A 58,053-nucleotide genomic window follows, 5' to 3' on the forward strand; every position below is an offset into this window, starting at 1 on the left:
TTTTCCTCTTACCTCTTTTTGATAATTCATTGTCACCTGATATTGATTCATCGTTGTCAACAAGAAGGAGATCCTAGCTTTAGTAATAGTATAGTCTCTACTCTGTAAACCTTAAACCTAAACCGCACCCTCTCAAGCTAAAAGAGGAATAATTTTTACTTTCATAACGAAAACTGAAGATTCCAAGATAGGACTTTCTTCTTTCCTTTGTATAAGATCAGTATCTACCTCCATTTGATGCTAATTTCCTTGCATGGAGATTGATTATAAACATAAATAGGTTGTAACGGGCTCAAAAACCCACGGATTTTTTCCTTGATTTTCTGTATATATATATGTTATTAGTTCATCTATGTTCGTACTTGCATGCATCAAAAGTTTTCTCTAAAAATTGTTTTTCGCAATCTGTGTGTTTACTTAGATGCTTAAGGCAAGGGTACAAACAGTCATCAGAACAGAGTACTTTAATAAGAAACACTTAACGTGAAAAGGTAGCAAAAGCGTTGATTAATCTACAATTTTGACTTGTCTGTATATTTACTCAATGTATATAATACACATGGCCTTAGGAACTTTCAAAAGGAATAGAATCTGTCTTTTCAGAAGATATAAAAGAGAGTTTCAGATAGCGTACAAGAACAAAATGGTGATGCCTCAAGGATTGGCCGCAAAATGGTTAAATATGGTTTCCAGGGTTGACTGGCTGATACTGTATTCTGCTATTCCCAGTTGACTCCTGATGGAAACAATACCGGTTAGCTCGACAACAAATGAGGAAAAGAAGAGAAACAAAAACTAAGAAGGTTAGGAAGATGTTGATGAACTTGACCTGTTTCGCTCAAGGTGTCCAAAGACATCTGCAAGTGAGAAGCCTTCTCTGTAGGGCAACTGCAACAAAACATAGTCATTCCCTATGTGAACTTTGGAACATGGTACTGAATGAATGAATGAGCTCACACCAACAAACAATAAAGACAACTCCCGGTCTCCCTGTCCTTCCGGGTAAAGATAAAACAGATGTCCCACTCCCCCTCACATATCCATTTGGAAGAGATTAACAAGTAAAGGCATACATAAATGGGGAGTACAACAAAAATCGAGATATAATGATAAATATCATTTGAAAAGTTTCTTCATTTGAAACATAATGATTGAATGTTTGAATTCTTATTGTAATATCATATCATAAAATAAGATGAATACTCTTTTGTTTCTCAAGAGATCTGCACCTCCTATGCTTCAGTGTTGCCAGAGCATAGTTAACCAAAAATACCCTTTCCATAATGCAGAACATAGATTAGAGGATTATAAGTCTTACCTGGTATTTGACACTCAACCCATTGCACCCTTGGAATGTTGTGCCGGGAAATGAAGATACAATAAAGGAATCAATAACAAAAAATTTCTCTTTGGATAACCACCATTCTGCAAATATTGGCAAAGGTATCCCACCTACGCAAACTCAAACAATAAGCCAAAGAGAAAGATGACACTTCAATAAAGGCTAAGCTATCAGCAGAAACAACAAATGAGAAAAAAGACAGCATTCCACAAGCATAACTGAGGTATGAGAATTAGAAACAATGATTACATAAACGAATATCAAAGTTCCAGTAAGGGATCAACAAAGCACATGTACGAAATAACTATATCCTATGAAAATGGTATGTGTCGAGCATGTCATTGATCACAAAAAAAAAAAAAAACACACACACACTAGAAAACACTTACAAGTTTGCAACTCGCTAACATATCCACAGAATGTATGCATCAGTCTTTAATCTTTATATATAACAGAGACAAGGAAACCACAATGGAGGATGCAGCTTTCTCAATGAGACCAGGAATGCTAGGTTGGCACAAAAAACTCACTGATCCATTCAACGACTTTCTGTTATGAACAAGCTCCAACTATGAGAGTATTATGATGCATTGTCATGCTAACTACAAAGAAAAATTCCAGCTTACTAAAAATGTAGCAAATATGAGTGTCTGGGACACAATCAAGAGGTGATTAAATAAGTTAAAAGTAATGTCAAAAGAAATGCACAAACAAGTTTCATAAGGAAAGCATGAGGAGCGTGATCACTCCACACATGCACATACATCCTAATTTAAATCAGTGCATACACAGTAACAATCGTATTAGCAATACCATGAAAGTTCTAAAAGTCATATTACCAAACGTTTAAAACAAAGATCAAAATTATCATTACCATCTCGAAACAACTGTTCTGTTAACTGTTCAAACAGAAATCCATCGGATATGTGACTTGGAGATAGAAGTCTTTTTACTCTTTCTTCATTGCCAAGCCAGCGACCAATAATCATGATCATTTCTCGAGACAAACTGATCTCTGCTGCTGATGCACCCTCAGAAGTAATGGAATCAATTCCCCCAATGCAAACTTCAAGATCATCGAGCAAGCTTCTTGGATGAGAGGGAAAGTGAAAAAGCCTTTCTTGAATGATTCGGCATAGGTTTTCGAGATCTACAGAGCCAACTTCAGTAGGTTTTACCTGAGTAAAGGCAAAACATACTTAATTTGAATATGCACTCAAATAGACCTATACTATCTCTCTCAACAAGCAATGGCTATTCCACAAATGAACTTAAATTTATAATTAAATGCAAGTAATACAATACCTCTAACTCAAGATGATTTCCAAACCGTGTTTTTAAATGCTGAGGACTTCCGATGCATCTTAAATGGCCTCCAACCTACAAATTGAGCAAGGCCAGGGGAAGAGAAAGCCCCGTCAGTTGTCACTAATAAATGTCTAAAACTTGTGGGGTCAAAGTGATGACTACCATTATTCCAATTCGTGTGCACAATGCCTGAGCTTCGTTCATGCTGTGTGTTGTTAGAATAACTGCTGTCTTTCCTTGTCTAGTTGACAAACGGGAAATCACTTCCCACATGAATCGTTTTCCAATAGGATCCATACCTAGAAATTAAAATAATTAGTAACTTCACTAATTACTTAGGCATGGTTGAAAACAAAAAACAAAAAACAAATCTACACCTAGGCCACAATTATTCTATAAGGCTATTTGGACTGGGTAGAATTTGCGGAACCATTACAAAATATTGAAATGTGGAAAATGGTAAAAAAAAAAAATAACTCCTACCAGTTTTCTGATAAGCATTAGAAAACTCATTCTCAAATTGTACAGTGGTAATAATTGATGTCCCAAAATTAAAGTAGAGCTGAAAAAAATCTAATAATGCAACTTCCATTCATGTAAATGCATTTTGATAATCATAGAAAGGTTGTGTAGGAAACCTTGCTTTGTGGCCAACGTGTTAATTCAAACCAATATACATCATATTCATTGATGAAGTTATGACAGCATAAGGAAAGTGGGAGAGAGCAATGAGTCAATGACGTGATGGTGGTAGCAAAATTAGGATGGCAATGTAAGTTAGGATGATGGGGATGCTAAACCATAAGAGAGATGCTGTATAGATACCAGTTGATGGCTCATCAAGAATGACTATAGGAGGATCACCAATCATTGCAATTGCAACAGACAACTTCCGCTTGTTTCCCCCACTTAGTGTATATGATGGCTTTTTAGCATGCTTCGACAAGTCAAACTCCTCTAACTTCTCCTTAACAACCTGCCCATTAAAGTAGTAAATCCACTAAGCGCTTGGAGTTTACACAAACGTAATGTAGTAAAAGGTTAAAAATCCAATTTATCGAAAATTTTAAGGTTTAGCATGTGGCCAATGGTAGAATTCCAGGGGGTGTAACCAAATGGTCACAATTTCAACTTTTGGAAATAGCCTCTCCACATATTATGTGAGGGCAATGTCTGCATATATCCTACATGTCCCTGACCCCACCAACTATGGGATCCTTGTGCACGAGAGTTGTTTACCTTTCTTTTTCCAAAAATAAAAAATAAAAATCAGATTGCATCAAATCTAAAGGTTTTTCAGAAAACTAACTCAGATAGCAGATATAATCTCAAACATGACAATCCAAGCAAGCTGCAACCCTTAGTTAAATCATTTATGCGATGCATTCAACTATTAAAGATAGGAGGTTAAGAGTCGTGCCTTTTAAACAAAATAACTCAAAACCAGCTTTAAAATGTGTCTATTAGACTAAAAAATAATTCCGATTCTGCCAACTGTAAAGAAAACGATTTACAGTAGATGCATAAGTTTAAGTGATATACATACACTCTCTAGCCTGTAACCTGGAACTCCTTTGACTCTAGCGTAAAGCTCAAGATGCTCCTGGACAGTTAAAAACTCCAACAGAGCATCGAATTGGGGGCAATAACCAATCTGCATATGATACAATATCAAATTTGAAAGGTCCTGGGAGTATATACTTTGACAGTCAACCTTGATTCAATCAGAAAAAAGATAGAATATAAAGATAGTAATCATGTCATACATGCTTTCGAACCGCCCTGGGACTTGACCTAATATCCTTGCCAAAAATGAATGCACTTCCATCACTTGGTGATTCTTCACCTGCAAACTCGTAAATATTTTATTATTAAAAAAATGCCAGCACAATTGAAGTATGATAGGCTTGCATATATTCAAACTTGAAAAATAGAATATGACTACAGAATATCTGAAATTCTGGCACCAATTGAACTGTCTAATCTCTACAGCATCATCACACTGTCATGAATAACACTAGCTTAATTTCAATCATTATAGAACAAAAATTCTATATATCCAATGTACAATAAAGTCAATAATCGTTACAAAATGGCTACATTTTGTTAAGAAGTTATTTTCTTTAATGTCTTAAGCAAAAGCATTCACAGCGAGCTCTTTACCATCCATTGCAGGAGAACATTATAAACGTATCTTGGTGGAAGAAGAGGTTCATACCCGACAACATAGATAGAGTGGTTGTCTTTCCAGCACCATTTGTTCCTAAAAAGCCAAAACATTCTCCTGCTTGAACTGAGAAGGTCAACGAATCCACAGCAACTTTTGCCCCAGTGTTATTTCCTTCAGGATAAACCTGTAATTGAAGATATAAACAGCCACAAAACAATTTTAACTTGCGAAAGTACAAGAGTATAAATGCTAGAGATATTAGTTTGAGCTGAATAAAGAAATACCTTACGAAGATTGCGCAAATAGATGACAGCATTATCAATGGAACCCGAAAGAACTCTGTTTCTTTCATTCCGAACATCTATGTCTTCATCAAGATCAAGAGAAGAATTTTCGGACGAAGATCTTAAAAGGGGTTCTGCGTCACTAGAAGTGTCACGAAGCAGGTTCAAAATATTACTACACCACTCCTTAAGTGAGAACAGAGCTAATTTGTGAGAAGGCAAGAGCTCAAGCACAAGTGTTAAGAGGAAGAAACCGATGCTCTGTCAAGGGTAAGAATATTAAATCAAATCAGGTAGACCGTTCAAACAAATATTATTTAGTACTAGCTCAGAAAACAGATGAAAAAATAAGATCAACATACAAAATTCTAAGCCAGAGTTCAAGAGTAACTGCTAATATGAATGGAAAAGTAGAGAAAAGGAATGAATCATATCCTTCCTAGACATTGCATTACATGAGCTCTTAATGTTAAACAATGAGCTCTAATACGGAAAAAACTTTCGCAGATTTTGTCATCAGAATCTTCGTTTATATCATTATAAATTATGAATGAAAGGATAACTCAATGAAAGGTCTTTCTTTGAAAAATATTTGAATATAAACTGCAGCTCCGTGAAGACAAAAGTTAGCCATTAAGAAATTTAAGGATGGTATCTTTTGAGGATCAGTTCTTAGTGGAAAATGTGAAAGAAGGTCAGAATTGATATTAATAAGGAGCCAAAAGATGGCAATCCCAAGAGGCCCCACCTAAACCTTGTATTGGCAACACTTGCATCCAGTATCGTGCATGAAGTGTGCCCTTTTAAAGTGGACAACAAGACCTTCGTTTTCTTTTTCTTGCTTCGTCTTCTTGTTCACTTACAAATTATCTTAGAAATAAAAAGAATGGTTGTTATCTACCATCTAAATCAATCAAGGGTTCTTCACTTACTTCATGTAGTAGTATAAAAGGTAAAATCCTTTGTTATTATTAGTTGTAGAGAGATGATAAATAAGAAGATGTTAACCTCACTTAAAATGGGACCAAACTATAGTCAAAGCTACCCGGATCACTTAAGTAGCATGATTCTTCTAGTCGTACGTGTTGGCCATGACTCGCACTTGCACTTGTCAATGAAATCAAATAACGCATATGGTGGTTAAAAAGCTAAAATTAGTAAATGAAATATTAACCTCAAGGGCAAGGTAACAAATTGAAGCCCCTGTAGCATTCCAGTCAAAAACCTCATTACTGGATTTATCTTTCATTCCTTGCCGTAAAAGAGCCAGTGAAGCAAGTCCATCAGCAAAGCAAAACCCCGGTGATAATCTGAAGAAATTCTGGAGACGAATATGCACATTTGTGAGGAACAACAAGCTCCTCATCACAGATTATAATTTGCAACATATGGTAAAGGGAAATATAAGAAAACCTAGAAAACAGGAAGTGAATTATTGTTTCCGAGGAAATCAAATATTCTTGAAAGCATGTCAATCTATCCAGACATAAGTTTTTCATCCAATTAATATAAGACCAGTTTTCAATTGATTCTGGAATAAACACCATCATAACTAATGTCATCTTCCAAGTACAAATTATAATAAAAAATTCTTTTGGGTGCAAGGGAAATTCAACCTTGAGGACATCATTTGCCCTTGCTGTTGTCTCTATAAGGCCCATGATGAATGATATAATCATAAGAACAAGTCCAGCGAAAAAGTGGACCAAAAGAACCACATTCTGCATTATAGTGAAAATATCCATGATCAACGTAAGCTTAAGTAAAGAAGTTGAAGAACAAGAAAGAAAAGGAGCATTGCTCTGCCTGAGCTACTGTGTGGTCAGAAAAGAAGAATGTAAGGCAATATGTTGATGATGCAATTGCCAGTCCATACTCCAAAAACAATAGAATCGTTGGCCAGAAACAATCACTTCCAACAAACTGATCCAAACCTGGAAGCACAAATCAATGTTGTGAAAATGTAAAATTGAAAAGAAAAATGTCCAAAAGACAAACATTAGCTGATAAAAAGGTCATTATATAGGGAATAAATGAAAATCAAAATAAATGAAAATCAAAGTAGAAAACATAATGATATACACAATTTATCTTTAACCAACAAAGGGCTAGACTCAAAACAAATCTCATTCTGAACAAGCGGTTTACCAAAGACGCCTCTCAAAATCTACTTTCAATTACAAGAAGATGAGTCTTTCAATCTCTAAATAATATGCACCTCTCCAGGAAACTCCAGAAATTACATGAGCCAAGTCAGAAAACAGGGAAACCGGGCTGGAGAGAGAGAGAGAAATCCTTAGCCGCTACTGATCAAATCCTTAAGTAGGGTACAAGGAGTTTTGTACTAGTTGTAACTTATATATCTAATGTTTGGGCTGTAATTTTTCTTCCCTTCAATTTTTTTTCCCTGAACTTGCTTAATTAGCTTTGATTTTGAGCTTTAAAGAATTTACTATTGCAATAGTCTCGAACATGTTGCTAACTCTCAAACCCAGCTCTACCTAAGTGCAGCCTCGTCTTAATGCATGGAAAAACATCAGAATCTCCCAATGCTGCATAAAGAGTTTATAAGTAGTTATGTTCCATTTTGGTAGTAGTGAATATTATCAGAACTACATCCACATCAATCCAAAATTTCACATGAGCCCAGGTGCTTTCGCTTAACCAGAAACCCCATAATAACAGTAAGGTGGCATCTATATTGTCAGTCTCATTCTGATTTTGTTCTTGTGAACCAAATTATTCTTTATCAGCTTCCCAGCAGTAAGATGATTAATATATTGCCAACTCTTCAAAAATAACTCTTCCCACTTCCCAGGACTTATATGCTCCTGCATCCACGAGCAAACTAGCAATGTACTTATGTACAATATTGTGTTTTCAATGTCCATCAAAGCTGTGAGAATATATATATATACTAGCAATGTACTTATGTACAATATTGTGTTTTCAATGTCCATCAAAGCTGTGAGTATATATATATATATATAACTGATGTAAAAGTGTGAAACGTCCCAACCTAACAAGTGAACTTATTGGGTTGAATAACAAAGTAACTAATCTTAACATGGTATTGGAGCAGAAAGTCTTGGGTTCAACCCTAGCTTCTGCAATTTAATCCCCCAATTGTTGTTGCCCCAAGTGTGGGCCTTTGCGAGAGTAGCCCCAGTGTTGGACCTCGTTTGTTGTGCATGTGTTGGGTTGTCGGATTGTCCAGCCCACCATGGGTAGGGGTGTTAGAATATATATATGATATGAAACACTTTAACCCAACAAGTTAACTTATTGGGTTGAATGACAAAGTAATTAATCTTAACAAAAGCATATATAATTATAACATAATATGAAGAAGCACTTTTTCACACATGTACTTGCTCACACAATTCAGGTATGTTGTTGAGCAATATAAATTAGCTTCACCTATTTGGGACAAAATTTTAATGTAAAAGTGAAATCCAAAGTTTAAACTCAACTAACTACATAAACGTAAGAATTGAAGCTGAAGAACATACCAAAAATTTTGAAAAGAAGTACAGCAAAAGATGTAGGGAAAAGGAAGCTGATGAAATCCCATGCGTATGTTGATGCCCAATATGAGAATACAGAAACCTGAACAGGCACAAAGTATTATGATATTAAAAACACAGAAATTTCACTTCAACAAAATAAACACATTTTGTTCTTTGGAACAAACGTACTCCACTAATTAGTTGTTGGTGCTTAGCCTTTACTTCACGTTCCTGAATCATGAAAGATAGAGGGAAAACCATCAGCTAATAAAAAAATGAGAAAATTTCCAATATTATTCATCAAAAAGGGAAGGGGAAAAAAAAAAAAAAAAAAGAAGAGATCAAAAAAACAAAAACAGACCCTAGTATCTGTGCCTGGTAATGCTAGATGCCCGGCTAAGACAAATAAGAACGAAGCACATCTGACATGATTCCTTACAGAGAGAAGGATAGCAGCAGGCATTTAAAAACCCCAGGCAACGTATATAAAAGCCACTAGTAATACAAAGACAATAGCATCTATATTTGGTGCACAACTGACATGATTCCTTTTTGAAAGAAAATAACATGGCATGAGAAAGACCAACAATACATACAGGAATGGGCAGTTTTTACATTTCAACAAGTGAACTAGTGGGCAGTTTAAAATATAAACACATCTAGATACACATTGGGAACATCTGATGAATGCTCAATGCTTTATGAGATGTCAGGACAGCAAGGTTAGTTTAAATTAAAGCAATGAAACTCAACCATAGCAGACACAAGCAAAACAAGGTTAAAGTACACTGTTTGGAATTAACTGGGTCATCAATGGTGCAATTGCAGATGAGCTAAAAGCCTGGAGCATGCTACAAACAGCCAGATATATAAGAATGCCTATCTAATCAGTCCCAATGATCACATTGTGATTGTCATGGAAAAATAGGAATAACAGAGTTTTCAACATTTCTGAAACTACTAAAGAAACTTTTCTTGTAAGCTGTCTTAATGATCTGAGTTTCAGATTCTAATAACAATTTTTTTGAGGGTAATTACTCTTGCCCCCTAATGCTCTTGTTTGCACCTCCTAGGTGGCTTAATAAAATTCTTTTCCATTCAAAAAAGAAATTAATTTTCACGCATTGAGCAGATCAATACAATCAATCTTCCACGACAGCTGCTTAAATAAATATATTCAACCATTCTCTGAGAAAGATACCTTTACAAGGGCAACAGCAAATGAAGCAGGAATGAAGGAGAAGGCAATATTAACAACAACTGCAGCAGAAAATGCATCAACATCCTACAAATTTCAAAAAACCATTTGAGGAATGAATCAATATGAAAACGACCAAGAAATAAAAGCCATAAAGGCAATCCATCTGAAATCATCTGCACCTAACAAAAGTGGTACTTAAAGTGTACAGGGAAACATACATGACGTTGCAAGCGCTGGCTTTCTGTCATTGGCAGAGGATGGTTGCGTGTTCGAATTGTCATATTTCTATTATGAGCTGCCAATCTAAGAATTGCAGCATTCATTACATTGATATAGGTTGGAGCAGAGTGCTGGCAAGAGCTGTTATGCAGTACGGTGTATCCTAAACTTCCATCAACATTCTGATCATCCATAACAATTGCCCCATACCTACAAATGAACATAAAATTCGATTAAATTAAAAATAGATGTACTAAAAAGCCAGAAGGGGAAACACCATAGTTGAGCATTTAAAACTGTAGTTGAGAACCACAGAACTAAAGCGATCAAACCAACAGCTGGGTCCTGTTGTTTGAGAAGAAGAGAGCGTTGCGAGGAGAGCAGAGATTTCAGAGAGGAGAACTCTTACCGAAACTCTTATTTATATCTTTTCACTCTATGTCAACTTAATACAACATAATAAGCTAACATGGGCCCAAACCGACTCACTAACAGTACCCTTCCGTCTTCAATATTGTCAAGGGTAAAAAGGAAAAAGCTACCTTAGTAGTGAATCTCAGTTTAAATATGAATTTTCGAGGAAAGCTTTTCCTTCTTCCTCCTTCCCATCAAACCCACCCCGACCATCTTTACTTAAAAAGCTTAAGGGCACCCTATGGTGATTAATAACTCTAAAGTTTTTGTACCGTCAAATTGCTCCAGTAGAATCAGTCCTCAAAATTAAGATTTGGAGATAATTTCTTAAACTCTATTAGAAACTTAATGCATATAGTTGCGTCCTAATCTATGTAGCACGGATACTGACACGGGACACGGATACGACACGACACGGATACGCGGATACGTGATTTTTCAAAAAAGTAGGATACGGATACGTTAGGGACACGTTGAATAAATAAATAAATATATATATATATATAACAATACTGTTAAAATAATTAGGTTCAGCCCAAGTCAGACTTGTTCAACCCATTCCAAGAAAAGCCCAGCCCCACACTGTAGAAGAGGAGTCCTATGTGAGGAAAAAAATCAAAAACAATGAGTGAAAAGAGAGAAGGCGCTAGAGCGTAGATCTCCAGAGTGGAGAGACTTCATTCTCCTCTTTCTATCAAAACGGTATGTTCTGATCAAGTAAATAGAATCAAAGCTTTGTCCCTTCACTTGTTCTTCTTCCTCCAGCTTCTTCTTTTCTCACTCTATTTCTGATCTCTGCTTAAAGTTCTTCCCTTTTTTTCGAAAATAGGCAAAACCTTACCTTTAATGGGTTGATCAATCTTTGTATATCAAATCATCATTGTTCTGTGGTCGTCAATCTCTGTAGAACAACAATCCTTGGTCGTCTTTGTGGTCGTCATCTCTATGGTTGTTGATCTCTGTGGTTGTTGATCTCTATGGTCGAAGTCGAACAAAGCAAGAGACTCAAATCGAGGCCTTACCAGAGGAAGCCGATGTCGAAGTCTCAGCAAGAAGTCGATGTCACAATTTATAAAAAAAAAAAAAAAAATTGTGAATAAAAAAATACATCTTGTAGACGTATGTTAAACGTATTTTGACGTATCCGTATCCAATAAGTATCGGATACATATACTGCAACCTCACAGCCGTATCCATGCTTTCTAGGTCCTAATCCATAGCATTTATTGTCAAAAGCTATCTTCCAATTGACCAAACATTGTCATTCCCAAATCCCGAGAAAATTCAAAGAGTATCAAAAAAAGCACTACTTTAAAGGTTCTGATGGACACCAAATACCATTCCAAGAACTAACAGTAGACACACTCCCAACATCAAATAAACCAATGAGACCAATATTGCCATTCTTGCAGAAATCTCTTCCAAATCCCAACCAATAAGGTTACCCATAATCCTTCAACATCTATCCATTATGCTCAACTCAAAAGCATGATTTTCCTCCCCAACTTATCATCTCCAGTGAATCTCCAAATTCATTTATGAAAGAATACTTGATTGGAATATCTAAATGATTTGGGATCCAAAAGTCCCATTTCTCTCAGTGCCAAATGAGGGTAATAGGAAATCCTAACCTATTAAACGAGACTCTCTCTCCAATAAGATGTCCCCATGAGATCCTCCTTTAAATGCATTTCAATCTTAAGTTCGGCCCCTTCTCTTGATTGTTTCTCTTCCACCCCAATAACTTACTTTCAAACATTTTCCACAAAAAGATCCTTTCACCCTAATAACTTACTTTTAAATCAGTCACTGAGAAGTAATTTACTTATCAACCAATGATAAGTTCCCAACGACATCAATTTGGTGATGCTGAACCTGAACGTGAGGTTAAGTCTCCAATAGAAATTCTACGTTATGTAATTTCTTCAAATTTTAGAAAGAAAACAAGAGCAAATGCAGTTCAAATACAAATGATTTGTGAACTTATTAGACAACCAAGTGCCAAATCTAATATGCTAGAAATTCCAAGAAAACATTGCACTAAATGAATTCCAATGTACACACCTCGACTGGTAGGATTCATTAAAGCTAGACATTAAGAATTCACTCATTGAAAGTAAATCTGGCCCCAAGGTTGGCCCTGCTGCTTCGATTGCATCAGCTAATGCGCCTTTTGAATTAGGGAATCTATATCCACCCTGTTTAAAGTTTTGAATCCAACCTCCTTCTATATAGTCTGCAACCTGCAGGATACACAGCTTTTAAAAGGGGAAGAACCATTCCGTAGCAAGTCAAAACAAGAAAGTTTCATAAATAAGAATATTGCGTAAAGTTTCTAATGCTACATAGCGTATATCAAAACAAAACCAGAACGGACAGCTAAATCATAAAAACTGTTAGCTAACCTCTTTGGCAATGGGACAGGAAAGATTGAAAGGAATGGGACCGCCGCCGCCGCCGCCGCTTAATAGAGGATTGAAATTTGAAGTTGTGAAGGTGATAGACGGCTGATCGGGATGTGGCTTAAGCTTGAGAAGAAGAAGTCCAATAAACAAGAAGACAACAGGTATCAGAAGCTGGAAAACGATTGTTTTGCGGTCTCTCTGAGCAGATACTGCCCTCTTAATAAATAATGCTTTGCAGTGTTGCCAAAACGTTGACCTTGAAATGATACAACAGCTACAGCACTGCATAGTTAGAAACTTAATAAAACTTAAAACTGCAGCCAAAATCAAGCCGCAGGCTCTCCATACTGTGGAAAATACAACACCGGCGATGAGCTTTAAATAATCTCCCAACATCTTTGAATAAAAACTTTTTTTGGGTGCTTGATCATATGAACCTGAAGAAACCACTGAATCAGAAGAAATAAAATCATTTCTCTGACTGGCACATTCAGTTTCGTAGTAGTCACATCCTGCAACTCTCAGAAATACTTCCTCCAGCGTTGTGACAGATATACCGTAACTTTCAATGCCACGATGACTTGTATCATCACTACCCATTCTTTCTGCGTCACGAATAGGTGTTCTCATGCAACTTTCAATTTCTCTAAACATGTTTTCAAAAGATGCTGACGATCCTAGAGGAAGCTTGAACGAAATCTCAGTTCCAACCTTGAAGCAAGATAAAATTCCATCACAACAGACAGGAAAGGAATACAACATCAACAACATTTACAACGTAAGGAATACATGATACTTCTAATTAACAAAGCTCACAAGACTGGACAAACATACAACCTTCCAGCATACAGATGGAGAGAGAAATGCAGATGAATATACTAGTACGTACGCAAAGCCATCAATTATCTATTACCAACTTTAACAGCAAAAAGAGATGAATTAAAAAAATAATGATGCTCATTTTTGCAAAATGGTAGAAACTACCTCGCTACCCAAGTCACAACAAACATACATCAAGAGGCTCCAAAATGTTAATAGGTGAGTTGTAATTTGTAAATAATTGAACGGAGCCAATTTAACAGAAAATAGCTTACCTCACTTACACACGTTGCTGATGGAACGTGACGGTAAACGATGTCGGCAGCAGTAGAGGCATTAGGTGAAGACTGAAGGGGGGAAAAAGAATAGGGCCATTTCAATACATGTTGTACAAGTTTATTTAATCAGAAAATATTATTAAGAACAACTCAAACAGAACACCTAAATGAGCAAAAGTAGGAGCAAACCTTGACTAAAGTAAGAGTATAACCAACCCCATACTGATGCTTCAAGAAAAGTGAACTGTTAAAACAAGAAGATAGAAAAAGAGCGCATTAACAGAAACTAAACCACGTGTAGTATTAGGTAATTTTCAAAAGAAAAGGACAATAACAAGCCCAGCTGATTTTGGACATACAATGCAATAAAAATTTACGATACAAAAGAAAATATTCCAAACAATTACCAAATACCAACAGCGAACCAAAAATACTTTTCCTTGTTTACTAGTTGGTACAAGCAAGAAATTGAACAATGAATAGGAAACTCATTTTTTGCAATGACATCTTTTTAACAAATTACTACAAGCACATTAAGAAGCGTACAAACAGCAAGCTTAAGCAGCGAAATGTTCTGAGCAGCATGGCCTCAGGAAAAAAAAAAAAAGAAGAAGAAGATTAACTATACCATACTGCATGGGAAGTGAGAACACCATGCTTAGGCATCAACATAATTAAAAAATGCTTCCAAGGAAAATATTAAATTGAAGCAAAATATGTCTGACATTGCAGGTTGGTAGCTGATTTCTCAAAGTATGAGCAGAGCAGTTTACAGTTAGTTCTAAGATAGTTTCGAGAAAATAAATTCTTCCTACCATGTACTAATTCTTCTCAGTAACTCTTTTCTGTCAAAACAAAAAGATACTAGAGAAAATAAAACAATTTTCCTTAAGAGAATCAACCTTCCACAGCATTTCAAAGAGCCATTAGCCATGATAGCTATCCGATCTCCAAGTTCATCTGCTTCATCCATCGAGTGTGTTGTTAGTAATATGATCCTTCCCTTTTTAATCTTTTTTATTAGCTGCCATGTCAAGCGCATCGAGTATGGATCCATTCCACTTGTAGGTTCATCAAGAATTACAACCTGTAATTGATAAATCAGAAACAATTCCAACAAAAAAACAGCTACCGTGTGAACCCAATTTCGGCATTACTTTACTATTTCCGATAAGTGCAATCCCAAGAGACAATTTCCTTTTCATGCCGCCAGAAAGAGCCTTCACAACAGTGTTCACTTTATCAGCCAAACCAACCTGACAAGGAAAGATAACAATTAAATAATCCAAGTATCTATTCCCCAAACTTGATAATGTGCAAAGAGAAAAGATAAACCAAAGAAGAAACTTTTCCAGATTAAATGTAAAACAGTTGTTTGAAAGTTGAACATTGCAGAATCTTCAACTTCCTGAAAGATAGTCTCCCCAACAAAAAAGCTAAAAACAATTAAATGTTTTTATACTATCAAAACAATAATAACATGAGTGAAATCATGTTTCTATGTTTGGCTATATAGAGACAGAAAGGATAAGGCGAGACGCTTTTATATTTACCAAGGAGTTCTTGGCCTAGTGGTAGCCTACTACATAGGACTTGAATCCGGGCAATATTTCAGATTTGAGTCCCCTCCCAAGCTAATAATAATACAAATTAAATGACTTATCAAAAGGAGAGAAAAAAAAATAACCCCTCAAATCTCAACTTTCAGAACCAAAAACTATGTTTATGGCCATTCTTTCTACAACTCATTTAAGCCCATAAAAGTCTAGTAAAACAAATTTTCAAGTATTCATTGCGTTCAATCAACATCCTAACTTAGGAAGAGAGCTTGATCTAGAAATTCCAATGTTGTGAAAAGGATTATGTATGTTTGCAGTTCGCTGGAGGATAATCATCCTAAACTTTTTCCTGTCTAAAGTTTTTAATGATGAAACAAAGCATGGCCTTTTGTATCAAATATAAAATTATTTATGCCCACAATAAAAGACTACTTTTAGATTTCATATTCACATATGCACACAGACCACATGAGTTCAAAACCTCCAACAATCAATCTATCGACCGATTAGTAAAAATATGGAAGAAACCTGGCAACAAAGCTTAAAAGGCTTCTAATATTGTGTATTTCGTAGAAGAGAAGATAGTTGTGGAATTTCTCATCTACTGCTTGAGAATTTCGCAACCACAGGCCTGACATAGATGAGTATCAAAAAAAATGCAGTGTGGTACACTTCAGTTCGGTAAGCTTAGGTTGGTCATATATAGCAATTTCAAAATCAACAAAGTAAACTCACACACTAAAAGGAGTCTTGTAACCAAATCTTATGAGTTAAGGAGAAAGAGATAATATCTAGGTTTCACCAAACTAATGCCCTTGGCCGTGAATTTCCCACGCCTCGGGCTACTATTATCAAGGGATGTTTGTCTCATGTGTGGGGGTTTCACACCATGTGGGACTTCCAGTCCCCACATGGGGGCTTAAATTCAAATAGTCACTTGTTGGGCCTTGCATTTTCAAGGGATGGTCAAGCCCACAAGGTGGGGAGAATGTTAGAGTGCGCTTGAATGAATAAATTTGTTCCCACCTAACAGATTAAGAAATTGACCTGAAATGGTAGTTAAGACCCTCGACACAGATGATCAGAAAGTCATTGAACAAAACCTTCTTAAAGACATTCAGAAATAGACAGCTTTTCCCGATTACATCTCTCACAACCTGAACATAGTAAATGGAGACCACCTCACTATTTTCCTGGTAGAGTAATTTTCTTAAGCAAGTCGAAGGTTTCTATTTTTTCATTTAAAGAGCAAGTCAAGAGACTGCTCCACGTGCTCAACACTCTTACCAATGTCAAGCTGACACAACAAGCCGTCGATATATTTCATTTGAAAATCACGGACAAAATGGACACAATTTTTTTTTGGAATACATCATCTAGCACAATAAATAACAAATGCATTAAGAAAGTACCAGATAGTTAACAAACTAGTAAAGTAACATCAGAGGGTAAAAAGTTTGACATGAGTTCAAATTGCAAATATCAAACCTCGGTATATATTAAGACACATGCCAAAAAACCCAAGGAGACATACTCACCTCATCAACCATATCAATCACAACGCTCTTGAGAACATCATCCTCCACACCTTTCAACACAGCAAAAATCTCCAAATGTTCTCTCACCTGGTAGCAAAAATAAAAAAATAAAAAATTATACTGCAACAATAAAATCAACATGCAGCTAGGATCCAGAGCTACGAAAGAATTACCCAAATGTTTAGTGCAAGAAAGAATCATCCAAAATATAAGCAATAAAAGGAAATCCATAAAAAAAATTTAATCTGAAGCTAGAAAACCAACAAAAAATGATTTTGACCTGACTCATTGTGCAATTTTTAGTCTAATGGCAACAATAAGTGACTGTCTGAGTAGGCAGAGTGAAGGACAGGCAAGATATACATAGATCTTACCCCACATGATATGTGGAGAGGCTGTTTACACTTTACAGGAATTGAAATCTACCATTGGTCCACATGTTTGCCTCAACTCATGAAAGCAATATTTCTCTTTGATTTGACGAAATATGGATTCAGAAGTAACTTTCAGACGCTTCTGGTTAATAAACATAATAACAAAACAATGAAAAGCAATAATAAATTTTATACATACATTTCAACTCGAAAAATAGAAATACGCGTCTTACCGTCAATTCCGAAAAAAGGATATCATTTTGAGGGCAAACACCAAGTCCCTTCCGTATTTCATCCTACGAAACATGTTCAAGATTTCAAGTTAAGAACACGATTAAAACCATAACACTGTACAGAGACAGGGACAGAGTGAAATGGATGAGATATATGACTAGATTTCTATCATATCACTAAGAAAGGAATCACAAAGCCAGTGAATGCAAGGGACACTCAGCTTATCGAAAATCAACGAGGACTTTCCCAGAAAAGAGTGATTCCAATCACCAAACCAACTCCCCCCCACCCCAACCCTATTCTTATTCTTTTTCTTTTTCTTTTTCCTTTTAAAGTTCTGAAGAAACAGGCAAACAAAGGGAAAAAAGGAAGGAACAGAAGCTCATCAGTATATTCCCACCCTGGGTAATAAGCATTAAGGATCTTAACTCTCCCATGAATGTGTGACTTCTTGACATTAGAGCAAAATAGTTTTTCTCCTACATTGAAGCCAGCAAAGGCATCTTTCTTGACACTTTAAGCATCGTACGAAAAAACTGATGAACAATTATGCATTATATTTCAATAACTGAGGCCCAAAAATATTTATATCTTCCTTTTGTACTTTCTAGTTCTTCTTCATTTCCAAATATGGGTAATTATAAAGAAGTGAAGACCTGATATAAGATGAAACAAATAGAATTTGAGTGCTCATGACTATTGACCATAAATAATTCATGTCATGTATGCTTTGTGTTACTACTCTGGACTGGATTTGCAGAACTCTCCAATATTGCAAGTACAAGACCCAAATGCACCGAAGTGACACTGACACCACTAAAAGAACTTTAAAATTATTTTAAATATGCTTCAAAAAACAATTTCTACTTCAACAGCAAACCAACTGCAGGAACAAGAAATCAAATTACCCAACCAATATTCCTGTAACAGTTACATAATCAATGCTGTGGGCAGGCAAAATGTAAATTTTTTTCATTTATCCTGTTAAAAATTTGTTCAGTTCATATCGTGAAAGTTGCATACTAGGGAACAACTTCAGTCATCATCATCCTCAGCACTTGCAATATAATTATAGTATAATTATGTCTGTGTCACGAATATGTATATCAGTCAAACAGAATAGAGTTGATCTTTGTAAGTAAAATGACCTAAAACTGTACCTTATTATGATGCATTTTGAAATCTGACTTTTTCTCATTTAATCACACTATAAACATGTATATATTTTATATTTTATACACGTGTTTTCCATTCATAAAGGATTCAATTTCGCAATCATTTATTGTATTTATTATCTTCAAAATCTCAGCATAGTTAATAATCATAATTTTAAATATTTTTAGAAAAGTCTACAATTCCATCTTTCAATTTTACAAACATTTCATTTTATGCAAAATCATAGGTTTTTATACTGTCCAGTGTCCACCGCCCTTCATCTACAAATGCAATGGAAGGCATTTATGCCCATCAGTAAATCATCATAGACTTTGCTAGGGTCGCATTAACCTTTCACTAAGAAGAAAACATCGACCCATACCTCGACCCAACTTCATAGTTTTAGATACAACACATGTATAATGGTAGCATGTCTCATGAGGAATATCATGCAAGCTTAAAATAGAAGCAAAGAAACAATTAGAAAGGGAAAATTGAATATCTACCATATCTGTAACAATGTTCTTGCCAAACACCAGAGCATCCCCCGATGTAGGAGGAAGAAGGCCCACAAGCATTGAAATTGTTGTACTTTTACCAGCTCCATTGTGTCCTAAAACATAACAATATAACATCAGTAAAACAAAATGAAGTATTATGCTTCAAAAGAAAACCAAGGAAAAAAAAGTTTTCACATTTTCATCTGAAAAAAGTCAAAGCCACACGTTCGATAGTATTAACTTCTATAAACATCTAAGCACCTTAGAGGCGAGGATCACCTTACACCACCCACCCAACCAGACAAATAAAAGACACAAGAAAGAGAGTTACTCTGCATTGACTGTAACTTCAAATAAAATAAACAAAGAACCATATATAACTCCATGATAAGCACATTTAGGTTCCAACAGCATTAGGACAACAAAAATGAAGTCCAACAATTCCAGCTATTCCGTTGGTATTATGAGTTCCTAGCCCTTAACTTACTGAGCAATCAGTAAGTCAAAGAATTCCCAAAAGCTTAAAATTGGGCTGTATTTTGGGGGGTGAAGAAAATGTAGTCATGAAGAAACAGCTTGGAAGTTGTACAATACAAAATCAATTCAACCATCTGAAAGGAAAAGGAACATCACATAGGCAAGCCTCACTTTATGAGTCTTAAGAGAGATGGATCGACAAGAAAGAGCCAAATGCCAGTAGCAAAAAGAATCCATGTAAGGCTGAACCCTGAGACTGTCATAAGCAATGGTAAATTGGTAACATTAGCAGTCTATCTTATTTGGGCAGGATATAGGGTAAAGTAGGCAAGCTTCTTTCATTATCCCTTCTTACAGAATTCTTGGGCCAGGATGGCAAAGCATACAGACTATACGATTAGTTGATAGTGTAGCTCTAGATATGAATGAATGGCAAAGAAGGTACACAACACCCATGCACGAGGCTCAGCAGTGAGCGGGGTCGAGAATAGACAAAATATACGCAAATTTTACCCAGACATACTGTGTGGAGAGGTTGTTTGGGATGAAGGCTATGATGATGATGATGAAAAATGAACTCTTAGTCCAGACTACAATGAATGTCCGGAGAATTTTTGCTAGCATGTTCCCTTCGTGAAGTTAGAGGGGCCCCATAACCATTACCAAGTAGAGGCTCTTTCCTTGGTGGCTTTCCATAAGATGAACAGGCATGCTAAAGCATCAGTTTCTTATCTTAACTTCACAACATAAGCCTAATGCTTCGCTTCATCACATATCAAGGGTCTCCTGTTGGACCACAACTGTTAATACAAAGTTACAAACGTAGTTTCTCTATAAGACTTTCTAGAATGTCTTGTTCTACAGCAACCTCACTCTCCATTGAGATCACAGATCCACCACCTCATCAGTGTCACACAAGGGAAAAAAATCCCAGAAATACCCACCATGAATATCAGAAATAAATGGTAGTGCAGGCTAGAATCAGCTTTCTCACCATTTTTACGAGAAGGCAAAAAGTGAAGGATAATGAGATTCCAAAACTGTTTATTCCTAGCAAAAGCTGATTTGTATGATTGTAAAAACCTTAGGAAAAGGCTATACGAGTATAGAATACATAAAAATGTATCCCACTGCCAGCCAAGAGCTACGTTAGTATGAATGAATCAAACTATGGGCCAGGAGAATATTCCATAGCTCAGCATAAAAGCTCCCAAATGTCAAAGTAACATCCGTAATAAATCCCCTAGTTTTGTACAAGTTTAGAATTAAAAGACTAGATTAAAAATAATTGTGAAGAAAATTAAAGTGGAAAAAAGTCAGCATGATTACCTAGAAGAGCAAGAATCTGGTTTTCATACAAGGTCAGCTGTAAAGAGTTAACAGCACAACTATTTCCTCTTCTGGTAGCGTACACTTTATGCAGGTTCCTCATCTTTATACATCTACAACTCAAATAAAACCCATGAGGAAAAGCATAACCAAGATGTTTCAACTTTCAAAAGCTATTGAAAAAAAAAAGAGTTTACAAACAAACCTGCCATCAAGCTCTTGTTGCTTCATGTCCAAATTAATTGCTTCTACAATAGGTTCAACAGTATCTCTCAAACAAAAATTCGACTTGTTCTTCGAAAAATTATCATCGACTTTACCCTCCACAGAAGAAGTTTGATGTTTGATGATATTTTTTTCCCTCCAGAAGCAATTTTGGAATATGAAGTTCCAGCGATAGCTTACTCCATTTTCCTTGGGAAGGACCTGATCCCAGGAAGTTTCATCACATAGGTAAAGATGTATTTTACAGTTAAAGCAAACTATAAAGAATGAGTACTCTCTTGGATGGATTTCCTCCCCCATCAGTATCTCACATGCCTTTTTTTAGCAACAAAAGGAACTATATCTCAATGCTTTCTAGACAATATAAGAAAATAATACAATCGATTATCATGACATAACAGTTCATTGGCTTCTTTTGAATGGAGAAATCTCAAAAAACTCCTTCAAAAGACATCCTAAACTAACTAATTTTTTTCTGGCTGCAATAGCCAACTATTATCATTAATTTTTCTCATCTCAAACAAACTAAAAATTATCACAATTTGGGGTTACCAAAATCTACATATCATCTAAAAAGTGAGCCTATTAACAAGTATGACTAACATGCTATGGGTATGCATCCTAGTTCTCTGCAGTAAGTAAGTCCGATCAAGAAGATGGAAGAGGGCAAAGAACCTTCTCTAAAACAATGACTATAAGAACCAATAAACTTGACGTAACAGAAATGAAACTAAAAGAGAAATCACCTCACTTTTATTAGAAAAAATAAACAGAAATTACCCTCATCGATCTAAAGCCGTCATTGTCACAGAGCAATAATGCGGCTGAAACTAACAAAGGATGGCAAACTCTATTGACTCAAGATTTGATAACCTAAATCTTCATCAAAATACATAATAACAAACCATATTACTTTTTCTTGTTCTTTTTGTTTGTTTCTCTAAATGGAAAAACAAACCACATTCATTCATCAATACAATTTGAAAATCATTAATGCTTTCAGATAGATGAGAATTTATTAGACTTACCTTATCTAGGTAGAGACCAATGAGACAGTACAATAGTGTGTCAAGCAACATCATCAGGAGACAGACCAAAAAATTTACACCAGAATCAGCCTACACCAATGATTACCTTTTACAAATTTAGAACCCAGAAAGTATGTGGCATCAAATTAATTATTAGCATATGAAAAGTCAAACAAAACTTGCCCGCCATATGTTGCTCCAACGAAGTCCAACATGAGCACGCTCATAATCGGCAAAGTTAATCGATCCTAGAGCAAATGCCGTTGGTGAAAGCAAAGAAGCAACAACCTTTAATATCCTATAAGCAAAAAATAATAACCGAAAACAATTTACACCTAAGAATATGATGACTTGATATCAGGATTTCCAGTACCAATGCTTTCCAGTAAAATCAAAATGCATAAAAACTGATCCTACCAAGAGTACTTACATGGGGACAGCTTCGTCGTTGACAGTGTAATAAGGAAAGAAGGCTCCAAGAAAAGAAAGGGTTCCAACTGCAACTGCTGTTTTTGCTCGTGTGAAGAACGTAGATATCAGAAATGACAGCATGATTGCGCTGAGTCCAAACAAAAAGAAATACACGAACACCACCGACTTATCACTATACTTGAAAAGGCTACCCATGGTACAAGCTGTGATGATACCAGATGATAATGCAAACTGCACGAGACATCAAAATACAGCAAAATGAGGAGGAAGTGTCTGGTAAAATAGACACAGGCTGCTACTTATCAGAGGTCTTGTCAATGAGAAAACATTTACGAATATTCTATAAGACTTTAAATGGATAACCATATGCCAATATCAATTCACCGCCATATATAAGCAACTGCGACCACATTGAATGCGGATCATCCCTTCATAGTATGATTAGAGAATAAATACAGTGGGTGGGATTTGGAGAAAGCCCAGGGGGAAGAAACTCAGCCACTGCACCCATTCCAATCACTAGATATACTTTAACACAGACATGGGACTTAACAATTTCATGCTCATCACAGATCCAAATCATTGTTCAGTGGGGGGGACTATAACACGAGAAAACCATAATTTGCGTTGCCAGCGCATAATCACTGCCATAGTGATCACCATCACAATTACCACTGCAATTTGCTCACCCAGTATCACAACCACAATGACCATCTCCAAAGCCACCCTATGACCATAACCATCTCAAACCCATGAACACCAACTGAGCCCCACCGCCACCTTCATGCTTAAATAATGTTCTTACATAGGTTGACAAGGATTTAATGCTCTTTTACAAGTCAGTATAGAAGAGACTACACTTCAGAAATCAGATAGACTCTCCTGGTCTTATAAAAAGAGAACAAACGGATGCTATAATATTGCTTCAACATAGGGCACAAGAGAAAGCCTACCTGCAAAGCATAGGAAATAAACCAAGAAAGATGAAATATCCCCTCTTTCAAGCCCATCATGCAAAGACCTTCTCTTATCTTCTGCTCCTGAAATGTTTAAAATTAAGAGCATGTTTACGTGACAAAATTAAAGGCTAAATCTTTGACTTCCTCTCTTTTATAATTGACAAAGAAAGAGAATTACAACCAGAAATAATACAGCTGCAGATTTAAAATGTCAGAATTGTATTTTGTATCATCACATGATCACAAACCTTCTCAAGCACTGAATAGCTTATTAGGCGAGATATCGGGTAGAGAAATCCTAAGAGATACCTGCTCATCATTCACAGGTAAACCAATTTTAAAAACCAAATACTACGAGGAACCAACTTTGTTTATAATATATAAAAGGGATAACAAAGAAATTAAAAGCAAGAGATACATACAATACTCCCATGACACTTTTAATGATGGACTGAAACTCGTCATCAGTATATTCACGAGTAGGGAAAGGAGCTATTCTGATATTTTCTGGGCTATATTGTGTCCATGGAAGCTTGAGGGCAGATGATCTGCTGAATGAATCTGATGAAGGGCTGTCTATGTATTCAATAGCAACATTAGTTTCAGTTTGCTGAGCAGCATATATTATGAATGAATCCACAACCTGCTGAAGCTGCAGAAGACAAAGGGACCTAGTAAATTGATCATGCATTCAAAAAATGAGAAAAATGAAAGGCTAGCCCTTAAATTCAACAAAGTGATCTCACGGTATCAATCACACGGAGATTCTAAATTGGAGATTCTAGCTTTTGGAGAAAGACAGCATATAATATGTGGCAAGGATATAGTGGTTTGAATCTCCAAAGACATGAGAAGACCTTATGATGTAAGGATGTGATTAGAATACTTTGGGATCAGTGGTTCCAAATGCTACTCTCTATTAGGAATGGCACATTCAATAAAAGATTTCCAGACCCACTCATTCTCCAGTATGAATATGCCTTGGTGAAGGATCATCTTCAAAAGGTTAATGGTGAATGCCTTTGGCATATCCAATTCTGTATAGAAATGAGAAATGGAAACTTTCTTGATTTGTTGAGCATAATTTATAAGAAAAATAATAGTAAGACCAGATGAGAAAATTTGCTTGAGGTGAAGTCCTTCAGAATTCTAAGCTAAGTAAACTATATCTATGGCTAAACTGCGTTTGTAACTGGTATGGGGGTCTTAGAGAAGTTGAATTGCATGTTTTATTGAATATGATAAATTTTTGGATTGTAGATACTTTATATAAGGGTATAACACCACCGAGAGCATATCATTGAAATATGATAGAACATCAATAAGAATTTATGCACAGAAGCCACAAATTTTCACTTCAAAGAATATATATATCGAATTGCTCAACTTTTTGAATACAATAAAGAATTTGTTAAAAAATGGCTAATCTGCTTATCATGGACAAGGACATGAAGATTATTGATGCCATCAACGCTTCCCCAAATTCAACATGAGGCTAGCCTGATTCCAAGTCTTACTCTTTCAATGTTGTCCAAGTTCTTATCTGTTTTTTCTTTTTGAATACAATAAAAAATTTGTTAAAAAAAGGCACCATGCAATTAAAATGCACAAGACATTATGGTTAATCTTAAGTGCTGCTTTCACATAAGAAGTATCCAGATTACAATAAATTGTGATCACAAAGCATAGGTGCCGCTTCTACAAATAAGTTTCAACTTCTTCAAAAACATATCTTAAAGCAAATTTTGCTTTCATACTAGTATTACCAAGAAAATTTGTTATGCACACACCTTTTTACTTGACCACTGAGAGTTGCGAAAATAATGCCAAGAAAGATGCATGTTTGATGACAAAAACAATGTTCCATGACCATGAAGTTAGTTGAATCTACATCTAAATTTGCTACAACTATTCAGGAGGATCTAAAGCTGTAGTCTTAACGATATCACTAAGCCTACCCATCTTTGTAATTTAGCAGACAATTTGACTAAAAAAAGCTCTAGCAGAAATTTTTTTGCTTCATTGTTTCTCATCTTCAGATATACATCTTAGGTAAAGGCAATCATTTTAAAACAAAACATGGCACGAATAGTCACATTTGAAGACTTTAATCTGTTCAGAAAATTGAAGTTAACAATACCCATACTATGATAGAAAACGGTGAAATTTTCAGAAACACAATTTATTTATTTTTTTTAATGGAAAACTTTTATTAAAAGAAGCAACAAAGGGGAGCAACCCCCAAATCACAAAGAAGAACAGTTTAAAGATCAAACACACTTTCAGAAACACAATAAAGCAACACCAAAATTCATGAAACCTTTTAGCTGCTCAAAAAATGATAATTAAGGCACCCAACTATCAGCGATATAAGAGATATTAAAACCTATTTCCTAAGCAAAGAACTTTCAACGGTCAAAAACACTGAAGGGATAGCGAAGAGAGAAACATGCAATCATACAGTCAAAAATCCACTGAAGCTGTACTGCAACATTGGTACAATATTGACACCCAATTCCCAGTCTTTGACAAAAGGCCCATTTACGTCCATGATTGACTTAACATCAGGAAATCCAGAAAAAGCCCAAGTGTGGTTGAGGCGAATGCTATAATCAAATAACTGAGGACCTTGGCCATGAAATACTACTGCTCCTTTAATTTTTGGATATGAACAATTCCTAATGAAAAAAAAAAAATACTCCATTAGTAACAATGTTATAACATCATATCAACAACATGACACACAAAATTGAAGAGATCTCCACATCGACAAGTGATTTCACATGTTAAGAAAACATTAATTTCTCATATCAGATAATGGCATCAAATAATGGTAAACAAAATTTTAAAAGCTCAGCCCTTACACAAGTGAAATTTCAAATTTTACAGTAATTAAAGAAAATCAGTAAATCACAAACTAATGCCAGGCAATTTCTACCTGACAATTCAAGTGTCTTGTCTCCTATCTCGTATCTAGCAGCAGTGGCGCGTAACCAAGATGTAGAAAATCAACAAGTAAACCACTAACACTGTGAACCTATATTTTCATACTAATTAAGAAGACCACACCACACTACAAGATCTAAGGTGAACAGAAACAACAAGTATTTTTTCACAAGTACTTCTGCGCTGCACATAATCCCCAAAGATGGCTGAAAGTACAGACGAAGAAATGAAACATGAGTAAATAAGCCCATAACATATAACTCTTAGCGTGCAATAACCGGCAATCAATTGACCATTATCCATGTGTTCAGAAAAATTATTTGTTTCTTTTCACTAGTGCTGTGATATGACAATCAAATTCAAGATACAAGAAATTAAGAAATATGATCCCCACCACCAATACCCAAACAAAGGGAACAGGGGCCACCTTAACATGAAATGTACTTAAATCTCACTACTAATATAATGTTGTTGCTCAACCAAGAAAATTAGTAGCTATGAGATGAACTTCCATTTTCCAGGAGATCTAGCCAGCACATCAGATATCTAAAATACACAAGCTTGTTATTTTTTCCCTGGAGAAATCATTTAACTTCAGGCACAAACAAGCTTTTCTAAAGCATATCGCCAGTAGTCAAAACACAACGCAGAGAGTATGACTTACTTGACTTCATTATTAGTACCATAGAGATCCGACGAGATGTAGGTTTCAAGCGCAAGTTCATCTTCATAGACCTTAGCAACTTGCTGTACACAAGTAAAGAAACTCCAAATTCAATATAAACATCCTCATGATAAAAGAGGAATTCATTTTGCTCTCTTTTGTAAGAGGTGTGCCTTTATTTAAAAACATCTTTTATCATTCAAACAAGGAAAGTTCAACAATTCACCCCATTGGTTCCAAGAAACTTTATACTTAACAATTCATGTAGAATTGTTGAATGAGAAAACAAGTGCTTTTGAAAAACAAATTATTAATGAAGGTTCTAAATGGTGCCTCCCAAGTCCCAACTCCTAACTATATCAAAAGGACACTAGATTGATTGCTTCCATGAAATTAGGACTGAAAACTCAAAATCTAAGTATGTTAATGAAGTGTCGAGTGATATCCTCTTCAAGATTTTCAAGAGCTCTAATGTTGTTCTTCGTCCAAATTATCAAACAGTGGCAAGAGCAATACAATTTACTACTGCCTCCTTTCTTTTGTCACTCCCTGTGCTTTCTTTCAATAAGAAAATGTAGGTCATCAAGACAAAGAACATAAACCACGAAGTGGCATGCAAGCAACAGGAACAAATACTTAAACACAAACAATAAAATATCAAAAATGGGTACCTTCAGTAAAGGAAATTTTATAGACATCAAATTGATCATCATCCTTGTTTCTTCTGTATCAGGAGCAAATGCCAAATACTCTCTCTTGGCCAACAATAATTCTAAAACTTGTTGGAAATTGGGAGATATGCCTTTGCCCACTTCCACAAACTTATCTTTTTGTATATGCCTGGACTTAAAAAGTCAGCCAGTATCACTAATCATGTTAAGCCAAAAACCGTAAATACTTTAAAATTTTAAGAAAGCACTTGGTTTTTCACGACATATAATTTAACGTTTCTCCACCAGTAAGCTTAGAAAACCAAAACCAAAAGATTAACGTCAATTGCAGGTACCTATAAAATTTTATGCAATGCAAGACACAATATTTAAGGCTACATGTTTACTGTTTCTTCCTGTTTTCTTGTTCCCTGCTTTCTCAGCAACCAAAGAGAGTAGATGACACATAAGAAACACGAAAACATAGCAAAGGTTTTCAATTAACTTACGGTTGAGCTGGGTGAATTTGCGTATCAACTCGTGTCCTAACAGCTATCAACAACAACATTACAATTGTAGGAAGCAAAATCTGCAACAAATAAAAGAACATATCATTGAATACACAGAAAGAGGGGGAGATTCTCCATAAATTTTCTTGATTTCTATTATTAATTCTCAAATAGAAGAAACCACAATATTCAGCAAATTTCAGATACAAAATTTAAAAATAAACGCAAAAACTAACAATTAATAAAACAAAGACAGACCAATTCCTGATGATCAGTGAGAAAACATGAACTAGAAATTCAAAAGTAATCAAACAGTCTAAAAAGAATCATAATCCACAAAACAAGTAAGTTTAGCATTCAACACTGCATAAATATACAGCCACCAAATTAAGTAACACCGCCTGCTCACTGGCTCGCGCCAAACCTCGAGAAGCGATATCGAGAGGAAATAGAGAGTGAACCTCGGCGAGAGTAACAAAAGGATGACGAATTTTGAGAAGCCAGTTCTTCCGAAGCATAGCTTTCAACTGTCTCCGCGCAGTCCCCATCTCTTCTTCTCTGGAAACGCAAAATCCCAATCGGAAGTCCAAAACCCTACCGAGAGAGAGCGAATTCAGAGGGAGAATAAAGTATTAGAGGGGGAGGTGGCGACGATGCGGAAGGAAAGGAAGAAACTTTTGTCAGAGTGAAGCCATTTGGAGGTGTGCACCGTTGCAGAAACTGCTTTTTTTTTTTTTTTTGCTTTCTTTTCTTGCTTCTTTGTGACTTTTCATTGGACAAAAGTAGGAGATTGGAAAATTCGCGTTAACTACCAAGCATGCCCTTGGGTGTTGTGAGTAGTAATCGCGAGAAGAGTTGATGATACGAGATTTAACAAACTATAAAAATGTATTTTCTGCAACAATTAACCTAGCATGCTAAAATTAATCATCATAACTACTAATAGGAGTGACGAATCTAGAAAATATATTGAGGAGTTGAGAGGGGTTTGGTCAGTGGGCGCGTGGCGGAGTTAGAAATTTGTAGGACGGGGCGAATAGTTGACAGAATTCGAGTGTGTCCAAAAAAATTTATAAGACTATTTATAAAAAAAATAATCAAGAATAAGCAAATATTTACATGGAATGGGCTTAGAAATTAGGATTTTATTACTAAATCTATGTGGAATGGGTTTAGTTTTAACTTTTGAAGAGACTTCCGCTAGACTTTTATGCTAAAATATAATCATTTATAAACTCATTCCATGTAGATATTTGCTTATTGATATTTGTTAAAATTAATATTGTCTATTCTAAAATCCCAAGAGATTAGTTTAAATGACAAATTGGGTCTTAATAAGCATCTTGCATCATGTCACTCATTGGGTTAGTTCCACTAATATGGGTAAGACCTAGGTACATACTATTTATCCCCCATTCTATCCATTATAAGAGTCTTGAAGTTGTTTAACTTAATTTAATTTGATAAGGATTAAAGTCCCCCACGCACCCATCATACAAAACTTATCAAGATTCTAATTGTCAATTGGTCGGTCCACTTGATCCAATGGGTAGTGAGTAGTGACAAGAAGTTTGTACTTTTTTAGGGGTAAGTGTTTAATTTCGTTGTGAGTAAATATTTGATATTTAACTATAGACAATTAATCAATTTGGAGCCATATCATATCATATCATATGTAAGAATAGAAAATTCACCAAAATTTTTTAATAATATCTAATAAAATGAACATGAATTGGAATGATAATTATCCTAATCACAAGTGGGCACTCATTTTGGGACAAAAGCATTGTGTGCTTTGAGTCATTACTCATTATCTTAAAGTAGTAAAGAGCACACAAAAAGGATTAGGGTCCACACAAGCAACATTGTAGTATGGATAAGGAGCTTAATTTGACCGACCAAGTACCAACTCTTGTGATTGTGAGATCTTCAAATACTCGTGTAATGGTATATATGAACTTGCCACGAGATATATATAAAAAATGATGAAAGAAATAGAAAACTTTGAGAATAGACCAACTTAAATGCTTTTTTTTAAGCGGAGTGGGGAATTCGAACCCTAGTCATCATCTTTACCACTTCAACTAATGGCTCGGGTGTCCAAGATATACCATTTGGCTCATAGGGTTTTGTCAGGCAGGAAAAGTAGAAGGAGCTTTCAAGCTATTCTCTATTCGGGAGGGGGTATAGACTCACTGTCACTTCCCCTAGTTGTGTGAAGTTGATACAAAGTCCCCCTTCTTCATGGGTGTTGCCATGCATGGGAAATGTGCCACCAGGATGATTACAATTTACAAATGTATCTGAAACTCCTTTCGTACGTGTCCAGTCAATCATATTAGGCTACACAATATCCACTATCAAGTGTGTTGAAACAGTCAGCAGGTGTCTTTAGGTTATACAGAAATCAGACTTCAATTCTGTACATGGTGTTTACAAAGGAAATTCAGGTGGTCATCAGACTGTTGTCACAATTTCAACATAATTTTAAACATCAGCTTCTTCACACCTCGAAGAATCTTCATCAAAATGTAATTCTACCGATACAACAGTATTTCCCTTCTCATATATTCTCCCAACCGTATGCAAATACAAGCCTGCAAAAGTAAAAGTCTTTTAACTCAAGGAAAACAGAACCATTTGCACACCTACGACTGTGATTGCCAAGAGGTACTGCCACTAAATATCCAAAACATAGTGTGTGTGGAAAGGTGTATGCAATCATTCCTCGTCAGGGTATTGAAAGGTGTACGCTATCATTCCTCTGGCTGAAAAAAAGTATAAGTTGAACTAGTTTCCGTCTTCGTGACCTGCAATGCCAAATTTCAGATTGTTATGAGGTTATATTTGTTGGAAAATGATAGGAAAAGATCACCAGTGGATAAACACTCACGTTAGATAGTAAGAATCATATTGTTGTTTGATTAATAATCAGTATCATCCCCATTAACTGTACAACTTAGAAAGCCGGGACTGAGACTAGTTGCATGGTGCCATTCTATTTTAGAAAGAAGCAATGAAATTAAAAACATGCCCAGTTGATTGTGAACTTAAACCATCATCCGCCAGCATATCTCAGAGAATTTCATTTGTTTTCCCCTGAGAAAAAGAAGTTCTGACAGAAAATTAACAAACCTCAGGATTACGAGAAAGTCCAGCTGATGGAACAGGAACAAGAGATGCCCAAAGAATGTTGGGATCTACTAAGGGATCAAGTGTGTTGTAGGCGGTCAGGAGTGGAGCCGACAAGAAAGAAGTCAATGGATATGCATTTCTCTGGAGAGACAATCCCTCATTCATTCCTAATGCACCCCCAAGTCTCTCGCTGCCAGCATCGTGAGTTATGGATTTTTCAATTGCCTTGCCATAGTCCATTTTGTTGATAGTATTCTTGTTTTCATTCTCATCATTCTCATTGTTTTTGTCTTGCTTATTTGATGCTTTATCTTGCAAGCTCTTGAAAGCAGCTGACCGAGACAAAATGCTCAAGGCAGAGACTGTGGAACCTTTATGCCTTTTCCCTTCAACAGACATGCCCAAATGAGGCATCTGGTATGGCTCGGTAGACTGCACTCCCCATTCTGATATTTTAAGTTCACTATCAATATCTTCATCACAGCCATGTTTTGTTTCTCCCGAGGACTTTGATGTAGATTCTGCTTGGCGAGATTTGTTGGGGCCCCACCATTTGATGTTACTTGTTAAATCAATCTTTCTATCAATGCAAAGACTGCCAACATATTCACCTTCTGTTGTATCATCACCTGCACCTTATGGAGAAAGAATAATTCAATAGTTTTTTTTTAAAGAAAAGCTTTGGGGTTGGGGAACTTGAACCCATGACCTAGGGTCAGGGTGATGAAGTTCCAGGCCACACGGGCATCTTAGAACTGCTCAATTCCTAGAACTTAGAATCAGTTTACCAGAGATGATTCAGGTTGGAATTATGCGGTTCATGAGCCTATTGCCAATTCTTCAAAATACGAATCATCAGCTTTCAGAAAAGGATCTTCAGATATAGAAACCAGAATACGAGGGGGAACTCACCATAATGTATGCTGTTGAAGTATTCAGATCCAGCCATACGACCAAAAGATGTATCCCATCGTCTACTTGTGACAAAGAATAGAACATCAGAACACATCTAAGTAGGAGAAACAGCAGTGTAAGGAAAGCGGCATTTGAAATACTAGAGAGGGAAGTACAATGTTCCCATGGTGGGGATTAAATCTGCGGACCAGCAGTTTTCTCGGAGTTTTGAAGGTGAGTAAATGGATTTAAGATGCCCATGAATATTTAAAAATCCTTAGTGGATATTGATGTGTGAATCAATTAAAAAGATACAGCTTCAACCCAAAACTTCCCATCAAGAGAAACAAAAATAATGTACCAATCCTCGGTAACTTGGATTGCAATGTTACGGCTGGAATGTGTTCATACAATAACATACCTTGAAAGCCCACGGTATTTGGAAAGACCCCTTGAGAAACCACTGCTTTTTCTGCAGGGAGAGAATACAATAAGCAACAGGACATTTGTCATTCTTAAGTACACATCTTCAGATTACATGCATACCTTCGAAGAGATGCAAGGTAATCCTCTCTTGATACATTCTGCATTTCTTCAAGATCTCTTGTATAATCAGTAACCTGCAGGTCACAATTATTGCACTTTATTATTAGTAATCTGCATTTCTTCAATTTAGTATTTCTCAATCAATAAGAAAAGAGAACGTTTATAAATCACACAGATAAATCTATCATACGAGTTCCAAAGGTTAAATAAGTGATTGTCTCACAGGGAAGTTGATAAGTGTCCCAGGACCCCAATATTTTAAGGCGGCAAGATCATAAGCTCTGGCTGCAGCCTCTTCATCATCATATGCCCCTGTAAAAATATGCATCCAGACCTTTGTATATAAGCATAGAATATCAGAGAGAACTAGCAGGTTCAGAGAAAATAGACGATTCATAAATGAACAACTTACCCAAGTATACTGGCATAATGGGATGGTCAGCAACCATAACATGCACAAGAAAATCACATTGATGTCAGTTAATACAATACACCTCCAGTACCTAGTTATTCGTTCTCAGTAGCATATAAACTGTATATAAATTGAGAAAAAAGACCTTGCTTTCCTTTCTTGTTCTGATTCTGGTTCCATGTACTTTTATCCCAGAGATGAGCTTCATAACGACCAGTCCATCTATGCCTGCAATTTTGTTAACATTGAGACCAAATGCATTAGCCTGGGATCCCCAAATTTGTTACAAAAAAAAATGCGGTCGCACCAGTCACAGAGCTTAAACGAGAAAATTTGCTACTCGTTCTACATTAAAAACCCAGAAGGACTACCATGGCATGATCCGGAGGAAACATGTGAGGAACTTTACTCATCATACAAAAGAGCCCGAAGTGAAGTTGATCACCGATCGCAATGCAGAAAATTTATTTCTACGAACAAGTTTCTCATTTCATAGTAATGCATTATATTTTGAGAAAATTAGAATTAATCCAGTAGACAAACAGAAAAATAGAAATTTATTTTGACGAACAAGTTTCTCATTTCATAGTAATGCATTTTACTTTGAGAAAATTAGAATTAACCCAGTAGACAAACAGAAAAATAGAAATTTATTTTGACGAACAAGTTTCTCATTTCATAGTAATGCATTTTACTTAGAGAAAATTAGAATAAACCCATTAGACAAACAGAAAACTAGAAATCGCCCAACTCAACATTGATTATTAACATTGTTCTTTCAAACTCACTAATTCGAGAAAAACTTGCATAAACCCAGCAGACAACCAGGGGAATAAAGTAGATACTGATCGATCAATATTTATATAATTATCACCTGGTAACGCCACGGTAGATGGAGCTGCGCTTGCCGGCGGTACAGGGAGGCATCTTGCTGATGCGCTCTTTGGCAGTGCAACCCCTCTCTTTCTTCGCTTTCTTTAAACCTCTGTACAGCGACAGCTGGTCGTTAGCTATCACCGCCTCCGAGCACTCTCCTCCACCTCCACCGCCTACTTCCGGCTTCATCCCGGGATCAGAAGAAGAAGACGCCGCCATCCTCAAATGGTCCAAACCGAAACCCTAAAGAAGAAAACTGAAGCTCACAAAATGCAGAGAGAAGCGAAGTGGATTTTTCTGATTTCAGTTCACTGTGGAAGTGAATCGGCACAGTGAGAAGAACGAATTGACTTAAAAGTCCTCACTGTTTTTTTCAAAGTGACTTTGCGAGTTCCTGAGCCGTGGACATTGTTAAGGATTAAAACGGTCGCATCGCAACGGGCCTAACGGCTAGGATTAGGTGGATTGTAGAAATGTAAATTCGCCAAGAGACAGAGACATCAGGTGCCACGTATATGATTCGGTGGCAAGAATCATATAAACTACGTCGTTTTAATGGGCCTTACAATCTCAGCCCGTTCATTACCTTTCTATATAAGTAAAAGTGAATAACCATAATGATGTTCTCGGTAAATTAGTATAATCAACAACAGCACAGCTGTCCTGGTTGTCTTTCACCTAGTAACTTCCCTTGTTCACTTTACAAAGTAAAAGTGAATAACCATAATGATTGCATTTTGTATTGTTGAATTAGAGCTCGAGTTATGTTTGTGTTTGTAAGCTTATATATGTGGTTGTGAATGAGAAGCATACTAGGTGTGTGTTTGGTAGAGCGGTTGTTTTGATTTTCAACGCTAACTATTAAGCTGAGCTTAAAACTATAAAATAAGCTTTGAGGTGTTTAGTAAAGCTGTTAACTGTTGTTAGCGGTTAAATTGTGTAAAATATATTTTGTTTATATTATTATTAATTTATAAGTATAATTTATGATGTAAAAATTATATTTATTTCAATTTAATATTTAAATAACCATTTAATAAGCATAATTATTAATTTATAAATATAATTTATGATGTAAAAATTATAATTATTTTAATTTAATATTTAAATAGCCATTTAATAAGCATAATTATTATATTAATGTATAAATGTAATTATTAATGTACAAATGTAATTATTAATTTATCAATATTTAATATCAATATATAATATTTAATACAAAGTTATGGGACCCACATGCAAAAAAATTTTTAAAAAAACAAATCAGTCACTTTTAGGTGTGGGACCCATGCCTTTTTGGCATGGGACCCACGCCAAACCCAAACCGCCCAAGAAAAAGCTCCATTTTGGAGCTTTTTCTTGGAGGGCGGTACCGCCCTCAAAAATCAGGTGTTTGGTGAGGTGGTCCCGCTTTCTGTTAGCGGTACAGCTCTGTGTACCGTCTCACCAAACACACCCTAGGTGTTCCATGAAAGTGTTGAAGACCAAGCACGTCAACTTAAGAATGCATATAATCATGCTCGTCGTCACAAGTTAGAGGTTGAGCCAAACTCATGTAAGTTAGGAGGATAGTGGCCTGTGATCCAGCATGGAGGAAATGAAGAAAGCTTGGGGTTCACAGAAGGAGGTGAAGCACCTCAAGGAGATTGAAGTGTTCAGGATGTCTAGCAGTTTCCAATTAGTTAGGTGAATAACTAGTTTATTTTAATGTCGATAACATACTTGGCTGATTTTTAGGAAGTAACTTCTATTATCGTTAGGAGTAGTTTTTCTATGTTTATTAGGAGAAATTTTGACTGCTATATATATATAGTTTAGTGTAGCTCGTTTGAGCATTCACTCAGTTAATAGCATAAATTGAGATTTGCAAGTGAATCATTGGTTGAACGGCAATCACGTTACATCTAATGGATTATCCACCCATTAAGACGTGGGTTCGAATCCTACCCCATCTTCAAACCCCGTTTCAAAAAAAAATCGAAATTTCAATCTCAAACCTCCTTACTTCTACGTAAGTTTTGGGGCAAAGAAATTCCTTTCGATTTCTAAGTTTCATCAGAAAAGTCCCCACTCATTTGCATCAATTGGTAATTAAAGTCCAACTAATTCTCTTTATCACAATACATGGTGAAACTTATATAATTCATTTTAAAACAAACGTCGATATTATTCCAAAAGCATTCTCAATCTTCAACTAACATTTTTTTTTTTTCCATATGAGCACACATATTATTCCAGTAAACATAGATTTCAAAACCACAAAATAAAGTCTGTAGCCTCTTTTTTTTTTTTTTGGGTAAATGAACTTATTCTTTAAGGAAAAATAAACTTGAAGCCATGACAACGAGGTTCATATGCATTGAATGCTCAGTATGCATATCCATACATACTCTCCTCAGTCCTCAATGATGATGTACCCTGAAAAGTCATTTCAAAATATACATTAGAAATCCACATCCCAAAAAACCAATGATATTATCCGCTTTGAGATTTCAATCATTCTCGTGGATAAATCGAAATACCCTCACGGGTTTGTTCCTCCTGAGCCCAATAACTGAGTTGTTGCCCAAGTCACTAAGCGTAGGAAAAAGTCTAGTTGCTAGTTTCAAAGTCGGCTTTGTCATATATTCCACCTAGCATATCTATGTCTATCCGATGTTATATTGTACGTCTTAAAAATATAAACCAACTAATAAAATTTAAAAAATAGTACTCAAGGACAAAATCTTAAGAAAAAATGGATGATAGTTTGGTGTAATAAACACTAGAGTACTCACTCTTCCAAGTCGAATTTTAAATTATGAGTAATTTTTTTATTTGCAAGTTTGGCAAATGAATTTTCTGACATGAGAATGTCGGCGGGGCAGTCACGACAACGGCCTGCAACCGTCACTATGATTGAAGGATCACCCTCTATGCAAGGAGATGCGCCTCTATCTACTTTTGCAGTGCAAGTCACTTTGTAATGTTTACCACAAGCTTCCCCATTTCTCCATAACATGTGAGTATCACTTACTTTAGCATACCGGGGTCCCCAATGAAAAACATCAGGACAACCCTCAACTGTAGAAGAATAAAAACACTGATCAGCAAGTAAGCAGAAATGATAGTATGTATATATTGTTTTGTTATAAACAAATACATAAACAAAAAATGAGTTATTGGCCTAGCTGTAGCCACTCCTTAGGATTTCGGAACAGGTTGAAGGTTCGAATCCTATCTCACACTAAAAATCAACTAACAATAAAATCAAAATTTATTCATCAAAAAGAAATAAAGAACAAAGGATCCTCCACAAGAGAAACTCATAAGTAAATTTGGATTCTCTCTATTCTGATAGGATGCAGAAAATAAATGTTGTTAGATAAAAGTAAATCCTTACAAGTGGCGGGAGGCTTGAAGTATTGTACAGACGCAGAAATTGCGGATGCTAATGAAAACAAGCTCATACTGAACACTACTAATAATGTCAGCACAAAGATTGTAGATCTTGAGCTCATCTGAAATAGGAATGCCATAACTTTTTTTGTATTAGCGTTTGTTTTTCTCCTAAGCCAAACAAGAATTTATAATGATTGGAATGGCCAAGTGAGAGATGTATTTACGATGCATTTAGTGACAGATGGAGGGCTTGCGATGATATAGAGAGAGCATTGGTAATTGTATATTTTGATGGGTTTCTTGGAATCTACACAAGACAGCTATAGATGTAGCCAAAGGGCCACAAAAACAATACAACATAGTCACATATACATATTTGAGGACATATACAAAGAAAGTTCCTCGAATATATATAGAAATAGTGTAAAAGAGCATGTGAAACATTTTAAACAATGTTATTCAATTTTCAATTTTTTTACTTACAATTTCTAGAAACAAAAGCACAAGAAAGTATGTTCTTATCTTTTGTTCATATGTTAAACAAGAAGGAAAATAAAATGAAAGGGAAAAAACTGGGGATAACAATTTGTCCCCGCCCCGATCTGACCCAACCCACCTTGCGCGGATTTTCCCCGACCCGATCCGACCCAACCCACCTTGAGCAGATTTTCCCCGACCCGAGGCTTGTGCGGGGTAAAAACTCTCAACCCGCTGCGGAGCGGGGGTGGGTATGCCTCCCAACCTGCCCCGCCCCGCAACCCGACTTGCACCCCGTCCCGCTATAGATGTCCATATATATATATATATATAACATAATATAGAAAAATATTTATTTGTCTAAACGTATTCTAATTTGATATTATGATTAAAATCAAAGTAACACCTAAACCCTAAGTCCCTAAACATAATATTATCATACTCTTAATTGGATTGAATAAATGTTGATAAAAGCTTATCCTAAACCCTAAGTTAAATATGACTCTCTAGTCTCTATTTCTAATTCAATTGAATTGATCTTGATAAAAACATGGGACCCTAAACCTTACGTTAAATATGACCCTATACTCTTAAATCCTAATCTCCTAAACCCTAAACCTAAGCACTAAACGCTAGAGCCATAATATGACTCTCTACTCATAAATGTTGATAAAATCTTAAGACCCTAAGATTTTATAAAATAAAGTATAAAATTAAACAATTTAAAACTATAGAAGTGTATAATATAAAATTTAAAATCAATACCCATTAAGTAAAACTAAAATTATTTAATTGTGTTAAAAATATAATAGGTGGTACATAAAGATAATAATTTAATTAGTTGGCAAGTGTAACATAAAAGTAGTTTTGGTTTGTTGGTTAGTTCATTACTTACCACCTAGAGCTCTCAAGTTCGAATCCTAGGTGTGCAATTCATGAACAGAGAGTAAATTCTTATGAAGTAAAGGAACACAAAGAACATTTATTACAACCATCATTTTAAATACCAACTGATAGGTATCAATTCAATTAATTAAATCGGGTATCGAACTTCTCACCGGTACAATTCAACTTAATATACTAGGTATGCCGATCAAATATCGATTGAATCGGCCGATATATATATATATTAATTTGTGCCGCTCGGGCAGTTGAACCGATTATATCGCATACCCGTTGCTTGACCTAGCCGGTATGATTCCGACATCATATTTAAATCACTGGTTATAAGGAGTGGACGTGATTGTGTGTGTAAAGTGTGGTTGTGCCATTGTGTGATATCTGCAGATCTTCCCATCTTCAAGGTAGACTTCATCCATGCCATCATATTCAAAATGTAGAGATAGGTTATTGAGTTGATTTTGTCAACATATATAGATAATTTTAGTTCCTATCCATAAAGAACGCGTTTTTCTAGACGAGAACATTCCGTAGTTAAGCAATTCTCACTATTGGGATGAGTAACCCGCTAGGAAGGCAAAGCCGTGCAGCTCGATGTATACACGAAAATCGGACAACTCAAAGCGGATAATATTGTTCAAGTGTATTTGGCTAAAAATTCTAATATGGTATCAGAGGTAACTCCACCTTTTTGGGTCTCTTGTTAGGCATTTTAGATGTCCTTATAGACGGACCACCCACAGGTGAAGGATACTTGTAGGGCCTTTCGGATGTCCAATGGACGGACCACCCACAAAATAACCCTAACCCATACAATCCATTTATTGGGTCTGGTATAACTTAGTCTACAAGTGTGTGTAGGGGAGTGTTAACATATATAGATAATTTCAGTTCCTAACCATCAACAACGTGTTTTCCTAGAGGAGAACATCTCGTAGTAACTCCGCAGTTAAGCATGCTTCTTCGATAGCAGTATTGTGATGGGTGACCTCCTAGGACAGCAAAACCGTGAGGGCCCGATGTATCCACAGGAACCAAACAACCAAAAATGGATAATATCATTGATGTGTATTGAGCTGAAAATTGTAATAAATTCGCCATGTTGTGGCATGCTTCTGAATCAAGAAGCCATGATAGATACAGGGACTGATGCAGTGGACTTATGTTTATAAATCCCATTGGGTTTGAAAATAGCTAGCATCTCCATTTGGTTAGTATTTAAGGCCCAGACCCATGAAAGTGGCAATGGGAGGGCTCGTGCTTTTGGCGCTACAAAAGGGGAGGCTGGTGTTGTAGAAGAGACTTGGATATTTTGGTGAACTTCTGTTCTTAGTTTTTTTTCTTTAGTTTGGGTTCTTCAGTATCTTGTACAAGCATTCAATTGAAGTTTGGGGTTTGCTGGTTGATGGTCAGTCCCTACTCGGGCTGCACCAAAGTGGTATCGAAGCCCATAAGCACCTGGAATACTCGTGCTCACGATCCGGGAGACTGGGTTCGGCATGGTGAGGAGGTTCCTGATTGGCTAGCCCGTCGAGATTATGGGCATGATCTCGGTCGTGATGAGAGAACAGAGTGGTATGAGCAGCGCTATAACCAGCTCTGGTACAGCCTTTCTCCTGATGAGCGAGTTGAGTTGTACGAACCCAACTATAATCATCTTTCGTTGACCACCGACCTTGGTAAGCCTCGACTTCGTGATGATTGGGCAGAAGGGTACCAGTATAGCAAGGATTGGTTCGATATTCGAGCGGAATGGTATGACCAGATTCATTATGATAGACAGAACCAAAACCATGGAGGTAACAACGGCTTTGATGTTATGAATGACTATCCTGATTGTTCACAATCCAATGGAGCATATAGGGAGAACGATCATCAAGCTGACATAACTAATTGGTCTCAACGACCCCATGGAGGAAGTGCCTTTCATAGGGAGCCTCAGAGGGAGAAGCAGGATATGCAAAGTTTGTTGACAGAGACCGTGGAACAATTCAAAAGAACGATGAATCAAGTGATCGTCGCAATGAATCAAAAGCTCAACGTGATTGAGACTGCTCTAGCTGTAAGAGATGCCCAACTAATTGAGGCTAAAGAGGACCTTATTACCGAAGAGGTTCCGGAGGTTGTCGATATGGTTGAACACAACGGGCAAACGACTAAGACACAAGAAGAAGTTGTGACTGAGACACAAGAGGAAATTGTTGGTGCACAGATGCAGTCAGAATGTGATATCTAGGGAATTAAAAGTGAGGTAAATCAGTTTGTCTTAACTGTCCAACATGGTGGTAGTTGTTTTCAGCACAAAGCAATTCAATCCTCACCATACATTGCAGCTTCAAAGAAAGAGGGCACAACTGGATCAAACACGTATGAATTGGGACCCGTACCATTTTCAGCTATTCATGTGTCTTTGTTAGATGTTCTTGGTATCATTAGTGTGCCATCCACTTTCTCTTTGGCTTATGTGTTTGGAAGTATAATTAGTGAAACAAAGATGGCCTTTAACCCGGGCCAATAGAGTTAGTGTGACAAAATTGAATGCCCAAGAGCAGGGGAATTCTACTTTGGTGAACTTTCATAGTTCTCTAGTGGCAAAACCGAACGAACTCATGTATTGCACAATGCAACAATATGTTTGGGAGAGGAAGGTGAACCGTCTAGTGGAGCAATTCCTCAAGGGGCTCAGACCTGGTAAGACCTCTGTTCATACCACAGTTGCTGAATATTTTCGTAACGATGTTGACTTGTTGCAGAAAAAAAGTGGTTTAAGCCTAGTTCATTACAACATGACCGCATGCTCATTTGCTATGTTACCATGTTGTGCGAATTTTTACTTGGTGAAAATTGATACTACTAATCTTATCTGGGACCTCAACTTACTTCCTCCTTCCTTTGGAAGACTTGTTACTGGACACCTGCTGTGTATTGAAGCTGAAAATAGGCATGACATGTGGACAAAGTTATTCACTCCTTTGTTACTATCTGAAGGTGTGAATTGGGTTTTGTTAGTTGTCTCATGTGGAGATACGCTTCTGAAAATGTGTGATATTGACCGTGATAAGCAATTGTTCTATATTATCTATCAAAAAGAGGGGCACATGGTCAATAGTTTAAGCAACTTGTACTGGACGTGGACCTTTCAGTTGCTGGTTATGCACTCAATATGGGTCATTGACAAAGTTCAAGAAGCAGAATATTTGCTACTACCGGTGCAGGTGTTTTGTCTTTGCATTGATCAAGATGAGATGTATGAGAGTGAATTGATATTGCAAAAGAACTCAATCAGGTTGATTAATTGGCTCATGCAAAAATTTTGTTTCATTTATGGACTAAGAAAGCACCTACATCAAAGCATTGGTGCTACTTGGAGAGTTTGGGATCCTGGTGGACACCATGGTCCAATTCCAATTTATGTGAGTCAATGTCTACTCGACGGAGTCGAGTTCTTTTGGGACAGAGAGAGTTGATGTAGTGGACTTATGTTTATAAAGCCCATTGGGTTTGAAAATAGCTAGCATCTCCATTTGGTTAGTATTTAAGGCCCAGACCCATGAAAGTGGCAACGGGAGGGCTCGTGCTTCTGACGCTACAAAAGGGGAGGTTGGTGTTGTAGAAGAGACTTGGATATTTTGGTGAACTTCTGTTCTTAGTTTCTTTCTTTAGTTTGGGTTCTTCAGTATCTTGTACAAGCATTCAATTGAAGTTTGGGGTTTGCCCCGATGATTTGTGATCTCCTTCTATTTTGATTTTGTAAACTTCCTACTTAATTGTGTTTAGGTTGTTGATTTTCGATGGACACGTATAGGTTTGTTGGAGACTAGTTGTATGGTTAAACTGAGATGATGTTCTTGTGATAGTGCTGGAGCATGAAGCTGAGAGAGCTTAGATATATTGGGGTGACCTGTGCTTGTTGCTAAGCTTGCTGTTAGTGACGTTGTAGCAGTACTAGTTTACTGGTTGATGGTCAGTCCCTATTCGCGCTGCACCAGGGACAGAGTGGTGTGTGATGGTGTGAGAATAGCCATATTCTTTTGAGTCAAAACAAATCAAACTTTTGAATTGGGCCAGTTCTATTGGGCTTTATTAATTGTCTTATGTTGGGCTTGTTTCTATTGGGCTTCATATCACTTGCACCATCTATGCAAATTTTCATTGTAGTTACATATGACTTGCAGTGCTTTGAAATTTAAAATTTATCCACTGATTAATTTCACTTTATTTTTAAATACCGTTGAGAAATACGTTTTTCATTGTAATCAAACTTTGGATACATATATGTTTAATCCAGTCAATTACCAACCGAGTCATCTCTCGTTGGTCACTGATTAATTCCTTTAAAAAACCATCTAATTAAATAAATCGTAACAGTAGAATAATAAGCAAAATCTGCAAAATAGTAGAATACACAACAATAGAAGCACAAATGAAATATTGTTTTGTCTCCAAAATATTCATTGAAGAAGAAGACCGAATCAGATTCCAAAAAAATCTCAATTCAAGTTGTTTCTATCCGAGACCTTCATTGAAGAAAATTACAAAAGGAGAATTTTTCACCAAAAATTACAACACAAATTAAGACGATAGCTGAAATTGTGTAGAGAGGTTTATTTAATTTACTCTCTATTTAGATTTATTTAATTTAATTATATTGTTGAGTCTTAAATTACTTAATAAATTATTTAATTTTTTTTAAACTCCTACATGTCATTACATATGAGATGAAAACGTTTCAACTTTTATTATTTTATAGATTTCGTTGGGAAAGTCACCCAAATTCGCTAAATGTGTTATTTTATATTAATGATAAGAGATGTACTCGATAATAGCGTTTAAGGTGGTATGGATATGTTCAACGTAGAGATGGTAGTGCGGCGGTGAGGCGGAATGAGAGAATTTGTATAGGAGAGAGTAGGAGGCGACGAGGAATACCTTAAAAGACATGGCTTGGAATAATAAGAAATTAAATGAAGTTAATAGGAGTAGATAAATATATGATCCATGATAGAAATAATTGGAGAAAACGAATACACAAGGGGATTCTCATTGATGTTTTCATAAACTCATGTAGCCGATCTCAAATTTTGGGATAAAGACTTTGGTGTTGATGATGATGAGGTCTACTAGATAAATAAACTATTAAATATATTGTAACAGCCTGTCCTTCCGAATTAATAATACTTTGTTCGCTTTGGTGGCTCATTCAACACCATCAAGCTTGCATTGTAGAGACTTGTGGTCCCACCCAATCGAGTCGGGTGTTACAGACTCACCTTAAGGGTCCATGTCCCCATATAGATCACACGCCCATAGACACCAATTGGTGCCCACACCTTAAACCCTAGGGTCTCAATTCTGATACTCTCTGTAACTGCCTGTCCCTCTACACTAATAACACTTTGCATATATTAGGTCTAACAGAATAAGAAGTCAAACGATGTGTTTGGACATATGAGGTCTAACAGAATTTATCCAAACATTGGATTAGTAATAAACCATTGTAATGAGTAATGACTTACCATTGCTTGGTCAAAGTATATTAAATAAATTCCAATAGCTTTGATATCAACCCTTTGTTACTGCTTATCAAGTAGTATTGGGGGACATCCGAGCCATTAGTTGGAGTAATAAGGATATAATGTATTATCTTAGTGATCAAGGTTTAAAAATAAAAATAAAGTAATATTGGGGGTGTAGAATTTAAAAATTATCTACAGTTCCCAGCGTACACAGTCTCATTTAGCAGCACGTGTGATTTGTCTCATGGAACCTTCCTCCCACGTTAGATCGACTGTTTGAGTAGTAGAGATTACTGGGACCCATCATTTACTTCGTGAGATCAGCGGTGATCTCGCCTCTTGAAATCATGTCGGTTCCTTGGCATTTGACACCTCACACTCACCATTATATTTGTTTTATTTTTTATTTTTATTTTTTGGGTCAAAAAAGGACAAAGTAGCCTAAGATTTTTTTTTTTTTGAGAAGAAAAACCACTTCATTAAGAAGAAACAAGACTACAATCCAAAGCAATTACAGAGAGAAGAAAATCTGGACAAATTCCAGACCAGTTCCGAGAACCTGAGCCCAACAAGGCATGCTTAGCTAACAAATCAGCTGCATTGTTAGCTCTGCGTTTGACATGGTTACACTTCACAGAAGAAAAAAGAGGAAATAAATCCTTAATACTTCTAAGACAAAGCCCAGTCGCTGAGAGATCAATGTCAACTCTATTCAAGCCAGTTATAGTCAGCAAAGAGTCACCTTCAAGAATGATAGAATCACAACAGAGATCCTTCGCAAAGAGCATAGCTTCTTTAGCAGCTAGACACTCTGCAAAGAAGGGATTTGAGGGGCCCTTTAAACATACTATCCTCGACGCTAGATGCATACCATCCGAGTTTCGAGCAATAATTCCAACCCCCACTTTGGAGTCCTGCAGAGCTGCATCAAAGTTAACCTTAACATATGAACCTGAATGAGGCCTCCATCTAATAAGGCTTGAGCATATTGTTGTTGCACTAGCTGAGTCACTCGAATGGGCTTCTCTAAATTCATCCAGCAAATTGTCCACTCTCCTACCCACGTCCTTGGTGCTTCCCACACAATTGTGATGAAATATTTGGTTTCTCATATACCAGACTTGCCAAATACATGTCAGAAGCCTAGTGACTTGCTCTATACCAATATCTTGGGCTACAGCATCAACCCAATGCAGTATAGGTTGACCCAGTATAACTTAGGGATATGAGAAAGTCCAGCTTCAACAAAAGCCTTTCTAACCCACCAACAATCAGAGAGCAAATGGTGCATGGTTTCAACATCCTCATCACAAAAGAGACATCCAGCTTGAATATCCATGGACCGCGATTGGAGCTTAGAAAAAGTTGGAATAAAATCCTTGCATAATCGCCAAGAGAATGTTTTAATCTTTGGGGGGGCTTCGATCTCCCAAATTGTGGACCAGAGAGCAGAATTTGAAGGAACACTTGACTCAGCAGAATGATTGGAAAACTTAAGCCAATTTTCAAAAGTATGATACCCACTCTTCACTGAGTAACAACCTTTAGGATCAAAACACCAGTGACGCTCATCTTTGGCTCTAACATCACCCAAGGGGATCTCCAAAATTGCCTCAACATCCACTGGTAAAAAAAATTTTTTTAGCAAAGGCTCATTCCAGCAGCTATGCCTAGTATCAATAAGTTGGTTCACCCTTAAATGCCCCAGAGATTGTTTTATTGTTGTAATAGGATTAAACTTCCAAGGACGGGGGATCCACTTGTCCATCCACACTGACACATCACAACCATTCCCAACCCTCCAGATCAACCCCTTTTCCAACACCTCACGCCCCTCACATATACTTCGCCAAGACCAGGAAGGATTAGAGCCGAGACAGGCCCGCATAAAATCGCAATTGGGAAAGTACTTGGCTTTAAGCACCTTAAAACACAAGGATTGATCATTTTTCAGCAATCGCCAACCCTGTTTGGCTAGTAAGGCAAGGTTAAAGGAAATAAGAGAGCGAAAGCCAAGCCCACCTGAATTTTTTGGCTTGCAAAGAGATTGCCATGTGGACCAGCAAATGCCTTTATCTCCATTATTTTTCCACCAAAATTTGTTCAGAGCAACCATAAGTTCCTCAAAGAAGGAGGAAGGAAGGCGAAAAACACTCATGGCATAAGTAGGAATAGCTTGAGCAATAGCTTTGATAAGGACTTCTTTACCAGCTTGAGAAAGAAACTTTTCTTTCCACCCTAAGATACGAGACATGACTCTCTCCTTTAGATGGTTGAAAGATTTTCTCTTCTCTCTTCCAACCATTGCCGGAAGGCCAAGATATTTTTCAGGATTGGAGATGTGCCTTACTCCTAGCAAAGCTGACAGCCTTGACTTTTCATCATCATCAGTATTGGAGCTAAAATAAGCTCCTGATTTCTCAAAGTTGATCTTTTGACCTGAAGCTTTTTCATAGCACTGAAGTAAGGACTGAATGGCACTACATTCTTGAGTATTGGCTTTACAAAAAACCAGGCTATCATCCGCGAAAAAAAGATGGGTGATCCGAGGCCCATTCCTGCTAGCAGATAGACCACTTATGATTTTCCTCTTTTCAGCATCCATCAAGAGGTTGGAGAGGCCTTCAGCACAAATAAGAAAGAGAAAGGGCGAGAGGGGGTCACCTTGGCGAAGACCCCTACTCGGTCTAAACTGCCCATGAGCTTGGCCATTAACCATAACTGAAAATTGAACTGAAGAAATGCAGCGTATTATAGTATAGACCCATCTTGGATTAAAACCCAGTTTCAACATCATTGCCTCAATAAACCGCCACTCGACCCTATCATAAGCTTTGCTCATATCTAGCTTTAAAGCACAGAAACCATTAACTCCCCTCCGCCTATTCTTCAAGGAATGCAATAATTCATAAGCAACCAGAACATTATCGGAAATAAGACGATTGGCCACAAAGGCACTTTGGGATTCTGAAATAATGAGAGGGAAAATATGCCGCATCCGGTTTGTTAGGGCCTTGGCCACAATCTTGTATAAAACATTACAAAGGCTTATGGGCCTAAAATTTGTCATATCTTCTGGCTTCGGGATTTTCGGAATGAGGACTATATGGGTGGAATTAAAGTCATCCAAAGGCCGGTCTCCATTTAGGACAGACAAGCAGAAACCAGTGACATCCTCCTTCACAATATCCCAATGCTTCTGGTAAAACAGAGCATTTAGGCCATCTGGACCAGGAGCCTTTAGAGGATGCATTTGAAATAGGCTCTGCTCAATCTCAGTTGCCGTGAAGGGTTTAATCAGGGCCTCATTCATGGAATGGGAGACTAGAGGTGAAGTAATCTCTAGGACGCTGCTCATGTCTAGTTCCTCTACTTGAGAAAAAAGATTCTGGAAATAATCAACAGCCACCTTACCAATATCATTTTCCTCATGCACCCAGTCCCCACAAGCATTCTTCAACTTTCGAATGGAATTCCTCCTTCTTCTCTCACTAGCTGTTTTATGAAAGTAGGTGGTATTCCTATCTCCCAGTTTGAGCCAGTCCACCCTAGATCTCTGTCTCCAGGCCATTTCCTCACGCAGCCCTATTTCATTAATGGTTCGTTTCAATTCACCTTCTTTCGAACTAACCTCTGCATTGACCGCATCAACCTGAACTTGCAGCAGCTCCGAATGAAGCTTGTTAACTTTGCGACGCTCAGCCCAAAAGGCCTCCTTGCTCCAACCAGCTAGGTGGTCACAAGTTCTTCGAACCTTATTCAAAAAATCAGAATGGTAAGGCCCCCACGCATTACGAATGACCTCCCTGCAATCCGGCATCCTTGTCCAAGACTCTTCGAAGCGAAAATATTTTTTCCGGGCCCTCCCCAAGGTCCACTTCACCACTTCAAGAGTAACCAGCACCGGATTATGGTCCGACCTGGTATACGGAAGAACATGAACTTTGCTATTAGGGAACTTCTGTCTCCACCCAATGTTAGCCACAGCTCTATCCAGCCGAACACGGACATTATGGGAACCTCTTCTACCATTCGACCACGTAAATGGAGGGCCACTCGAATCCATCGAGTCTAAGTTACAAACAGCGAGAGAGTCATGGAACCTTTTGCATTAACTGGGTAGGTCTAACCACCCCACCTTTCTTCTCAGAATCAAAAAGAATTTCATTGAAATCCCCAGCACACAACCAAGGGCCTGGGTCACCCCTTGCCAGAGCTTGAAAAGTGCTCCAAAAATTGATTCGCAGATCAGCAGCAGGTTCACCATAAACCCCTGTAAAACGCCAAGAAAATTCTCCTCCAACATTTTCGACAACAGCATCAACATGGTATTTGGAAAAGCTCTTGACAGTGACAACGCTTTCCTTATTCCATAACAAAGACAACCCTCCTTTACGCCCCACACAACTAACAGAAAAGGCATAAGAGAAGTTACAACTAATTCTGACTCTATCAAACTCCGTACACAACAACTTCGTTTCGCTTAAGAAAACTAAACTGGGCTTGACACGATGCAATAGGTTTTTAAGGGAATGAATTGCAGAGGAACCTCCCAAACCTCTGCAATTCAGGCATAGGATACTCATTGGGTTCGGCGGGCCTGGTTCCTCCCAGTGCCCACCGATAAGAATAAACTTCCATCTTCAACTTCATTTCCCATCCTTCCATCTTGCCCCTCCTCCCCGGCAGCATCCTCCCTTTCAGAACGCTCAACTTCTATCATCTTCCTTTTATTAGTTTTTAAACTTATTGGGTCCACAACTGTGTTGTCCACCTGCATCGGTTTATTAGATTTCCTAGTCCAAGTCCCCTTTCGTTTCCCCTGTCCTGCTTCTGAACAATCCATTCGATGTTGAGTTCCCCTCCCTGTTGGACCCTCTTCCACCTGTAAAGCATCCTCCGCCTCACTGCCCTTCACCATCTCAACATAAGCGGCATCTTTATCAGACCTCTTTACCATCTCAGACCTGGCATTTACTGGTTCCTTACCATCCATCTGAGGAAGGTTGCCTCTTCCACCTCCTGTATTCATACACTCCTCTTGTTGAGGAGAACTATTAGTTTCAGATGTATTACAAGTTTGAACCAATAACTGGCGTGTATCCCCTGTCCCTTGGTTATATAGCCCATCCACATCATCAGAAGCACTTGGCCTTGTGCTTGAGGAGTCATCATCCGTAGGAGAAGTTCTGGATCGATAACTCCTATCAAAAGGTTTCGCCATTCGACGGCCCCTGGGGGGGGAGGCACGAAGCCAGTCACCATATGGATTATTGTTGGATGATTCCAAACAGCCCTGCTCACAATCCCTCTCCACATGGCCTATTTTCCCACAGTGATAACAAAAATTTGGAAGCCGCTCATACTGGATTCCCACCCGAACAGCTGGACCTCCCTCACCCCCGGCTACCATCACCACACGTTTCAGAGGTTTTTGAATATCTACACTGATCCTGACTCTGAGAAACTCTCCCCATCCATATCCATTCCGGTCAAGATCCACCTTCTCCACCTTCCCAATTGCTGATCCAATCTGTATACCCACTTCCTCCTTCAACATTTTGAACGGCGGATTATAAAGTCGAACCCAGATCGGAAACTTATCAAAAACCACCTCACTCAACCGGAGATTGTTGTCATATTCAGTGAGCAGAATAGGATTTTTATCAAATGTCCACGGAGAACCTTCGAGCACCTTATTCAAATCTCCTTTGGAAAAGAACCTAAAAAGGAACATGTTATCCCCCACGTGGAGATGTCCACCCCCTTAACTGGCTTCCAAATGTTCTTCATAGTCGCACATAGGGCTTCTTGGTTGAAGGATCTGACTGATAGAAGCCTTCCTAAAAGGCTGAATCGGTTCTTTTCATCTTGTTTGTTAATCTGACTTTTGGGTAGAATGACTTCTTTGCTCTCGTCCGAGGTCAGTGAAAGCCTTTGCCATCGGCTTTCTAGATCATCGGCCATAGCGGACGGTAGCCGCCGCCACCAAACCTTGAGCTAGCCAAGGACAAACTCCCACCAACCCTAGTTGAGAGAGATTGATTGATATTAGTAGCCTAAGATTTAGTGTCGATAGATTGATGTGTGGTAGCATGAAGAGCATGTTTGTCGACAAGTGTGGTGTGGTACTGGTAACAATTTCATTAAATGTATCTATGGGAATCGGATAATCCAAAACGGACAATATTGTTGACATGTATGAGAGAATGGGGGTGTGGATTTCTGATAATGAAGTAAAGAAACTACGTCAAATTACAACCAAGCAAATGAAACCACTCCAACATCCACCTATCACTGCCTTCCATAAAATTGGGCTTGTCATGGTTGAAGAATAAATTGGATCACAGTCGATCTTGTTCTATGCTAGGCATTGTATCCTATGGGTTGGATTTTCATGAGGATATTTACACCAAAATGAGAAAATAACAATCGTAAAGATAGTATCCTGGAAATGCCAATTGCCTAACAAATTTAGTTTGGTTGTATCATTTTTATGTTCATGATATTTTTACGAAATTCATTTTTTTTACTCTGTATATTTTATATTATTGTTCAAATTCTTCTTCATATTCTACAATAAATACAACCCACAAGGAATGCAACCATTTTGATCTATATTAAATCATGTTTGTTGTGATTACATTTTGTTTTGTTGAATTAGAGCTTGAGTTATGTTGTATTTGTAACCTTATGTGGTTGTGAATGAGAAGCGTACTAGGTGTTTGATGAAAGTGTTGAAGACCAAGCACATCAACTTAAGAATGCATAGAGGTTGAGCCGAACTCAAGTAAGTTAGGAGGATAGTGGCCTGTAATCCAGCATGGAGGAAATGAAGAAATTAAAGCTTGGGGTTCACAGCAGGAGGTGAAGCACCTCAAGGAGATTGAAGTGTCCAGGATTTCTAGCAGTTTCCAATTAGTTAGGAGAATAACTAGTTTATTTTAATGTCAATGACATACTTGGCTGATTTTTAGGAAGTAACTTTTATTATTGTTAGGTGTAGTTTTTCTATGTTTATTAGGAGAAGTTTTGACTGATATATATATATATATATATATATATATATATATATATATATATATATAGTTAAGTGTAGTTCGTTTGAGCACAGTTAATAGCATAAACCGCGATTTGCAAGTGATTCGTTGGTTGAACGACAATCACATTGCATGTAAGGGATCACCTACCCAATAGGATGTGGGTTCGAATCCTACCCCCTCCCCAAACCCCGTTTCAAAAAAAAAAACATAAACCGAAATTTTAATCTCAAACCTTATGACTTTTACGTAAGTTTTGACAAGGAAATCCCTTTGGATTTCAAAGTTTCATCAGAAAAGTCTCCACTCATTTGCATCAATTGGTAATTAAAGTCCAATCTAGTTCTCTTGATCACAATACATGGTGAAACTTATATAATTCATTTCAAAACAAACCTCCATATTATTCCAAAAGCATTCTCAATCTTAAACTCTTCTTCTTTTTTTTTCGCATATGAGCACACATATTATTCCAGTAAACATATTTTTCAAAATAGATTTCAACACCACAAAATAAAGTCTGTAGCCTTTTTTTTTTGGGTAAATGAACTTATTCTTTAGGAAAAGTAAACTTGAAGCCATGATCAGGAGGTTCATATGCATTGAATGCCCGGTATGCATATCTATATGACTATATATATAGATACTCTCCTCAGTCCTCAATGATGATGTACCCTGAAAAGTCATTTCAATATACGTTAGAAATCCACACCCCAAAAAACCAACGATATTGTTTACTTCGGGATTCCGATTCTCGTGGATACATCGGATTACCCTCACGGGTTTGTTCCTCTTGAGTCCAGTAACTGAGTCGTGACCCAAGTCACTAAGAGTGGGAAAAAAGCATGATTGCTAGTTTGAAGATCAGCTTTGTCATATATTTCACTCGGCAGATCTATGTCTATCCGATGTTATATTATACGTCTTAACAATATAAACCAATTAATAAAATTGAAAAAATAATTCTCAAGGACAAAATCTTAAGAAAAAATGGATGATAGTTTGGTGTAATAAACACCAGAGTACTCACTCCTCCAAGTCGAATTTTAAATTATGAGTAATTTTTTTTTTTACAACTTTGGCAAATGATTTTTCTGTCATGAGAATGTCTGCGGGGCAATCACGACAACGGCCTGCAACCGTCACTATGATTGAAGGATCACCCTCTATGCAAGGAGATGCGCCTCTATCTACTTTTGCAGTGCAAGTCACTTTGTAATGTTTACCACAAGCTTCCCCATTTCTCCATAACGTGTGAGTATCACTTACTTTAGCATACCGATATCCCCTAGGAAAAACATTAGGACAACCCTCAACTGTAGAAATAAAAACACTGATCAACAAGTAAGAAGAAATGATAGTATGTATATATTGTTTTGTTATAAACAAAAAATGAGCTATTGGTCTAACTGTAGCCATTCCTTAGGATTTTGAAACAGGTTGAAAGTTTGAATCCTATCTCACACTAAAAATCAATTAACAATAAAATCAATATTATTCATCAAAAAGAAATAAGGAATAAAGGATCCTCCAAATAAATTTGGATTCTCTCTATTCTTTATTTTTAATTTTCCCAATTTTTGAGATAGGATGCAGAAAATAAATGTTGTTAGATAAAAGTAAATCCTTACAATTGGTGGGAGGCTTGAAGTGTTGTACAGACGCAGAAATTGCGGATGCTAATGAAAACAAGCTCATACTGAACACTATTAATAATGTCAGCACAAAGATTGTAGATCTTGAGCTCATCTGGAATAGGAATGCCATAACTTTTTTTTTATTAGTGTTTGTTTTTCTCCTAAGACTCACAAGAATTTATAATGAATGGAATGGCCAAGTGAGAGATGTATTTACGATGCATTTAGTGACAGATGGAGGGTTTGCGATGATATAAAGGGAGCATTGGTAATTGTATATTTTGATGGGTTTCTTGGAATCTACACAAGACAGCTATAAATGTAGCCAAAAGACCACAAAAACAATACAACATCGTCACATATACATATTCTCTGTAAGTTCCTCGAATATGTATAAAAATTGCGTAAAAGAGCATGTGAAAACGTTTTAGACAATGTTATTTCAATTTTCAATTTTTTTACTTACAATTTCTAGAAACAAAAGCACAAGAAAACATGTTCTTATTTTTTGTTCGTATGGTAAACAAGAAGGAAAAAAAATGAAAGGGAAAAAACTCAATAGAGATATTATTGTGTTTAGTGAATTCATGAACAGAGAGTAAATTCTTATGAAGTAAAGGAACACAAAGAACATTTATTACAACCAATATTTTAAATACCGGACGATACATATCGATTCAATTAATTAAATCAGGAACCGAACTTTTCACCGGTATAATTCAATTTAATATATCAGGTATGCTGGTCTACCGATTGAATCGGCCGATTTATATATATATATATTAATTTGTGCCGCTCGGACTGTTGAATCGATTATACCGCATACCCGTTACCTGACCTGGCCGGTATAATTCCAACATCGGTATTTAAAACACTAGTTATAGTGAGTGGACGTGATTGTGTGTGTAAAGTGGTTGTGCCATTGTGTGATATCTGCAAATCTTCCCCTCTTCAATGTGGACTTCATCCATGCCATCATATTCAAAATGTAGAGATAGGTTATTGAGTTGATTTTGTTAACATATATAGATAATTTCAGTTACTAATCATAAACAACGCGTTTTTCTGGAGGAGAACATCCCCTAGTAATTTCATAGTTAAGCGATTATACGAGAGAACTATTGGGATGAGTAACCTCTTGGGAAGGCAAAGTCGTGCATCCCGATGTATACACGGAAAATCGGACAACTCAAAGCGGACAATATTGTTCATGTGTATTGGGCTGAAAATACTAATAAGGTATCAGAGGTAACTCCACCCTTTTCAGTCTCTTGTTAGGCATTTCAGATGTCCTTATGGACGAACCACCCACAGGTGAAGGATACTTGTAGGGCATTTCGGATGTCCAATGGACGGACCACCCACAGGTAACCCTAATTCGTACAGTTCACTTATTGGATCTAGTATAACCTAGCCCACAAGTGTATGGGAGTGTTAACATATATAGATAATTTCAGTTCCTAACCATCAACAACGTGTTTTCCTAGAGGAAAACACCTCGTAGTAACTCCGCAGTTAAGCATGCTTCTGCGATAACAGTATTGTGATGGGTGATCTCCTAGGACGGCAAAACTGTGAAGACTCGATGTATCCACAAGAGCCAAACAACCCAAAGCGGACAATATTATTGATATGTATTGAGCTGAAAATTCTAATAAATTCGCCATGTTGTGGCATGCTTCTGAATCAAGAAGCCATGATAGATACAGTGACAGGGTGGTGTGTGATGGTGTGAGAATAGCCATGCTTTGAGCTGAGCTTGACTCGTTGGAATTCTCAAGTTCCGATACCATAAAGAAGCAATGATTTTCATTAAAAGATAAAGATTGATACAGGTTGATTATTTATACAAAGCATGTGACGAATCGAACATCCTCTGACAGACTAAGAAGGCAATTGACGATATATATACTTTTCAATCTTTTGAGTCAAACAAATCAAACTTTTGAATTGGGCCCGTTCTATTGGGCTTTCTAATTGTCTTATGTTGGGTCTGTTTCTATTGGGCTTCATATCACTTGCACCATATATGCAAATTTTCATTGTAGTTACATATGATTTGCAGTGATTTGAAATTTGAAATTTAACCCACTGATTAATTTCACTTTTTTTTTAAATACCGTTGAGAAATATATTTTTCATTGTAATCAAACTTTAGACACACATATGTCTAATCCAGTTAATTACCAACAGAGTAATCTCTCGTTGGTCACTGATTAATTCCTTTAAAAACACCATCTAAATAAATAAATCGTAACAGTAGAATAATAAACCAAATCTGCAAAATAGTAGAATACACAACAATGGAAGCACAAATGAAAAATTATTTGTCTCCAAAATATTCATTGAAGAAGAAGACCAAATCAGATTCCAAAAAAATCACAATTCAAGTTGTTTCTATCCAAGACCTTCATTGAAGAAAATTACAAAAGGAGAATTTTTCACCAAAAATTACAACTCAAATTAAGACGATAGCTGAAATTGTGTAGAGAGGTTTATTTAATTTACTCTCTATTTAGATTAATTTAATTTAATTATATTGTTGAATCTTAAATTACTTAATAAATTATTTAATTTTTTTTAAACTCCTACATGTCATTACATATGAGATCAAAACGTTTCAACTTTATTGATTTTATAGATTCGTTGGGAGTCACCCAAATTCGCTAAATGCGTTCTTTTATATTAATGATAAGAGATGTACTGGATAAAAGCGTTTAAGGTGATATGTACATATTCAACATAGAAATAACGGTGCGGTGATGAGACGGAACGAGAGAATTTGTACAGGAGAGAGTAGGAGGTGACAATGAAAACCTTAAAAGACATGACTTGGAGTAATAAGAAATTAAATGAAGTTAATAGGAGTGGATGAATGTGTGATCTATGATAGAAATAATTGGAGAAAACGAATACAAGAGGTGGATTCTCATTGATATTTTCATAAAATCATGTAGTCAACCCCAAATTTTGGGATAAAGACTTTGGTGTTGATGATAATGAGATCTACTAGATAAATAAACTATTAAATATATTATAACAGTCTGTCCCTCCAAATTAATAATACTTTGTTCGCTTTGGTGACGATGAATGACCACCAGGCTTGCACTATAGAGGCTTGTGGTCCCATCCACTCGAGTCGGATGTTACAAACTCACCTTAAGGGCCCATGTCCCCATACAGGTCACACACCCATAGACGTTTGTGGGTGCTCACACCTTAAACCTTAGAGCATCCACAGCAGATTACCTAAACATGGATCTGTCAGTAAAATAGGGAATAAATTTAGAGAACTTGTCAAAATTTAGCTCTGCATCAGATTCTCTAAAGTCCCCCTATTATAAAGACTTGCTACAGTGGTTCCCTACATCTAGGGAACGACTGTAGCAATCTGTAAGAATAAAATAATAATGTTTAATCGTTTTATCAATAAACCTAATAAACAATATCCTCTCACTATCTCGTACGATGCAAAACACCGTCTCTCTCTCTTCTATTTCTCTCAATCCTTCTCCGACGTCATCGATCTTCTCCGACCATCGTCTACCTTCGCTGGGTATGTATCCTTGCTCTCCATATCGAGGTTGTTAAAAAGAGTTCCATTTTGGCACTACTCTCATCTCTTTGCTGCACTTTTTCTGTTCTGGTCTTTCTCCCATGGATCTACATATTTGTTATGCTTGTTCGATTTCTACTTGGTTCGATTTCTCTTCATAATCTGCAACTGATTTTACTTAACTATGTCGTTGATTATTTCCTATTTTGTTTGGGTTTCAGAGTTTTGAGGTTGAAGAACATAGGATTGGAAGGAGACAGGTAATGGTTAATTAGTTTAATTTCATTCAATTGATGGTCGATTGATTCATATGGTATGTGAAATAAATGGGCTGAGTTTGTTTATTTTATGTGAATTAAATGGGTTCATATGATTTGGTGATGGGTTGATGTGTTCTGTTGTTCTCTGGTTTCTTTGTCTTCGGGTTCTCTGGTTTCTTTGTCTTCGGGTTGGTTTCTCTTTTTTAGTTGTATGAATGCTGTTAACGAAATTGCTACAGATGATTTCCTTTTAGTGAATTACCAAAAAAGTACTTCTTTGTTATGATATACATGGGCCATCTCTTTTTGACTTTCTGTATCTCTCAATGCAATCTCATATGATTATATAATTGATCAAAAATAATTATTTGTTCTCTTATTTATACAAGTTAAAAGAATAAACAAAACAAAGAGAAAGAAATATTATTATAATGTGATAGAGAATATGATAGGTAATCTGATGCAGTGTTGATTGGATAGGGAATCTGTAAAATAGGGGAAAGTGACATTTTGTCTGTATTTTAGGGAATCTGTTAAGAGAAACTGGTGCAGGTGCTCTTAGGGTCTCAATTCCAATACTCTCTGTAACTGTTCGTCTTTCTACATTAGTAACACTTTGTATATATGAGGTATATATGAGGTCTAACCGAGTAAGAAGTCAAACGATGCTTTTGGACATATGAGGTCTAACAGAATTTATCCAGACATTGAATTAGTATTAAACTATTGTAATAACAAAATAATCATGTTATTCTAAATTTGTTTTTATTTATGGTGGTATTTTTTTTTCTTTGAAACAAAGGTAATTAAAGTGACAATGGTAATTTTGAAATACCACAACAAAATTGTTAATTAGTGAAGAAAATTGATACTAGTTTTGGAACAGCAAAAAATG

General features: G+C 36.7%; 3 protein-coding genes and 1 long non-coding RNA gene across 7 annotated transcripts; 1 reads left to right on the forward strand and 3 right to left on the reverse strand.

Annotated features, from left to right (window-relative positions):
- Positions 1–446: 446 nt before the first annotated feature.
- On the reverse strand, positions 447–29,286 carry LOC120012142 (ABC transporter A family member 1-like). Of its 3 annotated transcripts, none has more exons than XM_038863430.1 (40): positions 28,990–29,286; positions 28,529–28,608; positions 28,041–28,209; positions 27,370–27,452; positions 26,221–26,437; positions 24,182–24,411; positions 24,008–24,068; positions 23,754–23,834; positions 22,799–23,031; positions 22,552–22,666; positions 22,369–22,458; positions 21,321–21,541; positions 21,116–21,228; positions 19,316–19,422; positions 17,654–17,716; positions 17,047–17,133; positions 15,107–15,205; positions 14,852–15,036; positions 14,139–14,193; positions 13,947–14,018; positions 12,853–13,563; positions 12,512–12,690; positions 10,033–10,243; positions 9,815–9,898; positions 8,803–8,844; positions 8,617–8,713; positions 6,911–7,038; positions 6,721–6,825; positions 6,279–6,425; positions 5,105–5,365; positions 4,869–5,004; positions 4,417–4,496; positions 4,197–4,304; positions 3,476–3,626; positions 2,813–2,949; positions 2,648–2,722; positions 2,217–2,520; positions 1,319–1,452; positions 830–888; positions 447–736 (listed from the first exon to the last, which is right to left on the reverse strand). In XM_038863430.1, the coding sequence occupies exons 1-40, from the start codon at positions 29,074–29,076 to the stop codon at positions 655–657; spliced, it is 5,679 nt and encodes a 1,892-aa protein (XP_038719358.1). In that variant the 5' UTR covers positions 29,077–29,286; the 3' UTR covers positions 447–654. The 3 variants fall into 3 exon arrangements, with proteins under 3 accessions (XP_038719358.1, XP_038719357.1, XP_038719359.1); XM_038863429.1 differs by having other exon boundaries at positions 23,754–23,840; XM_038863431.1 differs by lacking the exons at positions 28,041–28,209; positions 28,990–29,286 and having other exon boundaries at positions 23,754–23,840; positions 28,529–28,579.
- A 1,607-nt stretch (positions 29,287–30,893) lies between these two features.
- On the reverse strand, positions 30,894–34,785 carry LOC120012059 (AP2-like ethylene-responsive transcription factor At2g41710). Of its 2 annotated transcripts, none has more exons than XM_038863301.1 (9): positions 34,390–34,785; positions 33,661–33,743; positions 33,516–33,524; positions 33,327–33,415; positions 33,104–33,177; positions 32,979–33,029; positions 32,576–32,637; positions 31,664–32,292; positions 30,894–31,338 (listed from the first exon to the last, which is right to left on the reverse strand). In XM_038863301.1, the coding sequence occupies exons 1-9, from the start codon at positions 34,608–34,610 to the stop codon at positions 31,285–31,287; spliced, it is 1,272 nt and encodes a 423-aa protein (XP_038719229.1). In that variant the 5' UTR covers positions 34,611–34,785; the 3' UTR covers positions 30,894–31,284. The 2 variants fall into 2 exon arrangements, with proteins under 2 accessions (XP_038719229.1, XP_038719228.1); XM_038863300.1 differs by having other exon boundaries at positions 31,664–32,298.
- Positions 34,786–36,618: 1,833 nt separating this feature from the next.
- Positions 36,619–37,900, reverse strand: LOC120012009 (EG45-like domain containing protein). Its single transcript, XM_038863231.1, has 3 exons — positions 37,774–37,900; positions 37,169–37,454; positions 36,619–36,809 (listed from the first exon to the last, which is right to left on the reverse strand). Exons 1-3 carry the CDS (start codon positions 37,889–37,891, stop codon positions 36,794–36,796), a joined length of 420 nt encoding a protein of 139 aa, XP_038719159.1. The 5' UTR covers positions 37,892–37,900; the 3' UTR covers positions 36,619–36,793.
- Positions 37,901–56,814: 18,914 nt separating this feature from the next.
- Positions 56,815–57,444, forward strand: LOC120013762. The gene is made up of 2 exons (XR_005471479.1): positions 56,815–56,898; positions 57,120–57,444. It is a non-coding gene; the product is annotated as an uncharacterized LOC120013762 (long non-coding RNA).
- Positions 57,445–58,053: the final 609 nt, after the last annotated feature.

Source organism: Tripterygium wilfordii, chromosome 13 (assembly GCF_013401445.1).
Source record: "Tripterygium wilfordii isolate XIE 37 chromosome 13, ASM1340144v1, whole genome shotgun sequence".
Classification (NCBI taxonomy): domain Eukaryota; kingdom Viridiplantae; phylum Streptophyta; class Magnoliopsida; order Celastrales; family Celastraceae; genus Tripterygium; species Tripterygium wilfordii.

Excerpts from the sequence above, each read along its gene's own strand:
- LOC120012009 (XM_038863231.1), bottom strand. The coding sequence starts at position 37,891 with ATGAGCTCAAGATCTACAATCTTTGTGCTGACATTATTAGTAGTGTTC. Across the intron at positions 37,455-37,773 it reads CTTCAAGCCTCCCGCCACTT|TTGAGGGTTGTCCTGATGTT; the intron begins GTAAGGATTTAC and ends ATTCTTCTACAG.
- LOC120012142 (XM_038863429.1), bottom strand. The coding sequence starts at position 29,076 with ATGGGGACTGCGCGGAGACAGTTGAAAGCTATGCTTCGGAAGAACTGG. Across the intron at positions 24,069-24,181 it reads AAAAGTGTCATGGGAGTATT|GTATCTCTTAGGATTTCTCT; the intron begins GTATGTATCTCT and ends AATGATGAGCAG. Across the intron at positions 12,691-12,852 it reads CCTGTCCCATTGCCAAAGAG|GTTGCAGACTATATAGAAGG; the intron begins GTTAGCTAACAG and ends TGTATCCTGCAG.
- LOC120012059 (XM_038863300.1), bottom strand. The coding sequence starts at position 34,610 with ATGGCGGCGTCTTCTTCTTCTGATCCCGGGATGAAGCCGGAAGTAGGC. Across the intron at positions 33,744-34,389 it reads ATCTACCGTGGCGTTACCAG|GCATAGATGGACTGGTCGTT; the intron begins GTGATAATTATA and ends ACAAAATTGCAG. Across the intron at positions 33,178-33,326 it reads GGACACTTATCAACTTCCCT|GTTACTGATTATACAAGAGA; the intron begins GTGAGACAATCA and ends TGTGACCTGCAG.